This window comes from Schistocerca cancellata, chromosome 2 (assembly GCF_023864275.1).
Source record: "Schistocerca cancellata isolate TAMUIC-IGC-003103 chromosome 2, iqSchCanc2.1, whole genome shotgun sequence".
NCBI classification, from domain to species: domain Eukaryota; kingdom Metazoa; phylum Arthropoda; class Insecta; order Orthoptera; family Acrididae; genus Schistocerca; species Schistocerca cancellata.
In genome coordinates, this window is record NC_064627.1 from 969,768,442 (window position 1) to 969,824,438 (window position 55,997).

Genomic DNA, 55,997 nt, shown 5'->3' on the forward strand with positions numbered 1-55,997 from the left:
GTATTCTTTCCATCTATCCGCTCTCTCCCCTGCATTTAACGGTGGAATTCCAGTTGCACTCTTAATGCTATCACCCTTGCTTTTAATGTCATCGAAGGTTGTTTTGACTTTCCCGTATGTTGAGTCTGTCCTTCCGACAATCATCCGTCTCTAATGACCTCGTTGTCGACGGGACGTTAAACACTAATCTCCTCCTCCTCCTCCGACAATCATTTCTTTTTCGATGTCTTCACATTTTTCCTGCGGCCATTTCGTCTTATCTTCCCTGCACATCCTATTTATTTCATTTCTCAGCGGCTTGTATTTCTGTATTCACTGTACTCCCTCCTTTCACCGATCAATTGAAGTATCTCTCCTGTTACCCAGGGTTTCTTCACAGTACCTTCTTTGTACCGATGTTTTCCTTCCCAGCTTCTGTGATGGCCCTTTTTATGGATGTCCATTATTCTTCAACTATACTGCCCACTGAGGTATTCCTCATTGCTGTATCTATAGCCTTAGAGAACTTCAACCGTATCTCGTCAATCCTTAGTACTTCCGTATCCCACTTCTTCGCGTATTGATTCTCGTGCGGTAGCGTTCTCGCTTCCCGCGCCTGGGCTCGATTCCCAGTGGGGTCAGGGATTTTCTCTGCCTCGTGATGACTGGGTGATGTGTGATGTCCTTAGGTTAGTTAGGTTTAAGTAGTTCTGGGGGACTGATGACCATAGATGTTAAGTCCCATAGTGCTCAGAGCCAGCCTGACTAAAAGTCCCAATTTTAACACAATCTAGCCACTTTCACGAATGGTGATGCTGATGATGAAATGATGAGGACAACACAAACACCCAGTTCCCGGGCAAAGAAAATCCCCAACCCGGTCGGGAATCGAACCCGGGACCCCTTGATCCAGAGGCCGCAACGCTAGCCACTAGACCACGAACTGCGGGCAGGAAATTTCGGTGAAAGTCTGTGTTTGTATTATAAAGTCTCAGCAAGTAACGGTCTTCATAAAATTGCACTTTGCATTCAACAGTAAGTGTTCTAATAACTGAACTGCCTCTAAAATCCATTGACAGCAACGTTGCTACCAGCTACCTTGCAAATGGTGACAACACCCGGCACGGGGTGCACAGAACGGTCGCTCTGGAATCCACCCACGTTGATCTCCAGATAAAACCAGTGCACTCTCCCAGATTCAGTCACGGGCACGACCTGGCTGCTCCTGTTGAGTTCAGCTCTGGTCCACGACTTCGCGTGTCCTTCCGGCTCGGTCAGTGCAGGGAGAAATGCACCCTCATTGTGGCCCAGTGGAGTCATTCGACTCTGCCATCATTGGAATTGTGTATTTCCACCATGGCACAACAATTCTTTCAACTCGCCATATTTTTTGAATAGTGTGTCCACCATTTGTTCTGGGTTTTCCATGACGAAAATACTGTAGCGAAGAGAAACTGATATCACTGTTTTGGGGGTCTGGGTGGCTTGTTCCTTCCCAGGATTTAAACTTTGATAGAAACTACACAGTATGTTTCTCTCAATTTGTAACCGCCCTCCGCGTGAGAGCTTCAGGAAAGCCTTCGTGGTTGTAAGCTCGACAACTTGAACCTTTGTTCACTCTGTGTGCCCTTCATGTCGGACAATGAAAAGTGGTCAAATGGCTCTGAGCACTATGGGACTTAACTGCTGAGGTCATCAGTCCCCTAGAGCTTAGAACTACTTAAACCTAACTAACCTAAGGACGTCACACACATCCATGCCCGAGGCAGGATTCGAACCTGCGAGCGTAGCGGTCGCGCGGTTTCAGACTGTAGCGCCTAAACCGTTCGACCACCCCGGCCGGCAAAAGTGGTCACTAACCGAAAGTATTAACAATCTCCATTTTGCTCACTAAAATAGTTCTCTTTACCAGTGCAACAAATGAATATGTCTCATGATTATGTAAGGTATTCCATGCATTAAATATTAAAAGTTTGTGTAAGTATTTATGTGTTATATAGATTAATATGCAAAAACAAGTAAGTTGGGCTTAGAGGTCCGGTGATTCTACAGACCATCTGCCCTACATCATTTTATCCACATCAACGCAGTATTTTAGATGAACGCTTCAGTCTTTCAATTTTCCGTCGCGGATGGAACCTTGATCAGATACCGTATTTATCTAGTATGCATCGTATTTTGCAAGAGCTTGTTCCACAGAATGGCGGGAATGCCGGTGGAAGTTTTCCACTGGTTAAGTAGTTTTGAGCCTTCAGTTTCTGGTGAATGGACATCTAACTTGGTGCTGTTTATATCCGTTACATGCTTAATTCGGATTGCGGACTGCTGGAATTTGAAATTATCGGATCTCTGTATATTAGGATGCTCACGAAGGAATTCCTCTGTGTTGGGAATTGGAAAGTGTTTAAGTAAAGAGCAATAAGCGTCGCTTTTATACACCGATGGAAATGAGAAGTGTTCCATCATGGACCGAGCGCTGCCAAACCGGTACGGCAATACTGCCATAGCTGTGCGACATGGTGATTAAAATTTTATGCTCACATGAGGTTGTTTTCAGTGTTTTCTGTACAGAGAAATGCCACGTGTACAGTTGAGGAATGGTGTAAGTACATGACGGCTGTTGGTCTTGTCTGAGGTGACCTGAAATTTTTTGGTGGATATCGCAAAAAAGAATGCCCAGAGGACGTGTACTTCAACTTATCACCACGCCACGTTTCGAACTTCGAGAATGTAGAATCATTGCCGTGAGGAACGTGGCAACACCATATCGACATATTTCACAGACGGCAGTAGACGACAGCAAAACGGGATGAGATACTCAGGACAGCCCGTGGGTACGAGCCCTTCCAGAAGGACTACACCACGAGAAGATGTTAGAATTGTTCGAATGGCTCTGGTTAACAGATGACTAAAAACAGCTGAAACGTCGGAAACGGATTATTACAAAGTGAGCTGATATCTCGAGTTACCACACATTGTCTACCTTTGATGCTATGCCACAGACTACAGTGATACGGCTTGTGTGGAAAAAGACAATTGGGACATTGAATGGCAGTCTGTGGTGTTCAGCTATGAATTTCGCTGTTTGTGTTGGTCAGTTCGTCCTGTTGAAAGAACACAGGCAGTGCCATTCTCGAGACCCAAACCTCTTCAACTCCTGCATCGTGGTGTGGGGAGCAACTACACTCATGCTCATACATTAACGATAATGCTGATACATAGTGAAACAAGGCTCTGGTGGGCGGTTTGCGGGTTTAAATCACCTCGGGGTATGACCGTGCGTTGCATTTGACCTGCGGTCGTCGCACGGTGGCACTGGCACCAGTTCACATACAGAGAGGTGTGATGGTGCATGTCAGAGTACGGTGCAGCGAGTAAGTGTGCAGACGTTTTCAGTCATGCTAATGGTGACGGTGTGTTGAAAATGGCTCAAAGAACACATATTGATGACTATGAGGGGTAGAATACTAGGGCGACTGGAGGCTGGTCAAACACAGCAGGTCATAGCACAGGCCCTCCGTGTGCCACAATGTGTGATCTCAGGATTATGGCAACGATTCCAGCAGACAGGAAACGTGTCCAGGCGCTACAGTACGGGGCGTCCACAGTGTACGACACCACAAGAAGACCGATATCTCACCATCAGTGACTGCAGACGCCCATGGAGTACTGCAGGTAGCCTTGCTCGGGACCTTACCGCAGCCGCTGGAACAGTTGTCTCGATACACACAGTCTACATATGACTAAACAGACGTAGTTTATTGGCCCAGAGACCTGCAAGGTGCATTCCACTGACCCCTGGTCACAAGAGAGCTCGTAAAGCCTGGCGTCAAGAACACAGTACATGGTCATTGGAACAGTGGTCCCATGTTATGTTCAGCGACGAGTCCAGGTATAGTCTGAACAGTGGTTCCCGCCATGTTTTCATCTGGCGTGAACCAGGAACCAGATACCAACACCTTAATGTCCTTGAAAGGGACCTGTGTGGAGGTCGCGGTTTGATGGTGTGGGGTGGGATTATGATTGGTGCACGTACACACCTGCATGTCTTTGACAGAGAAAGTGTAACAGGTCAGGTGTTTCGGGACGTCATTTTGCACCAGTATGTCCGCCTTTTCAATGGTGCAATGGGTCCCACCTTCCTCCTGACAACGCACGGCCCCACCGAGCTGCCAACGTGGAGGAGTACCTTGAAACAGAAGATGTCAGGCGAATGGAGTGGCCTGCCTGTTCTTCAGACCTAAACCCCATCGAGCACGTCTGGGATGCTCTCGGTTGACGTATCGCTGCACGTCTTCAAACACCTACGTCACTTCAGGGGCTCCGACGGGTACTGGTGCAAGAATGGGGGCTATATCCCAGCAGCTGCTCGACCACCTGATCCAGAGTATGCCACCCGTTGTGCGGCCTGCGTACGTGTGCGTGGTGATCATATCCCATATTGATGTCGGACTACATGCGTAGGAAACACTGGCGCTTTGTAGCACATGTGTTTCGGGACGGTTTTCTCAACTTATCACCAATACCCTGGTCTTACAGATTTGTGTCGTGTGTGTTCCCTATGTTCCTATGCTATTAGCGCCAGTTTTGTGTATTTCCACAATGTGTGGCACCACATTCTGCAGTTATTCTTAATTTATGAGCATGAGTATAGATATGACACTACGACTGAGTTGGTAATAGTCGGTGGGAGGCTGAAAACTCACCGGTGTTTGGGAAGAATGGCAAACTTTGTTGTAACGCCCTTCACGACCAGGGTAACAAATGGCATATTCCAACGTGATATTACAAACCCGACACTACCGTTATAAAACAAACGTCTAGGAATGTGTGGACCCTTGACTAGCCTGCCTGGTTCTCTGGTTCTTTATTCATAGACCATGTCTGGGAAGTATTAGGAGACATACAGTTTCATACCAGTCAGCAATCTTCATGAACTGACAGAGAATGTTTCCAGAATGAGATTTTCACTCTGCAGCGGAGTGTGCGCTGATATGAAACTTCCTGGCAGATTAAAACTGTGTGCCGGACCGAGACTCGAACTCGGGACCTTTGCCTTTCGCGGACAAATGCTCTACCAACTGAGCTACCCAAGCACGACTCACGCCCCGTCCTCACAGCTTTACTTCCACCAGTACCTCGTCTCCTACCTTTGCCCACGAAAGGCAAAGGTCCCGAGTTCGAGTCTCGGTCCGGCACACAGTTTTAATCTGCCAGGTAGTTTGACAGAGAATGTGTTTGAGGCATGGCAAGAACGTTCACAACTTAACATTCGAAGTCTGCATGCTTTCACGACACAACGAACTGAATAATATACTCATGCTCATGAGGATCATATCTCATACCGATATTGATGCATGACACACTTCCGGATGGAACACCTCCAAAAAGTTTTGTAAATATGATACTCTTGATTGACGGTGCAGCACTTTATGTTTCCGTCCGTGTATCAAGGGCAAGGACGAGTGCCATAGCGCTGAGGCACTCTGCACACTTCCCCCAACGCCACGTCACACTATCTGCGCACGAGGAGGGGAAGAGGGGAAACTACGAAAGTGTTGCATTTAAATAGCAGTGCAGTCGCATTGCATACGACTTGCTTTTGTATTTCAGTTTCGCAACAACGTAGATAGCAAACAAAACGTATCTGTAGTACAGTGAAGAGACAAAGAAACTGGTACACCTGCCTAATATCGTGTAGAGCCCCACGAGCACGCAGAAGTGCCGCAACGCGACGTGCCACGGACGCGACTAATGTCTGAAGTAGTGCTGGAGGGAACTGACACCATGAGTGCTGCAGGGCCGTCCGGAAATCCGTACGAGAGTACGAGAAGGTGGAGATCTCTTTTTAACAACACGTTGCAATGCGTACCAGATATGCTCAAAAATGTTCATGTTTGGGGAGTTTGGTGGCCAGCGGATGTAAACTCAGAGGATTCACTCTGTAGGAATTCTGGACGTGTGGGGTGTCGCGTTGTTCTGCTGGAATTGCCCAATGGACATGAATGTATGCAGGTGATCAGAGAGGATACTTACTTACGTGTCACTTGTTAGAGCCGTGTCTAGACGTATCAGGGGACCCACATCACTCCAACTGCACACGTCCCACACCATTACAGAGCCTCCACCAGCTTGAGCAGTCCCCAGCTGACATGTAGGGTCCATAAGTTCATGAGGTTGTCTCCATATCCGTACATATCCTTCCGCTCGATACAATCTGTCAACGAACAGCAAGCGACGCCATTGGACGGCACAGAGCGTGGTGGCCCAGTGGTTAGCACACTGGACTCGCATTCGGGACGACGGTTCAATCCCGCGTCCGGTCGTTCTGATATAGGTTTTCCGTGATCTCCCTAAACCGCTTCAGGCAAATGCCAGAATGGTTCCTCTGAAAGAGCACGGCCGACTTCATCCTTCCCTAATCTGATGAGACCCATGGTCTCTTCCACCAGATCATCGCAACCCATGGGACGGCGATCCACAGACTCTTACCTGACCACTCAAGGCTGTGCTTTGGCCAGCGATGCACTGGGCACCACCAACGGACTGCGAGCGAGCAGTCTCCTGTCTCCGTGCAGCGCTGCTCTGTAGCCACTCTATCTCACCACCACTGTATAGGACACGGAAAATTGTAGAGGCTATGCCCTTTATGTAAACGAAATTTATGTGTAGCAGTACTGTTGCATCCGTACGCTAGCTGTCGGCAAGCGGATTGGAGAGAAACTGATGCCCACAGCCTCAGACCAAGGAGGCTTCCTTCCCCTTTCCTGCCCTCACTGCCCAAGCACAGTTGCGGTACTAGGGCAAAGATCTACTGTTATTGTATGCCAAGCTGACTTGGGCGGCCGTGGCCGCCTGTCTCGAGTCACCTCACGGCTCGCCACTGACGTGGCGGCTATTTGACGTCAACCCGCGAGTGACGGACCATCGCCTGGCTGCCTAACACTCGACACTGACCTACTGCTGACCAGAAGAAGACTGCCTTGCTCAACAACAGGCTCTGGCCAGAAGTGCCCACCACCACAAACTGCCTGTGATAAGAAGCTCATGTCTCAACACGTGCTGCTACCGCTGTCTCCAGGGAAATGAACCAAAAAGGCGGCAAACGCCGCCATTGACTACGTGTTCCAATGAAAATGTAACTTCCTACCCTCCCTCCCCAACTCCTTTCATCGCTACAGGCTCGTCAATCGTATACCAGACTATATAGTAAAAATAACCAGCAGAAGTGTCCTGCTTAAGAGAAGACGATAAATATCCAGGCCTGATGTGTCTGTTGGAGAGCGGCTGTCTCCAGGCTGATAAAAGAGTAATATATCTTAGGTGCAGGTATCTTCTTCAGCCTCTAAAATTTTAGTACATCTTTCACAAACTAATACTTTAATAACATATTACTGCCACTATCAAAATCTTCACGTACAGTAAAATACCTGAAAATCAAAGCCATCTCCTGATACATATCTCAATTTAGACACCCCAACATCAATAGCCCTGAGTTGGAAGTGAAATTGTTATGTCGCAGTAAGCACGTCTCTTCCTGACCAAAATAGTGTTAGGGGATTTATAATCACAGACCATAAAAACTTCTTGTTGACCGTCCCACTATCCTTTGAGGAATAAAGGATAGGGGCAAATCCAGAAGGAAATTTTCACTCTGCAGCGGAGTGTGCACTGAGACTCGAACTCGGGACCTTTGCCTTTGGCGGGCAAGTGTTCTACCAACTGAGCTACCTAAGCACGAATCACGGCCCGTCCTCACAGCTTTACTTCTGCCAGTACCTCGCCTCCTACCTTCCAAACTTTACAGAAGCTCTCCTGCGAACCTTGCAGAACTAGCACTCCTGAAAGAAAGGATATAGAGCTAGTTCTGCAAGGTTCGCAGGAGAGCTTCTGTAAAGTTGGGAAGGTAGGAGACGAGGTACTGGCAGAAGTAAGGCTGTGAGGACGGGCCGTGAGTCGTGCTTGGGTAGCTCAGTTGGTAGAGCACTTGCCCGCGAAAGGCAAAGGTCCCGAGTTCGAGTCTCGGTCCGGCACACAGTTTTAATATGCCAGGAAGTTTCATATCCGCGCACACTCGGCTGCAGAGTGAAAATTTCATTCTGGAAACATTCCCCAGGCTGTGGCTAAGCCATGTCTCCGCAATATCCTTTCTTTCAGGAGTGCTAGTTCTGCAAGGTTAGCAGGAGAGCTTCTGTAAAGTTGGGAAGGTAGGAGACGAGGTACTGGCAGAAGTAAAGCTGAGAGGACGGGCCGTGAGTCGTGCTTGGGTAGCTCAGTTGGTAGAGCACTTGCCCGCGAAAGGCAAAGGTCCCGAGTTCGAGTCTCGGTCCGGCACACAGTTTTAATATGCCAGGAAGTTTCATATCCGCGCACACTCGGCTGCAGAGTGAAATTTTCATTCTGGAAACATCCCCCAGACTGTGGCTAAGCCATGTCTCCGCAATATCCTTTCTTTCAGGAGTGCTAGTTCTGCAAGGTTCGCAGGAGAGCTTCTGTAAAGTTGGGAAGGTAGGAGACGAGGTACTGGCAGAAGTAAAGCTGTGAGGACGGGCCGTGAGTCGTGCTTGGGTAGCTCAGTTGGTAGAGCACTTGCCCGCGAAAGGCAAAGGTCCCGAGTTCGAGTCTCGGTCCGGCACACAGTTTTAATATGCCAGGAAGTTTCATATCCGCGCACACTCGGCTGCAGAGTGAAATTTTCATTCTGGAAACATCCCTCAGGCTGTGGCTAAGCCATGTCTCCGCAATATCCTTTCTTTCAGGAGTGCTAGTTCTGCAAGGTTCGCAGGAGAGCTTCTGTAAAGTTGGGAAGGTAGGAGGCGAGGTACTGGCAGAAGTAAAGCTGTGAGGACGGGCCGTGAGTCGTGCTTGGGTAGCTCAGTTGGTAGAGCACTTGCCCGCGAAAGGCAAAGGTCCCGAGTTCGAGTCTCGGTCCGGCACACAGTTTTAATATGCCAGGAAGTTTCATATCCGCGCACACTCGGCTGCAGAGTGAAAATTTCATTCTGGAAACATCCCCCAGGCTGTGGCTAAGCCATGTCTCCGCAATATCCTTTCTTTCAGGAGTGCTAGTTCTGCAAGGTTCGCAGGAGAGCTTCTGTAAAGTTGGGAAGGTAGGAGACGAGGTACTGGCAGAAGTAAAGCTGTGAGGACGGGCCGTGAGTCGTGCTTGGGTAGCTCAGTTGGTAGAGCACTTGCCCGCGAAAGGCAAAGGTCCCGAGTTCGAGTCTCGGTCCGGCACACAGTTTTAATATGCCAGGAAGTTTCATATCCGCGCACACTCGGCTGCAGAGTGAAATTTTCATTCTGGAAACATCCCTCAGGCTGTGGCTAAGCCATGTCTCCGCAATATCCTTTCTTTCAGGAGTGCTAGTTCTGCAAGGTTCGCAGGAGAGCTTCTGTAAAGTTGGGAAGGTAGGAGGCGAGGTACTGGCAGAAGTAAAGCTGTGAGGACGGGCCGTGAGTCGTGCTTGGGTAGCTCAGTTGGTAGAGCACTTGCCCGCGAAAGGCAAAGGTCCCGAGTTCGAGTCTCGGTCCGGCACACAGTTTTAATATGCCAGGAAGTTTCATATCCGCGCACACTCGGCTGCAGAGTGAAAATTTCATTCTGGAAACATCCCCCAGGCTGTGGCTAAGCCATGTCTCCGCAATATCCTTTCTTTCAGGAGTGCTAGTTCTGCAAGGTTCGCAGGAGAGCTTCTGTAAAGTTGGGAAGGTAGGAGGCGAGGTACTGGCAGAAGTAAAGCTGTGAGGACGGGCCGTGAGTCGTGCTTGGGTAGCTCAGTTGGTAGAGCACTTGCCCGCGAAAGGCAAAGGTCCCGAGTTCGAGTCTCGGTCCGGCACACACTTTTAATCTGCCAGGAAATTTGATACGGGCAAATATTCGTAAAAACTTTGTTTCATGGATAATAAAATGCTTTCCCGTAAGTGAATCTGAATGCAGAATATGCTTTACGTATCACACACGCCCTAAGACGTTTATTCTTACGTATTTTATGAGACACCCTTAAATCACTACGCCGGACAAACAACGGTGGTGACGTACTGGAATAACGGACCACACTGAAAGCATTTTTTCTCAGTTGTGTTTTATAATAAATACGCCGTCTTTTTCCCATTACTTGTCCATGCGTTAATGTGACATATATATTACATCCTGGCGCAGTAAAGCCATTCCTACAGAGAAACTTCCATGCAACAACAACGTTTTTCTTTTTTTGTGTGTTTGTGAGACGCACTGTTACATGACTCGCCCACCAAACGCATAGGGCAACGGTGTCGAAGTCACGACTGCCTCGCCTATCAAAACTGTTAACTGAGCTACCTAGATACATTTAGCCACTGATATCACTCGTTAGTGTATGTAGACAGCCTTCCATAACTTTTTTAATAAGCAAGTTGTCCATTTTTCCCATGTGCTATTCTCGTGTGCAGTAACACTGAAGCGTATGCGCAAAATCGGTTCCTTACTACTTACTGGTAATGCGTTCTGATTTTTGTATACATTGTTTTTTTTTTCCGAGTCATCAGTCTTCTGACAGATTTGATGCGAATCGTCGCGAATTTCTCTCCTGTGCCAACTTCTTCATCTGAGAGTAGCACTCGCAATCTACATCCCCAATTATTTGCTGAATGTTTTCCAATCTCTACCTTCCTTTATAGTTTTTGCACTCTACAGCACCTTCTAGTACCATGGAAGTCATTCCCCGATGTCTTAACAGATGCCCTATCATCTGGTCCCTTCTCCTTGTCAGTATTTTCCACATTTTCCGATTCTGCGCAGAGCCTCTTCGAGGCTGCGCCGTTTGAGGCGCCATGTCATGGATTGCACGGCCCCTCCCGCCAGAGGTTCGAGTCCTCCCTCGGGCATGGGTGTGTGTGTTATCCTGAGTATAAGTTAGATTAAGTAGTGTGTAAGTCTAGGGACCGATGATCTCAGCAGGCTGGTCCCTTAGGAATTCACACACACACACACACACACACACACACACACACACACTGACCTTACCAGTTCACTTAATTTTCAACATTCGTCTTTAGCACCACATCTCAAATGCTTCGATTCTCTTCTGTTCCGGTTTTCCCATAGTCAGTGTTTCACAACCATACAGTGCTATGCTCCAAACGTACCTTCTCACAAGTTTCTCCCTATAATTAAGGCCTATGTTTGATACTAGCAGACTTATCTTGAGCAGGAATGACCTTTTTGCCAGTGCTAGTCTGTTTTTGATGTCCTCCTTGTTCCGTCCGTCATGAGTTAGCTTTCTACCTAGGTAGCAGAATTCCTTAACTTCATCTATTTCGTGACCATCAACACTGATGTTAAATTTCTCGCTTTTCTCATTTCTGCTACTTCCCATTACTTTCGTCTTTCTTCGATTTATTCTCAATCCATGTTTTGTAATCATTATTAGACTGTTCATCCCATTCAGCAGATCCTGTAATTCTTCTTCACCTTCACTGAGGATAGCAATGTCATTAGCGAATCTTATCAATCACATCCGCAGCTCGTGGTCTCGGGGTCGCGTTCTCGCTTCCCGAGCACAGGGTCACGGGTTCGATTCCCGGCGGGGTCAGGGATTTTCACCTGCTTCGAGATGACTGGGTGTTCGTGTTGCCCTCATCATATCATTGCCATTCATGAAAGTGGTGAGATTGGGCTGAGCAAGGGCTGACAATTTGTATGGGCGCTGATAACCGCGCAGTTGGGCGCCCCACAAACGAAACATTATCATCATCATCTTATCACTAATATGCTTTCACATTGAATTTTAATTCGTTAATGTATAAATTGGACAGTAGGGACGAAAGGCTACATCCCTGCCCTACACCCTTTTTAATCTGATACTTCATTGTTGGTATTCCACTCTTGCTATTCCCTCTTGGCTTTTGTACAAATTTTGCGTTATTCGTCTTTCCTTACAGCTTACCCCTATATTTCTCAGGACTTCGAAAATCTTACACCATTTGACATTGCCGAACGCTTTTTCCAGGTCGCCAAATCCTATGAATGTGTCCTGATTTTTCTTAAGTCTTGCTTCCATTATCAACCACAACGACAGAATTGCCTCTCTGGAGTCTTTACCTTTCCTAAAGCCATATTCATCATCATCAAACACAACCTCATTTTTCTGTTCCCTTTATATTATTCTTGTCAGCAAATTGGATACACGAGTTGTTTAGCTGGTTCTACGATAATTCTCTTGCGGTCTTCGGAATTCTGTTACTGACATTTTTCCTAAAGTCAGATGGTATGTTGCCAAACTCATACCTTGTACACACCAACGTGAATAGCCGTTTTGTTGCCACTTGCCCCAATTATTTTAGAAATTCTGTTGGAATGTTATCTATCCCTTCTGCCTTATTTGATCTTAAGTCGTCCAAAGCTGTCTTAAATTCTGATTCTAATACTGGATCCCTCTTCTAAATTTTCTCCTGTTTCTTCTTCTATCACATAAGACAAATCTTCCCCGTCATGGAGGCCTCTTTACACCTATCCGCTCTCTCCTCTGCATTAAACAGTGGAATTGCCGTTGTTCTCTTAATGTTAACACCCTTGATTTTAAGTCACGGAATGTTGTTTTCACGTTCCTATATCCTGAGTCGATCCTTCCGTCAATCATTTCTTTTTCGATTTCTTCACATTTTTCGTGCAGACATTTCGTCTTAGCTTCCCTGCAATTCCTGTTTATTTCATTCCTCAGCGAGCTGCATTTCTGTATTCCTGAATTTCCATGAACATTTTTGTACTTCCTTCTTTCACCGATCAGCTGAAGCATTTCTTCTGTTACCCGTGGTTTCTTCGCAGTTAACTTCTTTGTACGTACGTTTTTCTTTCCAATTTCAGTGATGGCCATTTTTAGAGATTTCCATTTCTCTTCAACTATACTGCTGGATCTATAACCTTAGAGAACTTCAAGCTTATCTCTTCATTCCTTAGTACTTCGATATCCCATTTCTTTGCATATTGGTTTTTCCTGACTAATCTCTTAAAGTTCAGCCTACACTTCTTCACTACTAAATTGTGATCTGAGTCTATATTTGCCCTTGGGTACGTTTTAGAATCCAGTATCTGATATGGAAATCTCTGTCTGACCATGGCGTAAGATAACTGAAATCTTCCCATACTACCAAACCTTTTCCAAGTGTATATCCTCCTCTTGTGATTCTTGAACAGAATATTCGCTATTACTAGTCTCTCTCATTCCTTGTCCCAACCCCATATTCTCCTGTGACCTTTTCTTCTTCTCCTTCCCCTACAACTACATTCCAGGCTCCCATAACTATTAGATTTTCTTCTTCCTTCAAGTACTGTATTATCCTTTCAATATCCTCATACACTTTCTCTGTCTCTTCATCTTCAGCTTGCGAAGTCGACATGTATACCTGAGCTATCGTTATCGGCCTTGGTTTGCTCTCGATTCTGATAAGAACAACCCTATCACACTATCTGTCATACTTCTTATACATAACGAATCCTATCCCGTTATAACATTTTCTGCTGCTATTGATATTACCCTATACTCATCCCTTTTGAGATTTTCTAACTTGCTGCCACGTATAAGCTTCGACATTCCACGCCCCCAACTCGCAGTACGTTATCCTTTCGTTGGTTATTCAATCTTTTTCTTATGGTCATCTCACTCAAATATCTCTTTTCAGAGTTTCTAACTTCCCTAACACTTATAAACTTCTGACATTCACGCCCCGACTCGTAGTACGTTGTCCTTTCGTTGGTAAGAGCATATGGACTATCAGACCAATTGTGTGATTGGATTGAAGAGTTCCTAGATAACAGAACGCAGCATGTCACTACGTTCAGACTCAGTTAAATCTTGACAACCTGCCATTGTACCGCCAGTAACCGATCTAACAACTGAGCCAGACACTTGTTGCCTTACATAGGGGTTAGCGACCGCAGCGCCGTATTCTGCCTGTCTACATGTCTCTGTATTTGACTATGCATGTCTATTCCAGTTTCTCTGGCGCTTCACTGTATGTGACGTCGTTGAGCAATGTTAGTCTTCAACATACTTCAAATGGCAAGGAAAATATTACGAGCAGACAGACGGTGTAGCAGTTGGGTCTCCCATATCTCCGTTGCATATACACTCCTGGAAATTGAAATAAGAACACCGTGAATTCATTGTCCCAGGAAGGGGAAACTTTATTGACACATTCCTAGGGTCAGATACATCACATGATCACACTGACAGACCCACAGCCAACAGAGCATGCACAATGTCGGCACTAGTACAGTGTATATCCACCTTTCGCAGCAATGCAGGCTGCTATTCTCCCATGGAGACGATCGTAGAGATGCTGGATGTAGTCCTGTGGAACGGCTTGCCATGCCATTTCCACCTGGCGCCTCAGTTGGACCAGCGTTCGTGCTGGACGTGCAGACCGCGTGAGACGACGCTTCATCCAGTCCCAAACATGCTCAATGGGGGACAGATCCGGAGATCTTGCTGGCCAGGGTAGTTGACTTACACCTTCTAGAGCACGTTGGGTGGCACGGGATACATGCGGACGTGCATTGTCCTGTTGGAACAGCAAGTTCCCTTGCCGGTCTAGGAATGGTAGAACGATGGGCTCGATGACGGTTTGGATGTACCGTGCACTATTCAGTGTCCCCTCGACGATCACCAGTGGTGTACGGCCAGTGTAGGAGATCGCTCCCCACACCATGATGCTGGGTGTTGGCCCTGTGTGCCTCGGTCGTATGCAGTCCTGATTGTGGCGCTCACCTGCACGGCGCCAAACACGCATACGACCATCATTGGCACCAAGGCAGAAGCGACTCTCATCGCTGAAGATGACACGTCTCCATTCGTCCCTCCATTCACGCCTGTCGCGACACCACTGGAGGCGGGCTGCACGATGTTGGGGCATGAGCGGAAGACGGCCTAACGGTGTGCGGGACCGTAGCCCAGCTTCATGGAGACGGTTGCGAATGGTCCTCGCCGATACCCCAGGAGCAACAGTGTCCCTAATTTGCTGGGAAGTGGCGGTGCGGTCCCCTACGGCACTGCGTAGGATCCTACGGTCTTGGCGTGCATCCGTGCGTCGCTGCGGTCCGGTCCCAGGTCGACGGGCACGTGCAAATTTCCGCCGACCACTGGCGACAACATCGATGTACTGTGGAGACCTCACGCCCCACGTGTTGAGCAATTCGGCGGTACGTCCACCCGGCCTCCCGCATGCCCACTATACGCCCTCGCTCAAAGTCCGTCAACTGCACATACGGTTCACGTCCACGCTGTCGCGGCATGCTACCAGTGTTAAAGACTGCGATGGAGCTCCGTATGCCACGGCAAACTGGCTGACACTGACGGCGGCGGTGCACAAATGCTGCGCAGCTAGCGCCATTCGACGGCCAACACCGCGGTTCCTGGTGTGTCCGCTGTGCCGTGCGTGTGATCATTGCTTGTACAGCCCTCTCGCAGTGTCCGGAGCAAGTATGGTGGGTCTGACACACCGGTGTCAATGTGTTCTTATTTCCATTTCCAGGAGTGTATATATTCATAGGGTCCTTCGAAGCAACGCCACTTTGCTCCGCTCCTTTACGCGCACGATGCTGGTTCAGATATGTGACCGAGCGAGGTGGCGCAGTGGTTAGCACACTGGACTCGCAATCGGGAGGACGACGGTTCAATCCCGTCTCCGGCCATCCTGATTTAGGTTTTCCGTGATTTCCCTAAATCGCTTCAGGCAAATGCCGGGATGGTTCCTTTGAAAGGGCACGGCCGATTTCCTTCCCCATCCTTCCCTCACCCGAGCTTGCGCTCCGTCTCTAATGACCTCGTTGTCGACGGGACGTTAAACACCAAGATCCTCCTCCTCCTCAGATACGTGGGCGATAGGTTCGCTATATGGAGTCATGATGAATCGGCGATACACAGGTTTCACGAATATTTGAATGAAATGCACAGGAAGATACAGTTCGGTCTTGAATGGCGCAGTTCCTCCATTCCAGGACATGGATAACAACGGACGGCACACTTGGGCACGGTGTATACGGCATGGGCTCAAAAAGCTGCGTACAACGTTAGTGGCCAATGGCTGCAAACTTGAATCAATCCAAACAGCCATGGCCGGCCGCGGTGGTCTAGCGGTTCTGGCGCTGCAGTCCGGAACCGCGGGACTGCTACGGTCGCAGGTTGGACTCCTGCCTCGGGCATGGGTGTGTGTGATGTCCTTAGGTTAGTTAGGTTTAAGTAGTTCCAAGTTCTAGGGGACTTATGACCTAAGATGTTGAGTCCCATAGTGCTCAGAGCCATTTGAACCAAACAGCCATGGCAAAAAGCAAAAGGAAGCGAGAGAGGGAAGAAATCGGCATACTGCAACCAGCAGCGCGCTTACCTTACGCCAGGCTGTTCCAACCGAGCTCCAGGGAGCCGGAGCATTCCGGAGCGCTCACTGCGGCAGCTCGGAGTCCGCGTGGAGGGGGAAAGCGATCTCACTCCCCCCCCCTGGCCGCAATAACCGACGCAATAATCCGTGTTCAATGACAGCTATGACTAGCCGCGGGAGCCCTGCACCTCTATTGGGGGATACCTTTCTATTCAATGAGAGGGATGGTCGTCCACATTGTCTTGTGTGTCAGAAAGCATTTAATTCTGCGAAGAGGTACAATATACAACGACATTATACACGTCTTCACGCAGCGCACTACGATCAGGTAGAAGGCGTTGCACGCAGAGAACTGGAAGCCAGGCTTAAGAACGACATACCATGAGATGTAAGTTTAAAAACGGTTTCGTAATACGGAGGGTATCAAAACATGCAACATAGTTCGTGTTCTGTAATGCGTTTATAATTTTCAGGTGAATGAGAGCGGAAAAAACACGACTGAATCTGCAATTCGAGCAAGCTACAGGGTCGCTCACGTCATTGCGACGAGTGACAAGCCGTTTTCGGTGGGACCACTCGGAAAATCGTGCGTGGTAGCAGTTGCAGAATGTTTGTTTCCCAGGGAAGTGCAGGCAATTGGAGGGGTTTGCGTGTCGAAACAAACAATGACTCGTCGAATCCCGGACATGGCAGCGTATTTAGAGACACAGTTCAGGAAAAAGGCGGAGAGCTTTGTTGCATTTTCGCTAGCGTTTGACGAAAGCACCAACATATCGGACTGTGCTCAGCTTGCAGTCTTTGTGCGTGGTGTCGATATGGAGCTGCAAGTAACTGAAGAACTCTTGGATGTGGTACCACTCGATTACACCGCGACAGGACGTGCCACGTGCCGGCGTGCCGGCCCACTTGAACGGTCATGGAGCCGGCGAGCTGGAACAGCCTGCCTTACGTGAAAATTGTCACTGGCCGGACTGGGAAACTCCTGCGTCGGGTTGGTGTTGTAACGCCGGAAATGCATATCCTCCTATTTCCATTTATTGTACTATAATTTTTTTCCTTGTTTTGTTACCTCAAGATATGACATTTCTGTCTCTTTATATATTGTAATTGTTTTATTGTTTGTATATATATATATATATATATATATATATATATATATATATATATATATATATATATATATGCATTTATGTTGGTTTGTTTTGTGAATATTATTTGTATTTACACGCTGGGTCTGGCCTAGGGAAAACTATGCTATCGAACGAATACATCGATAGGTCGTGTGGAGAACCAAAGTGTTGAGGATCTTTGGTAGTGTTAACTCTGTCGCGTGGAGCGCGGGCAGAGGGGGAGTCTGGCTGGGGTGGTGCAGTGGAGCAGGTGTGTTGTGCGACGCTCCCGCGAGTTGCCGCGCTTTCGGGGTTCGACAGCATGTAATTGCGCTCGACTTGCTATGATAGTTTCTGACACGGTGTCGCGGACGGGAAGCATTAGCTGGCGCACATCAAGAGCCCGTTTCGCCTGGTCACCGTGTCGAGAAGAAGGCGCGCCAACATCCAGCTTCTGCAACAGCGACGGCCGACAATGGGTGACTGTCGCCACCTCCTCGATCGACAGCTTCAAACCTTCAATCAACCAACAAGGAAGACTGGAAGCACGTAAAGTTTTAGAACTGTATGGCAGACCTCAGCTTTTCAAACTTTTAAAATTGTTGCATCACAAAATTACAGCAACTTAGCATGAACGTTTGTTGCTCATTATCCCAATTGCATTACCAAGCAGGGTCCCTTCCTTTTCCGGAATGAACCCAAGTGTCATTGAAATTCAAACGCCAGCATCATTCCATTTCACTACTTTAATTTCAAAGTTCAGTTAAAGTATTCATAGCTGGCTACAATATTCAGATTACACAAGCGCAAATTAAGAGTGCAAGTTTTGTTACCGTATTTTAGCTTACCTGTGACTGCAGCTCAGCTTGGTACGTACTAAATTTTACTACTGTTAATTGTTCAGAATCATTTAATTCAAGTTCAAAGTTAAATCCCTTATTTCTAAGTTGTGTAGATTCAAGTAGCTTTTGAAATGATTGTTGAGGTAGTCCAAGACTAACCGTGTTTTACTGAATTTCGATGTGCTTCAGAAAGAAAGCTCACTATTAACTTCAGTCACTAAATTAACTTTCGATTTTCCGGTTTTATTAATTCTTTTGCTAAATTAAGTCAGTGTGTAGCGAAATTTATTACTTCTGACAAACTTTCAGTTTTCACACTGCATGTGTCAACCTTCAGTTGCCACGCTTCTAGTGCTAATTATATGTGTAATAACCTATCTTTTTCAGTTACTATAGTAATTGTCCTTAGGACTGGCGACCGTAATTTCCCCCAAATCTCAAATATCTAATTACCGCTAGTTAATTGTTAACGTAACGGACGCACTTTTACTTTCTTTATTAACTTTACCCCTTTTCAAAATTAATTTCCACCTGTTTCATTAGCATTTTTCCTTTCATTTAGATGTAACCCTTTCCTCCCTCTTTACCGACAGATTAACTTCGGTGACGATTGCTTGTCCCAAATTTCCATTAGGTACACGCGGTTTAATTTTTCACTGTCATTAAGGACGATAAGTGAGGGGGAGGTTACAGTGTCCAGCCTGTCTACCACAGCAGCCGCAAGATCGAGGATGTGCTCGGCTCCACAAAGGACAAGATAGATGCTTTACGCACAGCAGGTATGTAGAAGGGTGAAGTCAGTGTGGGAAAGTACACATCGGTGAGAGCAACAGGTCGATAGCAACGCGCGTTCGAGAACTTGTGCGATACATTTGTCTGGGGCAGCACAGCAACTCTGCAGTGGCTGAACACAGGCAAGACTGCGGCAAGGAAATCGAGTTTAACGAAACCTACGTACTGGCTAAAAAGCGGGTTTTGACGAAACGGAAGATCAGAGAAGCGAAAGAAATAATAAAACACCCTCACAGCATGAACAGAGAGAACGGATGCTTGCCCCGTCCTGGGCGCCAGACCTTGGAGTCCTACAGGCCGCACAAACGACATTAGATGTGAGCGCTACCAGCGAGTAACTGCCGCCGCACAGCCCGTGTCCAGGAGCCCACGCCTCATTTGCCGATGACCACCATTCGTAACAATCAATGTAAGATGCAATAACCGACAGCAGATGCCCCTTCCCTCCACCCTAGCACTCTATTGTAAGTTCCCCACTGCTTTCGCCGCAAGTGACCAATCACATCCGCGACCTTTCAAAACTATAACGTAACGTCATGCTCAGTGAGCAACAATGACAAAATACAAGCGATTCTTCACAGTTGTAACATATCAGTAGAGCCAGAAGAAAGCCACTGTAACCGTTTCCTAAACGTTCGTTTCTCCAGTGAAGTGTTTTACATCATGACACGGCAAGGTACTCAGAAAACTTTTATGTCTACTGGCGTGGCCGCGTAAATTAAGCAATTATACCATAGTCACTCACCATTTTGAAAGATCTAGCGGACATGTGCACCTTCATGAAAATAATAATCACGTGATCAGCATTACCCTTCCATCTCCTTCCATTTCCGGTAGGGAACTTATGGAATCATATTGCTTCATTCCATTGGGTGATAATCAATGGTTTGGTCACTTTCACCGCTATAGCCTGTTCTTAAAATCTACCTTTTTTAAAAGCCGTTTTACATCATGAACTTCACGATGAATGTTGTCTGTGCAGTTCCCTTTGCACTGCTCTCGTAATGTAGTCCTATATCAATCCCAGTAGTCACTGTCCTGTCAGTGGTCGTCTTATTAGAGGTAACAATCATCTTTAACGTCATTTTACATTTGAGCAGGCTGAGCGAGATGGTGCTTGGTTAGCACACTGGACTTGCATTCGGCAAGACGGCGGTTCAAATCCACGTCTGGCCATCTGAATTTAGGTTTCCCGTGATTTACCTTAAATAGTTCCAGGAAAATGCCAAGATGATTCTTTCTAAAGGCACGGCCGATTTCTTTCTGCGTCCATGAATCATTCTGAGCGTGTGTGCCCCGCCTCTAACGTCCTCGATGTCGACTGGACTTTAAACGATAATCTTCCATCCTTCCTTCGATGAGCAACTTCGCCTTTCTTTCACTTTCTGTTTAGCAGGACAAGGTTTCCCATGATTTCTGTATCGTGCCGTGACACTAGAGATAGCAGCCCTATATAACCACTGTAGATTAACAATTGTTGCCAAGGACTCGCAATGTTTTGGTGAGAAAACAGAACAGCTCCTGGACGCAGCGACCTAGTTACAGATCTCTAATGACGCTGCAGGTATTCAAGACATGTGTGAGATTTCCAAGCGCCTAAATATCCAATTAAAGTCTCTATGGGCGTCTCCTGCTGAAAATATTCGCTGCAAACTTCACTACCATATTCATCATAGAGCTGAAGCGAACCATGTGGATTAATTACTTACAGGAGCTCACTGTCTCAATACCAGATGCTATTCTGTAAAGAATGGACATGAAAAATCCGAATAGAAACACTAAGGGACAATCGAGTTGTATGTCAAATTTCGTCAAGGGCAGTTCTGAGTTTTATGCGTTGTCGGCTAAATAAATGGTCTCCGTTGCAGAGAACTGAAGAATATTCATTGGGGTGGATGTAATTTGGCACTTTCTTTAACTTTTTTTAGTTGTCATTGGGCTGTCCTCCAGTTTGCTTGTATTCCACACAAAGGTCCAGAGGCCTTCGGAAAATTTATGAAAATAAAATCATTAAAATTCGTTTCTGCATGAGAAATGCACTCATTATCCCATGTGACCACTTATGTTACTAACTTCAGGCCATCTCTTGCCACAGGTAGTATTTGTTAGATCTTGTGACGGACCAGGGACTGTAAGACAACTAGAAAGAGACAAAAAAAGTCACTTTCGAGGGAAAGTAGCAGTGGTAGCAAGGACAATGTCTTCCTCTTCAGTTGTTTTATGGAAGAAAATTTATTTACTTTGGTAACACGATATAACTGGAAGCAAACAGCCTTCTGTCAAACAAACATTAAGGATTTTATTCTGCAATTGCCTGGCCAGTGAATTCACTGTGGGTTCAAATACGGCTCTAGTCGTGCAGGGAGTGACGAATTATTCGAAAAAGAACAAATTCCGACATTGGAGCTGAGAAACTGCGTACCAGAATTACAGTGAGAGCAACTACAAATACTCTAGAGTATTATCGCACGCTGACACGTGAAAAGAAATGAATTTTGTTTCAAACTTACGACATTTTTTACGTAACACGTGATGATGCTCAACATATCTTTACTATTGAAGAAGATAAACAATTCTAGATCAACCAACGGTTCAAAGAACAGTCTGATTTCGCGCGTGGAATCCATCACCAGGTACTTGAGAAAGAGAGAACAGCATCTGAGCGAGAAGAGCCAGCTGGGAAAAGGCGGGAGCGAAGCGAATATGAAATTAAAAATTCGTCAAATCGTTTATTTATGATTAACTCAGTTCACATCCACCATCTACCATCACGGTTCTGAAGATTGTCTAAAACAGACTGAAACCCGTAATATTATGTAAAAAATAGTTTTTTGAGGTTGTGACGGTACATATTCGTTTTTAAAAAATTCTTGAGTTTTTATAAAATATAAATTTGAAAATAAAACGAAGGAAAAATTTACTGCTCATTTAGAGCTGTTTATCGGAGATGTCTGCTGTAAACAGTGGCAAGGGACAGTGGATGAGAATCAGAAACATGGTAGGTAATGTACTTTATTCATATTAGTTGACAGTGCCACAATAAACCGAGAAATGGCAGTTATCTGAAATTTAAGAGTCTCTCTGATAGCAGCTTTGTTAGAATGTGTGCCCGTAAACAGTTGTAGGTGCCAGTCATATGGCTGTTAGTAGTAGTACTGAATGTGATGCCCGTTCCACGAAAACGCTTTCCAAAGATGATTTGCGCGAATTTGAGGATGATGTGGGGAGCTACGACTCAGAAAAAGATCCTGAATACGCTCCTGGAAACAAAAGTGCTTCGAAAGCTCTCGCTACAACAAGTAAATGTAAATATTTCTTGTAGCAAATAAGGAATATTTTGTTCCTTACAATAGTTTACGTGAATAATTTACTTGACAGGGTGATGTCAGAAATGTTAAGGGCCACCCTTAACATGGTTTTCACACAGTAGTAAGGTGCTTGCTAAAATTAATTTTGTATCGTGCTGAATCAAAGATTAATTTTTGAATTGTCATTTTTCATTACTGCAAAAGTTGTTAATGCAAATCTTAGTATCACTAACTGAACTTTGAACCTCCCCACAGATAAATAATATGTCTAATAACCTCCGAACAGTAAAAAATATAAGTATATAATTCACATTTAGCGTGACCTTCCAATAGATACACTCCAAAACCTCCCAACAGTAAAATTTCGTAACCTCCCAATAGTACAATGTGCCTAACTTCTTAATAAAATTGTCGCTCACTTATAACCTTTCAATAACGACTGTGAATTTAAACTGGTGAATTTTGGACGTCAGCGCGCTGCGTCATGGCCCTGCAAGATCATTCTGAATAAATTGAAAATTCTTACCTCAATAAGGTCGCCGGATAACGCGTATATATCTGCTCCTATAAGAAATTTTTCTGGCACAGCTCAGTGCAACGCTGGCCGACAGATTTGTCATATATAAAAGAAACAACTGATTTTTCTTTACAATAATCGGGATGACCATGGATTGGAGTAATTAGTAAATTCTTTAAATTGAGATGAATGATTGTCAAAAGTTAATTTTTATAAGAAAGATTATTATTAAGAGATTTTTAAAAACATTTACTTGGGACTTGATATAACAATAGTACATATGCGCAAGGCTGCTTTTACCTTACACTACAACGCTCAGGCACCGCCATTGCTCCGCACGACCGGCCCAGCCATCTCCGTACACACGACTACTAGGAAAAACTTACTCCTACTGCTACACAGTTCCTACTGCAGTCAACACTGCTCTTTGGTCTCAGATTCTCTTATAGCTTACATACCGCAGGCAGCGCGAGCAGTCCATCGAAATTACATCTGCTCGAGTGCGCTAGCAACAAATTCCTTAATCATGGACCTCTTACAAACTAATTCATACTTTTTGAACTAGTTTTTTTTAAGCGGTTTCGCACTGCAGCTTTGTTAACTCGCCCTGCAATTAAAGAGTGGATAATGAAAACTAAATCATGTTCAGCTCGCGAGTACACATACTGAAGAATTTTTAAGATTAAAATTTTGGGTAGAATTTACCTTTTGAAAATATGTCGTTACTATACTATATTTGAAAACAATGCCTTATGTGGATACAGTCACACTGCATCTACCTTAAATATCTTATTTACGAGATTTTTTTGGATCAATGCGCAGTGTCTCAAAACAGGCAAGGTCTTCAATTTTATTCATATTTCGGTCGTCTGACCTGCTGTTCCTCAGACAGATTTGCTGAAATAAGGGCTCAAAGTTCTAGTAGTGACTGAGAGTTACTTGATTGCGAGGAACTTCCATAAACATCAGTTTTAACCTTGTCACCACACGTAAAAAAGGGAGAAGGTCAAGCAGTAATCAGTCCCTAGCTCCCAGCTGTAATTGATAAACGTTGGATGTTTGTGACAGGGGAGAAATTCAAATTCTCGTAGTCACAATCAAGGCGCTAGTTCAAATTAACGAAGATTCAAGAGTTCTGTTCACAGGGGTAAGCGGGAACTTTGTTCACAAGTTCCAAGACAATACCCACGAAAAAAAAGGTTACTGAAATCACAAATCAATTTAAAGATAAGACATTGCACGCTCCTACAGTACACTGGGACGGTAAATTAATACCAGTATTAAAAGGTAACGATACGGCAGGAATTCATTCTAATTGTGATACTAAGCAACTTCTTGTAGCGTCTGTAATGTCATCTGCTACTGGAAAAGTAGTGTCAGTGTCGTCGTAACTGCCGTCTGCTCCACGTCTGCTGTGCAGCGAGCTACCATAATTTAAGTATTAACTGTATTTTTCTTACTTGGCACTTCTTCTTCCGTGTGTTTTTGCTTTTAGGAAGCTTTAATTGTCGAGTGCTATTAATAATTCCATAGATTTCGTGTTTCTTTTGAATACAGTCAGAGAGAGTCCCTTTAGTCAACCATAGTGCCAGTAGTGCTAGTGTTTGTTTTCAATACAGTCCAGTGACAGGTAGTGCTATTTTCATTGTTTTCTACAAGAAGTGCCTAGCAACCACAGTTTAGTCAATAAACAGCCGCCTTTAGTGAATTAGCAGTCTAGTTAAAGGTTGATTAACTCTCTTCAGTAAATTGATTCCTTAGGATGGATAGGATGTGTGACTGCTGTGTACGGACGCAGGAGGAGCTGGCCACACTGAGCGTGTTGATGGCCGCGGTCAGCCGTCTTCAGGCTGCTGCCTCGGAGTGTAGCGGCAGTGGGGAGTCTGGTGCGTCGCAAGGTACACCCCAGGTGTTACATGCTTCACCCACTGCCCCTGCTGTCGAGACATCTTCGCGGGTACCGGGCGCGGTTGGGCCACCCTCTCCCCAAGGGGAGTGGCGGGTTCAGCGGCGTTCGCGGCGCACGAGGCGGAGGGTCAATGTGGAGGCTGGCCGCGTGGCATCGCCCGCTCTGCCTGTGAGTGGACATGTGGCTGCTCCTTCAGCAAGGTCCGAGCAGGCACACGGGGGGAAGGGGTTTATTAGTTATTGGGAGCTCCAACGTTAGGCGGGTGATGGAGCCCCTTAGGGAAATAGCGGGGTCTGCTTGCCAGGGGGTCTCATCCGAGATGTGGAGGAGGCCCTACCGGCGGTGATAGAGAGCACTGGGTGCACCCGACTGCAAATTGTTGCTCATGTCGGCACTAATGACTCCTGCCGTCTGGGTTCAGAGGTCAACCTCAGTTCGTACAGGCGGTTGGCGGAATTGGTGAAGGCGGAAAGCCTCACTCGCGGGGTGGAATCAGAGCTAACTATTTGTAGTATCGTTCTCAGAACCGATCGCGGTCCTCTGGTTTGGAGCCGAGTGCAAGGCTTAAACCAGAGGCTCAGACGATTCTGCGGAGATCTGGAGTGCAAATTTCTCGACCTCCGCTATCGGGTGGAGAAATGTAGGGTCCCCCTGAATAGGTCAGGCGTGCACTACACGCCGGAAGCGGCTACAAGGGTAGCGGAGTACGTGTGGAGTGCACATGGGGGTTTTTTAGGTTAGAGAATTCCCTCCCTAGGCCCGACAAGACGCCTCCTGAGACGCGGCAAGGTAGGAGTAGGCAAAATGCAACAGGGAATAACAATGTTAATGTGCTAATAGTAAACTGCAGGAGCGTCTATAGAAAGGTCCCAGAACTGCTCTCATTAATAAACGATCACAACGCCCATAGGGACAGAAAGTTGGCTGAAACCAGACGTAAACAGTAATGAAATCCTAAACTCAGATTGGAATGTATACCGCAGAGACAGGCTGGACAGTGAAGGGGGAGGCGTGTTTATAGCGATAAGAAGTGCAATAGTATCGAAGGAAATTGACGGAGATCCGAAATGTAAAATGATTTGGGTGAAGGTCACGGTTAAAGCAGGCTCACACATGGTAACTGGATGTCTCTATAGGCCCCCGGGCTCATCAGCTGTTGTGGCTGAGCACCTGAAGGATAATTTGGGAAATATTTCGAGTAGATTTCCCCACCATGTTATAGTTCTGGGTGGAGATTTTAATTTGCCGGATATAGACTGGGAGACTCAAACGTTCATAACGGGTGGCAGGAACAAAGAATCCAGTGAAATTCTTTTAAGTGCTTTATCTGAAAACTACCTTGAGCAGTTAAACAGAGAACCGACTCGTGGCGATAACATATTAAACCATCTGGTGACAAACAGACCCGAACTATTTGAAAAAGTTAAAGCAGAACAGGGAGTCAGCGATCATAAAGCGGTTACGGCATCAATGATTTCAGCCGTAAATAGAAATATTAAAGAGGGTAGGAAGATTTTTATGTTTAGAAAAAGTGACAAAAAGCAGATTTCAGAGTACCTGACGGCTCAACACAGAAGTTTTGTCTCAAATACAGATAGTGTTGAGGATCAGTGGACAAAGTTCAAAACCATCGTACATTATGCGTTAGATGAGTATGTGCCAAGCAAGATCGTAAGAGATGGAAAAGAGCCACGGTGGTACAACAACCGAGTTAGAAAACTGCTGCGGTAGCAAAGGGAACTTCACAGCAAACATAAACATAGCCAAAGCCTTGCAGACAAACAAAAATTACGCGAAGCGAAATGTAGTGTGAGGAGGGCTATGCGAGAGGCGTTCAATGAATTCGAAAGTAAAGTTCTATGTACTGACTTGGCAGAAAATCCTAAGAAATTTTGGTCTTATGTCAAAGCGGTAGGTGGATCAAAACAAAATGTCCAGACACTCTGTGACCAAAATGGTACTGAAACAGAGGATGACAGACTAAAGGCCGAAATACTAAATGTCTTTTTCCAAAGTTGTTTCACAGAGGAAGACTGCACTGTAGTTACTTCTCTATATTGTCGCACAGATGACAAAATGGTAGATATCGAAATAGACGACAGAGGGATAGAGAAACAATTAAAATCGCTCAAAAGAGGAAAGGCCTCTGGACCTGATGGGATACCAGTTCGATTTTACACAGAGTACGCGAAGGAACTTGCCCCCCTTCTTGCAGCGGTGTACCGTAGGTCTCTAGAAGAGCGTAGCGTTCCAAAGGATTGGAAAAGGGCACAGGTCATCCCCGTTTTCAAGAAGGGATGTCGAACAGATGTGCAGAACTATAGACCTATATCTCTAACGTCGATGAGTTGTAGAATTTTGGAACACGTATTGTGTTCGAGCATAATGACTTTTCTGGAGACTAGAAATCTACTCTGTAGGAATCAGCATGGTTTTCGAAAAAGACGGTCATGTGAAACCCAGCTCGCGCTATTCGTCCACGAGACTCAGAGGGCCATAGACACGGGTTCACAGGTAGATGCTGTGTTTCTTGACTTCCGCAAGGCGTTCGATACAGTTCCCCACAGTCGTTTAATGAACAAAGTAAGAGCATATGGACTATCAGACCAATTGTGTGATTGACTTGAGGAGTTCCTAGATAACAGAACGCAGCATGTCATTCTCAATGGAGAGGAGTCTTCCGAAGTAAGAGGGATTTCAGGTGTGCCGCAGGGGAGTGTCATACGACCGTTGCTATTCACAATATACATAAATGACCTTGTGGATAACATCGGAAGTTCACTGAGGCTTTTTGCAGATGATGCTGTGGTGTGTCGAGAGGTTGTAACAATGGAAAATTGTACTGAAATGCAGGAGGATCTGCAGTGATTTGACGCATAGTACAGGGAATGGCAATTGAATCTCAATGTAGACAAGTGTAATGTGCTGCGAATACATAGAAAGATAGGTCCTTTATCATTTAGCTACAAAATAGCAGGTCAGCATCTGGAAGCAGTTAATTCCATAAATTATCTGGGAGTACGCATTAGGAGTGATTTAAAAAAAAATGGCTCTGAGCACTATGCGACTTAACTTCTGAGGTCATCAGTCACCTAGAACTTAGAACTAATTAAATCTAACTAACTTAAGGACATCACACACATCCATGCCCGAGGCAGGATTCTAACCTGCGACCGTAGAGGTCACACGGTTCCAGACTGAAGCGCCTTTAACCGCACGGCCACACCGGCCGGCCAGTGATTTAAAATGGAATGATCATATAATGTTGATCGTTGGTAAAGCAGATGCCAGACTGAGATTCATTGGAAGAATCCTAAGGAAATGCAATCCGAAAACAAAGGAAGTAGGTTACAGTACGCTTGTTCGCCCACTGCTTGAATACTGCTCAGCAGTGTGGGATCCGTACCAGATAGGGTTGATAGAAGATATAGAGAAGATCCAACGGAGAGCAGTGCGCTTCGTTACAGGATCATTCAGTAATCGCGAAAGCGTTACGGAGATGATAGATAAACTCCAGTGGAAGACTCTGCAGGAGAGACGCTCAGTAGCTCGGTACGGGCTTTTGTTAAAGTTTCGAGAACATACCTTCACCGAAGAGTCAAGCAGTATATTGCTCCCTCCTACGTATATCTCGCGAAGAGACCATTATATGATCATTCCATTTTAAATCACTGGCCGGCCGGTGTGGCCGAAATCAGAGAGATTAGAGCCCACACAGAGGCATACCGACAATCCTTCTTTCCACGAACAATACGAGACTGGAATAGAAGGGAGAACAGATAGAGGTACTCAAGGTACCCTCCGCCACACACCGTCAGATGGCTTGCGGAGTATGTATGTAGATGTAGATGTAAAAGAGCTGGATGTAGGTGTGTATGAATCTCTCACGAATGGACTATTCAGTCCGTAGTCAAAACACTAGTCTTGGATAGAACAGCATCAAATACAGGAATAGTTCGAGGTCCTTGTGTCTTGAATGAAAAATTTCACATATGTGAATGTATTAGGCCCAACGGTGTTTTTGCGGGAAATACTGTGAAAGCACAGGTTGGACCGTAACAATCTTGAAAAAAATTTCAGAGCGCTTGGTCTCTAGTCTACAAGGGTAATCCCAAAAGTAAGGTCACCTATTTTTTTATAAGTGCATACACCTGTTTATTTCCACAATGGTTTATATCAGTTTACAGCTTGAACATTTAGCCATTTTTCGACATAATCACCATTTCTGTCGATGCATTTCTTTTGTCGCTGCTGTGGCAGTTTTTGTATGCCCATGTCATACCAGCTCGCCACCATGCTGTTCAGAAAGTTATGAACCCTATTCTTTCACCTAGTCGTGTGAGCTGATTCGCTTTCCAGCCAAATGTTCTTTTAACTTAGGGAACAGGTGATAGTCACTGGGCGCCAAGTCAGGACTATAGGGTGGGCGGGTGATTATGTTCCACTGTACCTGTTGCAGGAGAGTAACGGTTTGCCGAGCGATGTGTGGGCGAGCGTTGTCATGGAGAATGCGTACGCCCTTGCTCAACATTCCTCTTCTCCGGTTCTGAATTGACCGTTTGACTTTTTTCAAAGTCTCACAGTACCTAGAATGAGATTTTCACTCTGCAGCGGAGTGTGCGCTGATATGAAACTTCCTGGCAGATTAAAACTGTGTGCCCGACCGAGATTCGAACTCGGGACCTTTGCCTTTCGCGGGCAAGTGCTCTACCAACTGAGCTACCGAAGCACGACTCACGCCCGGTACTCACAGCTTTACTTCTGCCAGTACCTCGTCTCCTACCTTCCAAACTTTACAGAAGCTCTCCTGCGAAACTTGCAGAACTAGCACTCCTGAAAGAAAGGATATTGCGGAGACATGGCCTAGCCACAGCCTGGGGGATGTTTCCAGAATGAGATTTTCACTCTGCAGCGGAGTGTGCGCTGATATGAAACTTCAGCGCACACTCCGCTGCAGAGTGAAAATCTCATTCTGGAAACATCACCCAGGCTGTGGCTAGGCTATGTCTCCGCAATATCCTTTCTTTCAGGAGTGCTAGTTCTGCAAGTTTCGCAGGAGAGCTTCTGTAAAGTTTGGAAGGTAGGAGACGAGGTACTGGCAGAAGTAAAGCTGTGAGTACCGGGCGTGAGTCGTGCTTCGGTAGCTCAGTTGGTAGAGCACTTGCCCGCGAAAGGCAAAGGTCCCGAGTTCGAGTCTCGGTCGGGCACACAGTTTTAATCTGCCAGGAAGTTTCTCAAGTACCTGTCAGCGTTAATTGTGGTCCCAGCGATTCAGCACCGACGACGAGGGGAAAGAAGAGGCTCATAACTTACTGAACAGCATGGCGGCGAGCTGGTATGACATGGGCATACAAAAACTGCCACAGCGTCTAGAAAAATGCATCGACAGAAATGGTGATTATGTCGAAACATAGCTAAATGTTCAAGCTGTAAACTGATGTAAACCATTGTAGAAATAAACAGGTCTACGTTCTTATAAAAAATAGGAGACCTTACTTTTGGGATTACTCTCGTGTGATAATAAATTCCAAACTGCAGTTCGTTACAGAAAAGTCAAGGAACACCTGGATCAAGTAGATGTGTCCTGAATGCTCGATTTTGTCCGACCTAAGGCTTACTATAGGGAAGTTTTTGAGTTAAATTACTGTACCTGGTACAGTGCCAAAAATGTTTATTACGCGGAAGGTATGAAAGTTCACAATTCCAGTCACTACCAGGTAGTGATAAATTGTAAAACACACCCAGAGAATATATAATATGGATAGTCCAGGGCCCAAAAAAACCTGTTAATCATCCGTAGAACAGCCATCTAGTCCCATATATACTCTGGATAGGACATCGATGTTAAAATGTTACGATGTTGGTCGATAATGAATTCAATAATAGTAATTTGTAAGGGAGCGGGTCCAGCATTGTACGCAGTGTGTTATTTTTTTCTGAAAGGTGCTTCTTACTGCCGGCCGGAGTGGCTGAGCGGTTCTAGGCGCTTCAGTCTGGAACCGCGCCACCGCTCCGGTCGCAGGTTCGTATCCTGCCTCGGGCATGGATGTGTGTGATGTTCTTAGGTTAGTTAGGTTTAAGTAGTTCTGAGTTCTAGGGGACTGATGACCTCAGAAGTTAAGTCCCATAGTGCTCAGAGCCATTTGAACCATTTTGCTTCTTAGGACCGGTTGGGGAAACTAATGGTTTATGGTCCATTATAAGGTGAAATTTTATGATGTAAAGAAATTTGTGGAATTTTTGTATTTTTAATACTTTATACAAGAAACGTATTCGCAGCTGCGAATATGGACAACCGTCAGCTGTATAATGGAATAACAACAATGAAAATTTGTGCTGGATCTACAGTCCACTCGGATTTCCCGCTTAGGAGCTACATTTTTTTAAGAAACGGTTTCAATGTATTTTTTTACCCTGTGAGTATGTGCTGATTCTATGCGCCATCACATTGAATGTTTCGAGAAAGAATCGTTAGTCGTGCGATTTGTTCTAATAAAATGAAGAGAAACGTCATATTGGGGGTTAAAGATTTTTCGTAATTAGTTATTTTCGCGTTTTAACTCTCGTGTTATCAGAGTAATCCGCTTTAAGGCAACGACGTATTGAAGATACATGATAATTTGTCGTTTTTGCTAGGATTTGTTGTAATTAAATGTCAGTGACATATCAGTGATTGAACCGTTCTGAAGATTGTAACATAAATTCCGAGTTTCCTAGGAACAGTGTTTCAGCGTAGCGTCGTTGGTTAAGACGCCAGGTTATGAAGCTGTGGGAGATCGGTATAGGATTCGTGTCCTAATGATACATACTTTTCGCACCTTCGCGTATACTAAAAGGTTGAGGAAATTTCCTACGAAATTAATAAAACTAATTTACAAAGTGGTTCAAATGGCTCTGAGCACTATGGGACTTAAAATCTGAGGTCATCTGTCCCCTAGAACTTAGAAGTACTTAAATCTAATTAAACTAAGGACACCACATACAGCCATGCCCGAGGCAGGATTCGAACCTGCGACCGTATCAGTCGCGCGGTTCCGTACTGAAGCGCCTAGGACCGCTCGGCCACAGTGGCCGGCAATAATAAAACTAATTTCTCAAACATTTGATGATATGTTAATGTAGGTGAGCTCTCTGTCAGGAATCACTTCGATTTGGTGAAGCTTACTGAGTGGACATACATATTTCATTTTTGTCTTATTACACGTTCACCGATGCTGAAGTTTTTTATTTATATGTGGTGTAGACAGAACAACATGAAAAGTTATTCTGACCTTTTATGTATTTACTTATGTCATAATTCCTGTAACACTGATGTATACAGGGTTATTACAAATGATTGAAGCGATTTCATAGCTCTACAATAACTTTATTATTTGAGATATTTTCACAATGCTTTGCACACACATACAAAAACTCAAAAAGTTTTTTTAGGCATTCACAAATGTTCGATATGTGCCTCTTTAGTGATTTGGTAGACTTCAAGCCGATAATCAAGTTCCTCCCACACTCGGCGCAGTTTGTCGCCATCAGTGAGTTCGAAAGCATCGTTGATGCGAGCTTGCAGTTCTGGCACATTTCTTGGTAGAGGAGGTTTAAACACTGAATCGTTCACAAACCCCACAGAAAGAAATCGCATGGGGTTAAGTCGGGAGAGCGTGGAGGCCATGACATGAATTGCTGATCATGATCTCCACCACAACCGATCCATTGGTTTTCCAATCTCCTGTTTAAGAAATGCCGAACATCATGATGGAAGTGCGGTGGTGCACCATCCTGTTGAAAGATGAAGTCGGCGCTGTCGGTCTCCAGTTGTGGCATGAGCCAATTTTCCAGCATGTCCAGATACACGTGTCCTGTAACGTTTTTTTCGCAGAAGAAAAAGGGGCCGTAAACTTTAAACCGTGAGATTGCACAAAACACGTTAACTTTTGGTGAATTGCGAATTTGCTGCACGAAAGCGTGAGGATTCTCTACCGTCCAGATTCGCACATTGTGTCTGTTCACTTCACCATTAAGAAAAAATGTTGCTTCATCACTGAAAACAAGTTTCGCACTGAACGCATCCTCTTCCATGAGCTGTTGCAACCGCGCCGAAAATTCAAAGCATTTGACTTTGTCATCGGGTATCAGGGCTTGTATAAATTCTAAACGGTAAGGCTTCTGCTTTAGCCTTGTCCGTAAGATTTTCCAAACCGTCGGCTGTGGTACGTTTAGCTCCCTGCTTGCTTTATTCGTCGACTTCCGCGGGCTACACGTGAAACTTGCCCGCACGCGTTCAACCGTTTCTTCGCTCACTGCAGGCCGACCCGTTGATTTCCCCTTACAAAGGCATCCAGAAGCTTTAAACTGCGCATACTATCGCCGAATGGAGTTAGCAGTTGGTGGATCTTTGTTGAACTTCGTCCTGAAATGTCGTTGCACTGTTATGATTGACTGATGTGAGTGCATTTCAAGCACGACATACGCTTTCTCGGCTCCTGTCGCCATTTTGTCTCACTGCGCTCTCGAGCGCTCTGGCGGCAGATACCTGAAGTGCGGCTTCAGTCGAACAAAACGTTATGAGTTTTTCTACGTATCTGTAGTGTGTCGTGACCATATGTCAATGAATGGAGCTACAGTGAATTTATGAAATCGCTTCAATCATTTGTAATAGCCCTGTATGTTTATTTCTATTCTTTTGTAAAGCCTGTGTTACTGCAAATGTTATCTGTACTGTTATGTTCCTTAATGATGTATTTTGTACCTTTGTAATTATATTATTATGTTGTTTATAGACACCAATTCTTCAAATTAAGTTACATTTCACTGCACACGTTTCTGTTGGTCATAGTATATGCACAATATGTGAAAAAATGGGCTGTTAGTGCTCGGATGTGTGTTAATAATTCAGCAAGGGACTGGTTGACAGCATTGCTGGTTCTAAGGACAATTCCAAAAACTTTGTGAGTGCACAAGTGGTGGTTATGGACTTGCTATATTGTCCGCAAGACTCTTCAATGGTGATTGGGCACCTGCACAGTCGCAACAGATGGCTGCTGGCCATCTCTACAAGGACTGCAGTGGGTCTGCACCTTTGATGAGCCACCAATACCATTATTTCTACAAGGACTCCAGTCGATCTGCACCTCTGGTGGCCCACCAATACCATACTCTCTACCAGGACTTCAGTGGGTCTGCTCTGTGATGACCTACCTACCAATATTCTTCAAAACTTCGACTGACTCTGCTGTGGGTTTGCTCTATTATGGCCCATTATCTGTCTGCATGTCAAGAGTCAGCACTGTTTTTCCTTTGGAAGGACAACACTACTTCTTCAAGACTGCAGGGAAATCCACTACTTCCGTGGTATTTTCTTTTACTAATGAGACTTTGTGAAAAAAAACTGTAATTACCATTGAAATAAATGATCGGGACTGTCTTTATGAGAACAATTTTTGCGTTTGACCAACAGTGTATCAATAAGTCTGTGCATTTGATATCTTTGTATTGTAATTATGGAAAAATTTTTCAAATCTGTATTGGCCACTGCCCAAAACAATTTGTAAATTTTTTTGTGGGGAGCATGGAGGCTATGTAAGTAGGCTGTTTAGGTTTTTATATTGGTAACGCCACGTAGCGCTCTGTATGAAAATCACTGACTGTGCTGTGTCCATTCTGAGGCTGGTCGGCATTGTTGCAATAATTGCTATTGTAGTGTTGGGCAGTTGGATGTTAGCAGCACATAGCGTTGCGCAGTTGGAGGTGAGCCGACAGCAGTAGTGGATGTGGAGAGATGGCGGAGTTTTGAGAGCGGACGGTCTGGACGTGTGTCCATCAGAAAGAGTAAATTTGTAATATTGGATATCATGGACTGATATATATATATATATATATAATGACTTTTGAGCACTATTAAGGTAAATACATTGTTTGTTCTCTATCAAAATCTTTCATTTGCTAACTATGCCTATCAGTAGTTAGTGCCTTCAGTAGTTTTAGTCTTTTATTTAGTGGCGCTCGCTGTATTGCAGTAGTTCGAGTAACGAAGATTTTTGTGAGGTAAGTGATTTGTGAAAGGTATAGGTTAATGTTAGTGAGGGCCATTCTTTTGTAGGGATTATTGAAAGTCAGATTTCGTTACGCTAAAAATATTGTGTGTCAGTTTAGTGTTAATCAGAATAGGCAAAGAGCGAAATGTCTGAGTACGTTCAGTTCTGCTCAGCTGTTTGAAAATCAAATAATGTAAGAGGTCTATCAGCACAGTAATTCATTAAATTTTTTAAGGGGACGTTTTAACGACTTGAAAACAATTGAAACATATTCGCATTATTCCATGGCGTACATTAGACACAGACAGCTGGATTACACTGATTCCATCCCGGGGGGTTGGGGATGGCGGCAGGAAGGGTATCTGGCCACCCTCTGCAACACAGCCAAATCAGTCATAACAAGGCCGACCCCGCATTGCAGCAGGAATAAGGCCTCGAGAAAATGATGATGATCTGTTAGGTAAGTGCGGAGACATTTTGCGTTAACGGGCTATGGCAGGAGACGATTGAGGCGAGTGCCTTTGCTAACAGTACGACATAGCCTAGGGCAACTTCCTGGGCTCGACGCCATATTGATTGGACCTCAGACGATTGGAAAACTGTGGCCTGGTCAGGTCAGTTTCGATTTCAGTTGGTAAGAGCTGATGGTAGAGATTGAGTGTGACGAAGTCATAGATCCAAGTTGTCAGCAAGGCACTGTGCAAGCAGGTGGTGGCTCTATAATGGTGTGGGCTGTGTTTATTATGGACTGCGTCAGCTGGTCTAGCTGAGGCGATCGTTAACTAGAAACGGTTATGCTCGGCTACTTGGAGACGATTACAGCCATTCACGGATTTCATGTTCTCAAACAACGATGGGATTTTTATGGATGACAATGCACCATGTCACTGGTCCACAACTATTCGCAACTGGTTTGAAGAATATTCTGGACAATTCGAGCAAATGGTTTGGCCTCCCAGAATCCCATAGAACATTTATGAGACGTAATCGAGGGTTCAGTTCATCCTGCACCAGCAATACTTTCGCAATTATGGGTGGCTGTAGAAGTAACATGTCTCAATGTTTCTGAAGGGTCTTCCAAGGACTTGTTGAGTCCATGCCGTACTGAGTTGCTGCAGTATGTCTGGAGAAAGGAGGTCCGACACGGTATTAACATGTATTCCAAAACTATTGTCATCTCAGTATATTGTTTGCAAGCCAAATGAAGCAGACAACTGCTGCTGGGGTGTGATGAGAGTGCAAACGACTTTCACCAGCTCGTGCCGTGAACCAACGATACTGTGTCTCGTCACGGTAAATATCAGGTCTATGTGTACGTCAACGTTAGCTGGCTCCTCTAGCGTGCCGATGGCTGTACCCTCTTCAAACATTTCTATTCGACTGACACAGTCACGCTTCTTTGAAAGAGCCAGCAACGAGGAAACTGTTTTGTGTGTCGAGTGGTAGAACGCTGCTAAAGAGCTGTGAACAGCTCGAAGTGACCTTGACTTTCAGGTACTGAGAGCACGTCGGCAGCGAAGCGAGGAGAATAGCGTGGTAATGGATTTCGCGCTACAAGGTGACGTCAAAGCCTCTCCGCGTCGAAAATAGCAGGCATATACGCTGCGAGAACGGCCATGATGGTAGTTAGTCGCAGATTGTGCCGAGACGTGTTGAAACGTCCCCTTTGAACAATGATACATGACTGTGCTTAAACTGACACGCAATATTTTTAGCGCAACGCAATCTGACTATCAAAGATCCCTGCAAAAGAATGGCCCTGAGTAACATTAAACTATACCTTTCAGAAATCACTTACCTCACAAAAATCTTTGTTACTCGAACTACTGCAATACAGCGAGCGCCACTACTGCCAGCTAAATAAACGATTCAAACTACGGAAGGCACTAACTACTGATAGGGATAGTTAGCAAATGAAAGATATTAATAGAGAACAAACAATGTATTTACCTTAATATCATCACAAGTCATAATATATGTAATTTCAAAACTCCGCCATCTCTCTCCTCACATCCACCACTGCTGGCGGCTCACCTCCAACTGCGCAACACTACGCGCTGTTCACATCCAGCTGCCGCTGCCCAACACTACAATGGCAGACAACAATGCAAACTAGCCACAGACTGCACACAGCACAGCCAGTGATTTTCATATAGAGCGCTACGTAACGTTGCCAATAAGAAAATATAAACAGCCTACTTACATAGCCCCCATGATACCCACAAAAAATTTTACAAATTGTTTTGGCCAGTGGCCAATAATGATTTGAAAAATTTTTTCATAATTACAGTAAGAAAGATATCAAATGCACACACTTATTAATACAATGTTGGTCAAAAGCTGAAATTTTCTCACAGTCCATAAAGATCATTCATCATAATAGTAATTACAGTTTTTGTTTTTCACAGAGTCTCATTAGTAAAAGAAATTGCACACAGAGGTAGTGGATTTCCATGCAGTCTTGAAGAAGTAGTGTTGTCCTTCCAACGGAAAGACAGTGCTGACTCTTGACATGCTGACAGGTAATGGGCCACAACAGAGCAAACCCACAGCAGAGTCATTCGACGTTTTGAAGAAGATTGGTAGGTAGGTCATCACAGAGTAGACCCACTGTAGTCCTGGTAGAGATTGTGGTATTGGTGGGCCACCAGAGGTGCAGACCCACTGTAGTCCATGTAGAGACGGCCAGCAGCCATCTGCTGTGACTGTGCAGGAGCACAATCACCACTGAAGAGTCTTGTGGATAATAGAGCAAGTCCATAACCACCACTTGTGCACTCACAAAGTTTTTGGAATTGTCCTTAGAACCAGCAATGCTATTATCCAGTCCCTTGCTGAATTATTAACACACATGCAAACACAACAGTCCCAACTTCTCACATATTGTGCATTACTGTGACCAACAGAAACGTGTGCAGTGAAATGTAACGTACAAGTTACTTAAATTGATGAACTGGTGCCAATTACAATATTATAACATGAGAATACAATTACAAAGGTACAAAATACATCATTAAAAACATAACAATACAGATAACATTCGTAGTACAAGCTTTACAAAAGAATCGAAATAACATATACATCAGTGTTACAGGAATTATGACATAAGTAAATACATAAAAGATCAGAATACCTTTCGAAACATCAACTTTACACATGAGCATTAAAACAAAACAGAATAAATAATGTCTAAGCATATTTATAAGGTAAATAACATGTTATTAATGCCAATTTTATTTGAGGATAACAGTATTCCTCATCATAGTGAATATAGCTTAGTATTAGAAGAAAAAATTCTATGAAACTACACAGAGACAGGAAGAAAACAAATACACAAGGGTACACAAACACATAGTGGGATAACACAAGGCAAGGACAGGGTTTGTTTTACTGCAGTATTTGGCAAACAAAACTTTCTTTGCTTCTTGGAGATCTCCCTTCATTCATCATTATTCCCAAAAAGTCCTATCTATACCTCCTTCCTGTATTCTATTCATATTTCTTTCAAAATAAGTATTTCTGATTGTACAATACTCATTTTGGCCCAAATCTTTTTCATATAACTTCACAGTGCATTCTTTACCTATTCTCCATAGTCAGCTTCTTATATAGTCTACCCCTCTTAAGCTAACTTAAATCTACTGAGCTCAGATGCTAAACTAAGGGACGAGGCAATGCAGCAGCATAAAACAATTAACACAAACATCAAGGACAAAAATTTTAAATAGGCAAAGCAATTGCAGTACTACAACTAATATAAGGCACTGTGTAGCAAACAAGAAATATAAATCCGTAGTAAAACTGGCTTAACAGCGTAATACAACGTCAAATTCAGTAACATTATTCCTGGCAAACAGCAGCAACAACTTATATCTAAACATGACATAGCTCAAGCAAAAAAAACATTACACTAAAGACAGCAATGCGGACAAGGGAAATGCATATTCACATCTCAATGTCTAAGTAATTAAAGTGGTGCACCACAACAACTTATTGTAAAAAGAAATATTACCATGTACTTGAAAAGAATATTATGTATGCAGTTACTGTTACTAGTCCCTTCTTATTGTTCTTTCCATTCCAAGAGCTCCTTTTTCGAAGAATGTGGATCATAAAATAATTTTTTAATAGATCTGTTGACAGAAAGTGTTCACATTAGCAAATGCATTTAATTTTATTTTATGAAACCAATGCTGCAAGACAGCTGGAAACCAGATATCAAATGAAATAAGCAATTACGCAAACCAAAGCATAAAAATATCATTCAGTAGTCATGTGACATTTCATAAGTTAGTAGAAATTCTCTCAACTCTCGTAGAAAGACGCTTGTCATAATCAGGTGTGCAGATGTAAGTATCTTTCCAACTAATGAGGGTGTCGCATTTGCAATGTTTTCTCTAAAGGAATGTCAATGGCGAGGATAATGGCCTCCCTTTTTTTTCACCTAATGGCTTTCTTTTGTCAGATGACTACCTCTCAGCTGGGCGCCCAAAACGCATTACGTGCAGGTGGTCACTTAACTTTCTTACGGAAATATTTATGACAGCAGTTTCCGCTACAGTGGCAGTCTCATATAAAAAAATTTCACCGGTCGAGAATTTACGTTGCAAATGTGTAGAAACAAAATCCTATGAATATAACAGTGTTCAAAACGTTTTCGTCGGCATTGTGATGCATTTACGCATATACACACATTTCATAACTCTAAAAGTACGATTCTTGGTTTCCAACAACCTTATTCACAAACCAGAGTCCCTAACCACTACTCATTATTCCTTACCTTATTACATATATACATATTCGTCGACACTTCTTCAATATTTCATCATAACAGATATGTAGCATAATCAAATAACTCATATAGCATCAGCTTATTGATCATAAACATACCGCAACAGCATAATACACATCGTCGTCGTAAAAATAACATCATAACACCTCAGTCAAATCTCAAAAACGTCGTAGCTTTCTGCAATAATTTCAAAACCTAAAGAAAATTCTCTGCTCATTTCAGTAGTGTCATCTACCTCAAACGTACTTTAAAATCATTCTCCCTTACCAAATACATCATTCAAATCTCTCATAGTATCACAATGGTTCCGAAAAAATATGAACAGTTCACAAAGTACAGACAAAATACAATTTCGTAAGTGTGAAGTTATCCAAGGGTGTAATTACGTAAACATCTGTCACTGCCGTAGTAAAAAAAATGTTTATCTCTCAGTTAAATGATCAGATAGCTGTGTAATTTATGTATTAGAGAAATATGGTACCGATGTGTAAAGTTGTATAAGCAAATACCATATTAGCTAGGAAGTGTCGTAGTTATCGCCCTCCAAAAGCTAAGTTCTGCAGAAGTCAATGTACTTACCTCATGATAAACAAAAGTGAAATGCTTTGCGTATAGATATCTTACTTATTACGCTTATTGCCGTGATGAAGAAAGTACTGTGCTGTAACGTATTGTTGTGCTACAGAAAAGGCTGTCTCCTTGTAGCTATACCACAAAAGTTACTACTAAAACATGTTTTGCTTTCCAGAAGAATTCAGAAAAACCGTGCAGATATAAAACAGATACTCCGCAAAAGCAACAATGTAAATTGTGTCACACATTAGTAATGTCGTGATATAATCGTGTAGCTGTCACATAAACTAACCACTATGTCATCTGGTATCTCTCAGAAAGTACTTTAAATCCGGAATGTATTTTCAAGTAAACCAAAATGTTGCATTAGAATCTCATTAGCAGTACTGGTAAATGTTCTAAGTATGTGAGCCTTATAGTCGTTACGTAATCGTGCAACTAACAAGCAAGAATGTACACACACAATAACACTCTGTCGTCTGTTTGCAATAACAATGCAGTCGTAATTTCTGTTTACATAAGTTCTCTTGCTTCTTGACTGGATATTTAACTTCAAACATTGTTGCATGTTAACAGTTTCTCAGTGTGACAAATTGTACAAGTAGCATGAAGTGAAAATTGCAAAGACTAAGTTAAAAAGCAGATTATCTTTCAATAAACGGTTTTACATGTGAGATGTGGTGTAACCCTTTACTCTTCCTAGTACGCAGAGTTTCAATCTGAACGCAATTATCATGTGGTATACGTCGGTAAAGAATACTGGAATTTTTCTCAAGGTTAGCGTCTATGTCATTTTTCTCTGAGCCACCCGGCGCACGCAGCAACCTGCGGTGCGAGTCATTGTCTGTTTCTTAGTTGTCGCACGTCGTTATTGGGATTTGGAGACCTAACTTCTACAAATTCACCGTGACGAGAGTGTGCTGCTCTGTTTAAATCCCGCCAGTTCTGATGCAGTTCAGGTCTGCCGTTACGATCATATCGTCTGTCGTCATGTCGGTAGTTCCTGTAGTTTCTTTCTTGTTGGTTAAGTGGTGGAGAATTTCTCCCTGAATCGTAACTGCGCGCTGGACCGTTGCGTCTGAAGTTATTCTGTCTCCCGTGGTAATAATAGTTCTGGTTGCCAAATTGTCTGTTTCTATGATTGTCTCTGTCATATTCATTATTAAGGAAATGCGATCTTTCTCTGTAACTATTACTCTGCCAGTGGTTGTCATACGGGTGGTGTCTGTTTTGGTCACGATTTACGTTGTAAGAATAGGCTTGTCGTGGCCATTTATTGTTTCTGTCGTCACGGAATTGTGACGGATGTGACCTGTAGTGATTGTTTTCCTGTTTTCGCATCCCGCGACTGTCTGTGTCAATTTCTAATTCTTGTAAGAGTCCCTGAAAAGCTTCAATGTCGTCTTTGCAACGTCCTGACAAAATAATATGCCGTAAATGTTCAGGTAATTTGATTAAGCAAATGCGGATGAGTTCTGAGGGGCTGTATGGGTTTGACAGGTACTGATTCTTGTGCAACACGTCTTCAAAATATTTGACAAGACTGGAAAATTCAGATTGTTCAAATTGTTTCATCATCATGATGCTATGTTTTACTCGGTCTTGTGTAGCTTGTGACCAATATGCTGAGAGGAACGCATGGTAAAATTCTCCTTCACTGTGACAATCGTGAATGACCGATCGCATTCTTACAGCTGGTTCATTCTCCAAGTAGCCACACATAAATTCTAACCTGTGCCCCAATGACCAGTTGGGAGGAAAACAATGAGAGAATTGATGGAGCCACGCTTGTGGATGAATGTCGTTGGCAGAATTCTTAAATGTTTTGAATTTACGTGTAGTAATGAACAGCTTATAGTCAAAATCATCGTGTCGGCGAGTAGCATGTCGGTCATTGTTACGTCGTGTCGGCGGTTCCATCTCAAAATTCGGTGCACATTGCCAATTTCTTTCATAACTTCCGAAATGCCCTGTGTTATTATTTTGTGGCTGTTCCGTATTTCTATGTCCCTCTTCCCGTATTGGAGCACGAGTGTCCTCTGAAATACGTAATTCTTGTATTACCTGTGTCAGCTGATCTTGTACTTCCCGGATTTCTCTTTGGTGTTGCGTATTAATTTGATTCAGATTTTGTTTCAGTTTCCTAATTTGTTCGCACTCTTCTGTGTCATTAAAGACTACCGGTTTTGTGTCATTCAGATTATCATCTACCTTCGTAGATAAGTTAGTGACCTGATCCGAAAGTTCGGCTACTTTCTCTGATAATGAACTAATTTCCTCCATGTGTCTTTCTGAACCAATTTTCAGAGTATCTACTGTGTCCTTTAAGTTTTCCTGAGTTTTTGCAAGTTGCGTAACCGAATCGGTAGATGCAACTGAGTCCATTTTAGCTTGCAAGGTCTCATGATTTTCATGAACAATAGTTTGCAGTTCTTTTATGGCTGCTTCGTGATTCTATAATGCATTTTCATGACGCGAAAAAATAGGATGGAAATGCTCACAAATTTGTGTTTTTACGTCATTACAGACTTTTTGACATTTCGATTCAATGTTATGTAACTCAGTAGTTAAATCTTCACGTGTTTGTTCAAGCGTGGTGTCTAACTTTTGAAGATTTTGTTCCATTGCGTCTAACTGTTGCTGTGTTTGTCTCTGGTGTTGTTCCATTGTGTCTAACTTTTGAAGATTTTGTTCCATTGTGTCTAACTGTTGCTGTGTTTGTCTCTGATTTTGTTCCATTGTGTCTAACTTTTGAAGATTTTGTTCCATTGTGTCTAACTGTTGCTGTGTTTGTCTCTGATTTTGTTCCATTTGTTGCATTAGTTGTAATAACAATTCATTAGTGTCTGGAATCTGTTCCTCTACGCTTTTCGGCAGCGCATTTGCACCGGCAACATTCACATTTTGACAAGCTGAAAATGTGTCTTAACTTATTTGAGAAAACGGTGAGGACGCAAAACCTGAATCTACAGTATTTGTAAAATTGTGTCCTGTCATTTCGGATTCCTGAGGCGAGCTGTTGCCGACCGATCGATCGATAATGCTTCCCTGTTTACAACCTGTTTCACTGTCTACACCATTATTTGCCGCCCGCTCCATTTCCCTATGCACAATTACCAAATTACTACTTGGAATGTCTGTTAATTCACTACACAGTGGTGCTGATAAGCTACGCTCGTCGTCACTATTATTTCTCAGTTTACTTTGGAGCCTAGTGTTACGTTTTTCACACGCCATTATTGTGACAATATTTCACACGATAACACAGAAAAACACACTTTGAAGAGCAAAACTAAGAGAACACATTAACATAGCACTGAAAATAATATCTAGTTAATTGCAGCTGCGAAATACTTGGTGCAAATCTACATGCATGCCACAACTGTTTTACTGTGCAACAATGAAAGACTGCAACTACCAAGGAAATTCTCTCTATAATTACGCGCTAGCAATAAACAAAAGCTATACTAAATACACAAACTACAAGAAAAAATCAGAAGATTCCAGTGAGATATCCTTGGCTAAGGGTCGACATATGAAACATCCCCTTAGAAAAATTATACATGACTGTGCTTAAACTGACACACAATATTTTTAGCGCAACGCAATCTGACTATCAAAGATCCCTGCAAAAGAATGGCCCTGAGTAACATTAAACTATACCTTTCAGAAATCACTTACCTCACAAAAATCTTCGTTACTCGAACTACTGCAATACAGCGAGCGCCACTACTGCCAGCTAAATAAAAGATTCAAACTACGGAAGGCACTAACTACTGATAGGGATAGTTAGCAAATGAAAGATATTAATAGAAAACAAACAATGTATTTACCTTAATATCATCACAAGTCATAATATATGTAATTTCAAAACTCCGCCATCTCTCTCCTCACATCCACCACTGCTGGCGGCTCACCTCCAACTGCGCAACGCTACGCGCTGTTCACATCCAGCTGCCGCTGCCCAACACTACAATGGCAGACAACAATGCAAACTAGCCACAGACTGCACACAGCACAGCCAGTGATTTTCATAGAGAGCGCTACGTAACGTTGCCAATAAGAAAACATAAACAGCCTACTTACAGTGTCTCCTGTCTCGCTGTACTTTTTCTTGTAAGTAATGCTATCGACTGCTGATAGCTACGTAACAATGCAGTCGAACAGAAATAAACGATGTTTAGCTCGTCTGTTAACCGTATGAGCATCGCGCATCATGCCACGATGTAAAATCAGTGACTCTACTGATATACAGGTATTGAGTCAGCTGCACGATGAAGGCTAAGCAGTATTTATTGGAAATAAGGCCTGCCAATTACGCAAAACATTTCTCCATACAGATCCATATGTGTAGCAGCACGTATGTGCCCTCGTCAGTGGATTTCCTTTGTTCATTGGGTGAAATGTGAACTTGTTTCAAGTGATAACTAAGCTACGAAAATTATGGCTAAAAAGTTTTTTTTTTCTTGTCATTCACTACCGTACCTTAAGTTTACATTATAGGGTTATGCAGGATTCTCTGCGTGTTATAGAAACTGGTAGCTTGTCATCTGCAACTAAGTGCTGTTAATGTGAATTTGGTTGGCGAGCTGACACATCACTTCATATCAAAGGTAATTTTTTCGTGTGAAAATATTTCACGCCTCTTTATTTGCGTTTTAGTAAATCCTTTTTCATCCGCGTCGCCATGAGTTATTGAGAACCACACAGAAATGCTACTCATATTTTGCAAAACTTCGTCAGAGAAAAAGATTTTTCACTTTGCCGGAACACCCTGCAATATAAATTTAAACTAAGGACAACAACAAGCCAAGACTGCATTTAGGTCTAATTGCCATAGACTAGTTATTACTTAAAACATGTCAACACAACACAGAGGTAAACAAAGAAAACCCATTGCCGATGACCCAAAGATGTTGAAATGTGTTTGGGTCTTTACGAAGGAGCAGTGCTTTGGATGCTAGGCGGACGTTACAGCAATAAATTTATCTGCAGGCACGGCCAATGTGAAAGCAGAAAATCCAACAGACGAATAAGCAGTATCTGTTTGTAATACGATTATCCTCTGAGCTGGGGCCATCTAAAAAGTACTTGTCACGACGAACAGGTGCTAACTGAGAGATCACGTTTTACTACTCCAACTGCAGATATGTTATTTGTCGCAGCTGATAAACAGGCTATAGAGCCTGGTGCACAAAGACGACTTGTGACCATCCATAGAGATCGCTGAATACATCTAATGTGACTTACACCAAACTGTTACTGTTTTTCTCTTCCTTAATTGTCAGTCTTCCATTTATTAGTTATTTATGTGAATCAGAAAATCGAGAACATCAGAACTGTACCTATATAAGAATACACTAAAAAAAAAGGACACTAACCACGAAGAAATTATTCAAATAGAACGGGTATCGGTAGATGTAATGTACATGTACAAACAAACAAAGGATTACAATTTCTAAAAATTAGATGATTTATTGAAGACAAAGAGCTTCGCAAACTCAGCAAGTCAGTAACTCGTGGGTCCATCTCTGGTCTGTATTCAAGCACTTATTAGACTTGGCATTGATTGACAGTTTCTAGATGTTCTCCTGAGGGATGCCGTGCCAAATTCTGTCCAACTGGCAAGTTAGATGTCAAAATCTCGGCCTTGTTGGAGGGCCCTGTCCATAATACTCCAAACGTACTCAATTGGGGAGAGATTCGGCGATCTTGCTGGCCAAAGGAGGGTTTGGCAAGCACGAAGACAAGCACTAGAATCTCTCGCCGTTTGCGGGTGGGCATTATCTAGCTGAAACGTAAGGCCAGAATGGCTTCTCACTGAGGGCAACAAAAAAAGGCTAGAATATTGTCTACGTTCTGCTGTGCTGTACGGGGTCCCTGCTATAAATTGAAATGTCACTCGCGACCATCACTCCCGGGTATTGGGCAGTAGGTCAGCATCAGTCTGTTTGGTATAAATCTGATATTTTTGTTGTTTGGCACATGGTAGCGAGAATCTGAATGACTTTTTAGAATATCTGAATTCAATCCATCCGAATACTCGATTGGCTATGGCAGTGGAAAAGGTTGGCTGCCATCCTTTCGTAGATGTGTTGGTCAGGAGGAAGGTTGACGTTACGTTGGCTCAAGGCGTAAATAGAACGCTTATCACTTGTATCTACAGGTTGATAGTTGTACCAGTTGATTCGGGGATAATTCGTGTCCCATTTTACACGGACCACGTCATCTCAGGCCCTGAGGGTTTGTCAGCTAATTTACCCAATCTTGAAGTCACCTTTCATCAAAATTCTTACAGCGAAAGACAGATCAGACATGCGTTGCGCTATCGGTCACCCTCTTACTGGTTGAGCGATGATTGCACCGAGGTGACATCAAAGTCTACATCTATATCTACATATACATATATACTCCGCTAGCCACCAAGCGGTGTGTGGAGAAGGGCACAATTCGCGCCAAAGTCATATTTCCCCCCTTCGGTTCCACTCGCGGATCGCGCGGGGGAAAAACGACTGCCTGAACTCCTCAGTACGAGCTCTAATTTCCCTTATCTTTGAATGGTGATCATTGCACAATTTGAAAGTTTGTGGTAATAATATATGTTCTACATCCTCGGTGAAGATCGGATTTCCGAATTTAGTGAGCAGCCCCTACCGTTTAGAGCGCCGTCTATCTGGAATTGTGTCCCACTTCAAACTTTCTATGAGATTTGTAACGCTCCCGCGATGGCTAAATGCAGCAGTCACGAATCTTGCCGCTCTGCTTTGGATCTTCTCAATCTCTTGAATAAGACCCAACTGGTAAACGTCTCATACAGACGAACAATACTCTAATACTGGACGAACTAACGTATTGTAAGCAATTTCCTTTGTTGAAGGACTACTTCGCTTCAGGATTCTACCAATAAACGGCAATCTAGAGTTCGCATTACCCGTTACTTGTGTAATCTGATCATTCCATTTGAGATCATTTCGAATAGTCATACTCAGATACTTGACGGATGTTACCACTTGCAAATACTGGGCATTTATTTTGTACTTGTACATTAATGGGGATTTTCGTCTTGTTATGCGCAGTATGGTACACTTACTAATATTGAGAGATAACTGCCAGTCATTACACCAAGCATTTATTTTCTGTAAATCCTCATTGATTTGTTCACAACTTTCGTGGGATACTACTTTCCTGTAGACTACAGCATCATCGCCAAACAGTCTAATGCCGCTGTCAATACCATCAACCAGATCGTTTATGTAAATCGTAAAAAGCAGCGGACCTATTACGCTGCCCTGGGGCACACCTGAAGCTACGCTTGTTTCTGTTGAAGTCACTCCGTTCAGGATGACATACAGCTCCCTGTCTGTTAGAAAACTTTCTATCCAACCGCATATGTCATCGGATAGACCGTAAGCGTGCACTTTTTGGAGCAAGCGACATTGCGTAACTGAGTCGAACGCCTTTCGAAAGTCGAGAAATATGGCATCAGCCTGGGAGCCTGTATCTAGAGCCTGTTGTATATGATGCACAAAGGGGACCAGCTGTGTCTCGCATGACCGCTGTTTCATAAAACTGTGCTGGTCTATTTCCCTTACCCATGAAGCGTTTCCAACAAGATCAGCAGTATTTTGCAGAGGTATGATGTAAAATGTCGTTTTCGACCACCGTCTAAAATTAGGATCCTTTTAAGCTTGTTTTGCGTACAGCGGTGTCTATCGTGCCCCTTGCGATTCTTACATGTCTTATAATGACCGGATTATGAGCACCGTGGAAGACTAGTGTACTGAGCGTAAACATGACACACGCTTACAACATCTGAGCAAATCTGATACTGCAGAAAACTGTCTTGGTCCCTTGTCTTATGGAACATAACAACACGGAGATGCTAAAATGCACTTCCAGCTATTGTGATATTGTTATTAAGGAAGCAGTTGAAATTAAACTAGCAAGTAACCTTATAAATAAAAATGGAGATTTTTGCTTACATTCTGAGTGGAATCCTGCTCTCTTGGAGTCCTACTCTCTCACTTGTCAAAAAAACGGAGGGAAAGAGTTAATGCTAGCTCACCCTTTGGTTATTAATTTTCGCATTCACCACAACAAAATGTACAATAAGATGAATACTGAACATAGGACATTATGTGACATAAACAAGATACTTTAACTGCAAATGCCCTCATTGTCAGAGCAGACAAAGGCAACACCGCTGTCGTCATATATGAATCAGACTATATTAGCAAAACTTATGAATTCTTCAGAAAGAATAACATAAAGGAAAAAGCATATGACCCTACTCCCAAAGTCCATGATAAAATTAAAAAGTTGCTTAAAAATTGCAACTTCTTGTTGACACCATTAGAAGCAAAGCATTGTGTAGTGATGAAACCATCAGCGCCAAAACTGAGATCACAGCCTAAGATCCACAAACCAGAATGTCTGATACGTCCCATTGTGAACTCCATCAATAGTCCAAGCTATAAAATCACCAAGAAACTTAATGATATTATGTGCAAGGCTTATGTATTTGAAAAAACTTCTCCATCAAAAACACTTATGAGCTCATCAATAGTATAAAAGATATCCCCATCCCAGTCACAGCTAAATTTGCATCTCTTGACATAGTCAACCTGTATACAAACATACCTGTCAAGGAAACAATTAGGTTAATAAGAAATAACTAACTCAAACATGGGACAATGGGTAGAGCCTGAAATCTATGAACTAATAGAGATCCTGGAGCTTATATTGTCACACAACTACTTCCTGTTCAACAACAAGTTTTACATTGAGGAAGATGGACTGGCAGTGGGCAGTAGCCTTGCAGGCTTGCAGGCAGACATATATATCAATAAACTTGAAGACAACTTTTCTAGATCACAAACCCAACTAAAAGATATGCTGCTTTATTACAAACGCTATGTTGATGACACTCCCATTCTGTTCAATGGAACAACAGAAGAAATAGATAATCTAGCCAAAGAACTTAATAAAATACACAATAAAATTCAATTCACAGTAAAACATGGAACGCCAGAAGGCATTAACTGTTTTGATCTAGCAATCTCAAATAAAAATCAAAAGCATAAATTTCAAATTTTCAAAAAGCCAACAACCACCAGTGTTACCAAACGCAGATCTTCTTGCCATCCAGACCAACATAAGAAACATTCTTCAGAACAATGGTTAACTGAACGCTTTAAATCCCAAAGGACACAAATGAAAGACAAAAGAAACAGAAATTATGAAATCAATTGTCTCCAGGAATGAGTACAACCCTGCAATAATAGATAATCGATATGGCAAAATTAAATCAACCAACTGCTGAACAACCACCTACAAACAAGAAGACAACATTTATAAGTCTGCCTTTCCTAATGAAGATTTCTCACCAAATTTTCAACCTCTTCAAAACATACAACATAAAAATAAGTTTCTTCACCAACAACAAAATTCAAAATAATGTCATACACAGCACCAAAACCACTATACAACAGTATCAAACGTCAGGTGTGTACAAGCTCATTTGCAACTCATGTCCAAGTTTCTACATTGGACAAACTGATAGAAGCTTCACAACAAGATTTAAAGAACACATAGAAGCACTCCGTCTTAACAACGTGAATAAGTCCAGCTTTGCCTCACATCTTGCCCAACACAATCACTCTGCAAACAACATAGAACATAATCTCCAAATACTCCATTTTCCCAACAAAGGCACAATACTTGACCTTCTTGAAGAAATTGAAATATTTATCTACACAAATGTAGCACCTGACAACCTACTCAATGATCAAACTGAACTGAGAAACAAAGTTTTCCTTCAGAACTTTAAAGACCTACTAGTTATAACGGTACTTTGCGGGCAGGCGTGTCAATTAGCATCATATTAATTAAAATCGGGGAAGAATTAAAAAGGGGAAAGTAACACGAAACTTTAATAACTGCACAGTATTACTAAGAAGCAATATAATGAAAAGTAATAAAAAGCAAAGTAGCAAAGACCAAGCGGGACAGAAAGATAGAGGGCCGCGTTTGCTTTTTAATACATATAAAAGAACATGTAACACATTATTGAGCTCTCTACTTTCAGTTATCGCGATCGGGCTAGTCGATGAAAAAGTGGTACGCGACTGCGAAATTCGTTAAGGAGATTATTTAAAGACTCTCCAAGCACGTTTAAAATACATTACGTGTGACGAAGTGATCAGAGACGTTTATTGTCGGGTGGAGTGAAAATGAATTCGACAACATAATTCGAACTTTGTGTTAGCTGGGAAAAATACTCTTGGGAAACTATAATGGTTGTGGAACCCACGAAAGTTGTGCGCAACGGAAAGCTATAGTTTACGTAATTCTGCATTTTATAAAATGGTGAAACGCGTGTGCGCGGAACATTGATGGAATCTTATCCTTGGACGGTTGCGGGAGTAGCTGATACAAACAACGCGCCAGCATAAAAAATAGTTCGCTTAATAACTACCAGATATTAATTAAGTGGACCTAAAATACTAAAAAAGAAGGATAGGATCATCACCTCCAATCCCGATTCATATTTCATATTTAATTAGTGAAAAGAAAAGTGTTAATAAACAAACTACATTTCAATTTTATCCACGATTTTGGCTTCATTACGTAGTCTCGGGACTGAAGACCACAACAACAACAACGTAGTCTTGACTACATGATAAACAATATCTGTGGAAGTAGTATGCAACGTATCGTCATAATATTTAGCCAACCAATTTTGTGCGACACCAAAAATGTAAATGCATGAAATTTATCTTACAGCGGATGTATAATGTGTGAATGCGGCGAACTCTATTGAGAAACTGAACATCCATTACGTACCTGCATGTTTATCTACGAAAACGGTTCTTGTCGGTACATCAGCATAGAGTTCGAATAGAATCGCTGGAACATTGCAAACCATTCAGATTGAACGAACATCTAAATACGCATAATGCTGGTACCACCAGGATGTGTTCTTTCTCCTCACCCCCATGGCAGTAATTGAATTAAGATTCAGCCGGGAATAACATTTAAAGCAATTGACGACCATTGAGCTAGCGTCACAAATTTTCAAACGTCCACTGCCACGTATGAAGGCGAGTGACACCACGAGTGTTAACGTTGATCGAGGGGTGTCGTCGTGATCGTATTGAATGACATTGAGCGGTTACATAGTTCAAAACAAGTAGCCACTCAACGAACCCTACACCGCATCCCCATCCCCTTCCCCCCAACGACCTCCCCCCTCCCTCTCCTTACATCCTAAGTACACTGGTGTCAATGTAACATTGTACCACAGAATAAAACCTGTACTATATTTCTAAATGTTAAAGCCCTCTACTGCTAACATGAATCAGTACTTTTATAGATATTACTTCTAGCTGGAACAAACAGAAGCTTCCTTTACCAATATTCCAGACCACTTTAATGTAAGAATAAAAATAAGTCAACAGTTAAAGAACTTTTGTTCATGGTTTTTAAATATAAAGTGTACAGCCATAGAAACAGCTTTAGTCTATTACAGTCACTATAACTTTTATACATATACCTTTAGCTAAAATAAACCGAATCTACTCTTGCTAATACCCAAGATCGTGTTAACATACATACAGAAATAAGTCAACAGTTCATCTGAAGGTTTGTTATTAATTTAAATATAAAAGTCCTAGTCATACAGACAGCTGCATCTCACTGCAGAAACAATAACCTTATCTCACTGATTCCTTAGTACTCATGTTAATGCCAATCATGATTATAAAAAAAATGCTACAAACTGCCTGTATTATAAGTAGTATACAAATAGAAATAAGATATCAGACCACCTGAAGTTTGTACTTGTAGTAATTTATTTATTTATTTTATTTTGTGCTCTCACGTTATCGCCAGTCTGATTAAGCAATTTGCCCTTATATCGACTTTAATACACGTAAAGAAGAACAAATTACATCTCTGTGCAAAGTAGGCCTATGTCATATCTTTCTGTCAAGATCTTTGTTACAAGCAACAGTTGTAAAGCGCTTGCTGGATCCTGGAAAAGGGGACTGATGAGTTCAGATTCTAAGTCCCATAGCGCTCAGAGCCAATTGAACCATTTTGATGCTGGAAAAGTCTCCCTGTCAGAGTGTAAATTAATATAGTTTGTGTGGAAGTGTTTGTAGTGATATAACAACTGGACATCAAAATGGAGGCAGACAGATGGACACTAACCGAAAAAAGCCGCCTATGCTGCCGCAGTAAGTAAAAAACTAAATTTACATCCATATCGACAGATAAGCTATAGTCATGGCGCTACATTAAAGTGTGTTCCATCTTTTTGTCATAGAACCAGCATCCAGCATTATGCTAGCAATAATGATGTAACTTCCTGAAACCATCTGAAGATCAACCTGAAAAGGTTCCAAAACCGGTTCATGGAATAAAACATAATTATTCAACAAAAGTGACTGGTTGCAGTTTTGTATAACTTATTTACATAAGTACTACACTTCGCCAGTAACTGAATGCTGATGACATCGAACAATAATGAGCGAAAATCCTCGGTGGATGGACATGATTCATTTGTTTTTCTTGCGAGTGTGTCTTGGGAAGAGAAACATAATCGTCTTATAAATGACCAGTTATTAAAAAACACGATCGCAACTACTATGCTACTGTTGCCCCGCATAAAAAGCGCTCTTGTTTCTACCGACGTACGCAAGTATTGCTAACGATGTCCATGTCGAAAACAATTCTAACTTCATAAATCGAGGTATGAGGTTGCCTCAGAATGAAGTGGTTTTCCACACAAATACCGCGAGATCGAATACAAAGGGTGATCGCCGGGGTGTGTATTAACAAACTGGAAGCGCAGATTTACTTCGCCGGCGGTGTAAGCTCGAAATAAAATCACGATTCTCGCCGAATATAAAAACTGATTCGGCTAAGGAACGTGGTATTAAGCCGGTATTTGCCACTCCCTCACGCCGCAGCTAGATATTTCTCACGTTAACAAACAATATTTGTAACGCATTCTATCCCGACGCCACGTCAGAGGTTCTGCGATATATTCACTGGGTTATAAGCGAGGGAGGATGATGGTTGATGGCGAATGATCATATGCAGTAGATAGTGTGCTATGCGACGAATCACTTAAAAAACTGCCACGCTAGACTGAGGTCGTAAGAAATGAACAAAATCCTTAGACCAATACACTGGGCTCTATAGTGTTACGCGTTCTGATAAAAATGCTGTCTGCGATTTGGAATCAAGTCTTACCGTTCAACCACATACCTGCGTTGGATCCTGTGGGAATGTCTTTTATTGATTACAGCCACTAGTGAGTCATATCCGTGGCACTTCCATATCTCGAAACGAGTCACCTTTTTCGAAGCTGCCTGCTACAGTAGAACTCCGACGTGGATTTAGACTGCCCCTATGCATCTTGACGATGTTCCTCAATCTCTGCCCCGCCCTCCCTGCAGCTTTGTCCACGTGATCGTTCCAATTTAAGACTGATTAAATATTACTATTCCCTCTGAAACAGAACAGATTACATTTTGTTTCCTATACACAGCAGAGATTAAAAATGTAATCTCTCTCGTAACCATCGAAAATATGTCAATAAAGAGAGTAGTAAGGACATGCGATTCAAAATACATACCAAGAAGTGATGTCACAGCAGCCATTAACATTACGTCGCTGGTCACAGCAGCCGGTTAGCATCGCAAATTCCTGTGTGTGTGTGTGTGTGTGTGTGTGTGTGCGTGTGAGAGTGGGTGTGTAAGATTGCTGAAATCTTCTTATCGAAATTAATTTGCCTTTCGTCATGCAAAGTAAGTATGGGAAAGAAAGGTAAGTGTACTAACCTAATATTAGGGTATTGATAAAAGGTAAAATAAGAAAGATATGGACTCTCAAATTCCACACAATATTCTTCATTTAACTACGAGTCAATAAGTTTATAGTACAATATTTTATCTCTCATCAATAAGAAACGAAAAATAAAATAGAAATTAGTGACAACTGTGTATTCTTAACCTACTAGAAGGCTAAGAGTACGCCGTGGATTTGGTTGAGCGATTACCTCACGCAAATGGCCCACAGCCTTCGCAGGCACTGCATTCTTCGTGCCATCACACTTTGCACAATCCACATTGAATCAAAGTTTCATGATAAGAGTTTTACTGGGCAGGTAGTATTATCACATTCAGTGAGATCTGGTGACTGAGATGAGCTCGTTGACGGTTCTCGTTCTCATAACAAAACGTTAACCCTTTCTACACGCTTTGTTTCTTTTTTCTATTGTTTTTTTATTACTCTTTCACTTCTACTTACTGATTTGTTTTCGTAGCTCTTCCAAAAGGGCTTAAAAGGAAGAATATGTCACGATTTATGACTTGATTGAAGTTCTATTTTGTCTTGTGGTTCACCTTTTCTTTCACGTTTTTGCTTTGGAAGCGGTAAAACTCAACTAGTGCTATCAGTAATTTTTTTCTAGGCCTTTGGGTCGTATCTTCTTCTGACAGTATTTCATCTGCTCGAAGATTTAGGTCAACAAAGAAACTTGTTGATTTACGTCTTCTGTTGTCACCAATAAAGGAGTCCGCCTTCTTAGCTGGGTGGTCACGTACTCGCATCACATGCAATCGGGTCTGGGGACTGGGTGTTGCGCTGCCCGCATTATCATTTCATCCTCATCACCGGCGCGCAAGTCGCCCAGTGTGGCGTTGATTGAAATAAGACTTACTTGGTGGGCGGACTTCCCCAGATGGAGCCTCCCGGCCAACGATGCCATACGCATATTTCCATTTTACCAATGAAGGAGCGAAAAGTTCTTTCTCTGTTTACGTCTTCTGCTGTCACCAATGCAGGAGCGAAAAGTTCTTCCTCTATTGTGTAAGGGCTAAATGGCTGTATTTTTGTAACTGAAGAAGCTTTTTCAGCCAGTTTAGCTCTTGCAGTAGCTGTGTTAGCCTCACTGGAAACAGCTGCTGGATCAGTGAATTTCAGTACTTGTCCTGGGTGTTGAACAAGCCGTTTTCCTCCTTCAGCGGTACGAGCAGCTTTCAGTGGCCTAAAGATCATGATGATGTTTGGTTTGTGGAGCGCTCAACTGCTCGGTTATCAGTGCCCGTACAAATTCCCAACCTTTACTCAGTCCAGTCTTGCCTCTTTCATGAATGATGAGGAAAACACAAACACCCTGTAGCCTAAGGAAGCTGTTATCTAAGGGCCGAGTAACATTACAGCGATCTGTACACCTTCAGCTTAAAGAAAGACAACTACGTAGTTACGTTCGCATTTATATAAGCTTTATTTATAATGGCAGGTCGTGCCATCATCTGCTTTTAGCACGCTATTTTGTACTCAAAACCAGATGATGGCAACTCTGTGCAGCGAATTTATTTATTTTCCCTTCATTGTCATTTCATTCCCTACCCAGCCGAAAGTGCGCAGTAAACTTTAATCATTCTTTTTTAGTGCGTTTTCATTCCTTGCAAAATATGTGGAATTCACAGATTAAGAGGCCCAAATCGCATTTGAATGCGCCTCTTCAAAAAATTACCATTAAAGTTGGCAAAGACATTAATTATGAATACACATATACTGCAGCGAACCTAGTCATTGTAAATAAAGGTTTCAAAAATGCGGGCTTGTCTGAGATGTCTGTCTTCAAGTTGAATTATTGCTGTTATATTCTATTAAAATATTAAAGAACAGCTATTCACTTTTAAAAGTGTTTTATTGTGTTTACAATAAAAAAAACTGAAGTAAATTTGAAAAATTTTTGTGGAAGATAAGCGAACGTAG

At 43.1% G+C, this 55,997-nt stretch overlaps 1 non-coding gene across 1 annotated transcript; it reads right to left on the minus strand.

Annotated features, from left to right (window-relative positions):
* Window positions 1-29,464: 29,464 nt before the first annotated feature.
* Window positions 29,465-29,539, minus strand: Trnas-cga (transfer RNA serine (anticodon CGA)). Its single transcript has one exon. It is a non-coding gene; the product is annotated as a tRNA-Ser (tRNA).
* Window positions 29,540-55,997: the final 26,458 nt, after the last annotated feature.